At 48.7% G+C, this 60,948-nt stretch overlaps 1 protein-coding gene across 2 annotated transcripts; it reads left to right on the forward strand.

Moving 5' to 3' along the window:
• The first annotated feature begins 12,755 nt into the window (after positions 1-12,755).
• Positions 12,756-60,455, forward strand: NLGN2 (neuroligin 2). 2 transcript variants are annotated; one of them, XM_083706639.1, is made up of 6 exons: positions 12,756-13,420; positions 26,897-26,953; positions 41,542-41,691; positions 51,209-51,394; positions 55,550-56,339; positions 58,072-60,455. In XM_083706639.1, exons 1-6 carry the CDS (start codon positions 12,955-12,957, stop codon positions 58,889-58,891), a joined length of 2,469 nt encoding a protein of 822 aa, XP_083562765.1. In that variant the 5' UTR covers positions 12,756-12,954; the 3' UTR covers positions 58,892-60,455. The 2 variants fall into 2 exon arrangements, with proteins under 2 accessions (XP_083562765.1, XP_083562766.1); XM_083706640.1 differs by lacking the exon at positions 26,897-26,953.
• Positions 60,456-60,948: the final 493 nt, after the last annotated feature.

Genomic DNA, 60,948 nt, shown 5'->3' on the forward strand with positions numbered 1-60,948 from the left:
GCAATGGGAGCTCACCCCGTTGCAGGGATTTGAACTGCCGACCTTCTGATCGGCAAGTCCTAGGCTCTGTGCTTTAACCCACAGCGCCACCTGCATCCCTAGACCCTTGTATACCCCTCCCCATTTGTGACATGTTAGTGATGTAATGATGATGTATCAGTGATGCCTCTAGAAGTGTATTCTGGGGGAAAGAGGGAAGTTTTAAAAGAGGAGATCACCCCCTGCTCGGGGTTCTTACTCCTGTGGGGACCTATTGTGCAACAATGAAGATTGTGATCTACTGACCGCTCTTTTGCTCCAAATTAGTCATACCTCGGGTTACAGCCACTTCAGGTTGCGTTTTTTCGGGTTACGGACCCACAAAAACCCGGAAGTACCCATGGTCTAAACCACAGAGCCTAGGGCTTGCAGATCGGAGGGTCGGCGGTTTAAATCCCCGCGACGGGGTGAGCTCCCGTTGCTCGGTCCCTGCTCCTGCCCACCTAGCAGTTCGAAAACACCTCAAAGTGCAAGTAGATAAATAGGTACAGCTCCGGCGGGAAGGTAAACGGTGTTTCCATGTGCTGCTGTGGTTCGCCAGAAGTGGCTTAGTCATGCTGGCCACATGACCCGGAAAAACTGTCTGTGGACAAATGCCGGCTCCCTCGGCCAGTAAAGCGAGATGAGCTCCGCAACCCCAGAGTCGTCTGCGACTGGACTTAACGGTCAGGGGTCCCTTTACCTTTACCTTTACCTTTACTCAAGGGTTACGCAAGGTCAACATTAGGTCACTTTATCAGACACCTTTCCCAACACCTCTTAAGTCCCCATCACCCAAAGAACAGTCAAACTCTTGACATCTATTTGCCTTCAGGACTTGTCTGGAGATGGGCTTTTAGAACACCTGACTTGCTCAACTGCCTCTGCAGATGTCTATGGTTGCCCCCCCCCCCGGTCATTCCCTGGGTGGGGGACCGTGAATGCCCTCTCACGCTTGGGGAATTATGGCGTAATGCCCTGTTCCTGCTTCTTGGTTCATGGAGGGAGGTGGAGCCCAAATTCACCTTTCTTTCAGGGTTGAAATCATCTCGGAATGAGGAGAGTCAGTTAAAGTATGGATTTCCTACAAATTTATAAAGCTAGATTTCTTCCCTTCACTGGCAAGTCGAAAGGATACTTTCAGGCATAATATTTGCAACATGTAACAACTATAAAGATGTCATTTCTGTAACAAAAAGAATGGGGAAATTCTTAATTTATTTAGGAGACCACTATGAGCAGATGAAAAGATTAGCAGGATTTTAATATAATAATATAACAAGTACTATGGAGAATATGGATAGATTCAAAATATAGATTATGAAATAATATGTGGTTGAAAACGTCAATAGGACCCATGGAGGGGATGAAGTCTCGAGATTCAGAAAAACCCTCTGTATGTATATGTATTTGGTTTTGTGTTATATATTTCATCTTTTTTGTTATAAATTTATATTTGAAAAATCAAATAAAAACAATTTCCAAAAAAGGAAGAGGAAAATAGGGATCTCCTATTTAATAGCGGGCAGCTTCCAACATACATAAAAACATAACAAAACGTTAAACGTTAAAAATCTTCCCCATACAAAGTGGTCTTCAGACGTCTTCTAAAGGTTGTATAGAATCATAGAATCATAGAGTTGGAAGAGACCCCAAGGGCCATCGAGTCCAACCCCCTGCCAAGCAGGAAACACCATCAGAGCACACCTGACATGTGGTTGTCCAGCCTCTGCTTAAAGACCTCCAAAGAAGGAGACTCCACCACACTCCTTGGCAGCAAATTCCACTGTCAAACAGCTCTTACTGTCAGGAAGTTCTTCCTAATGTTTAGGTGGAATCTTCTTTCTTGTAGTTTGGATCCATTGCTCCGTGTCCGCTTCTCTGGAGCAGCAGAAAACAACCTTTCTCCCTCCTCTCTGTGACATCCTTTTATATATTTGAACATGGCTATCCTATCACCCCTTAACCTCCTCTTCTCCAGGCTAAACATGCCCAGCTCCCTTAGCCGTTCCTCATAAGGCATCTTTTCCAGGCCTTTGACCATTTGGGTTGCCCTCCTCTGGACACGTTCCAGTTGGTCAGTGTCCTTCTTGAACTGTGGTGCCCAGAACTGGACACAGTACTCCAGGTGAGGTCTGACCAGTATAGTTACAGTGAGGGGGGAGAAGTATTTGATCCCCTGCTAAATTTGCCCGTTTGTCCTCTTGACGAAGAAATGACCAGTCCATAATTTTAATGACAGGTTTATTGTAGCTGTGAGAGGCAGAAGAACAACAGAAAAACCCCCCAGAAACCCAGAAGACAAAAGTCAGAAATTGGTGTGCATTATATAATGAGTGAAATAAGTATTTGATCCCCTGTCAACCAGCCAGATGTCAGGCTATCTGGTATCTCCTTGGCCCCGGGGTCCCATAACCCTATACCCTCTCCGCTGAGAATAGGAACGTCGTGATCGCCGAAGAATGGATGCTTTTGAATTTTGGTGCTGGAGGAGACTCTTGAGAGTCCCATGGACTGCAAGAAGATCAAACCTCTCCTTTCGGAAGGAAATCAGCCCTGGAAGGACAGATCCTGAAGCTGAGGCTCCAAGACTTTGGCCACCTCATGAGAAGAGAAGACTCCCTGGAAAAGACCTGATGTTGGGAAAGATGGAAGGCACAAGGAGAAGGGGACGACAGAGGACGAGATGGTGGGACAGTGTTCTCGAAGGGACCAGCATGAGTCTGACCAAACTGCGGGAGGCAGTGGAAGACAGGAGAGCCTGGCGTGCTCTGGTCCAGGGGGCCACGAAGAGGCGGACACGACTAAACGACTCAACAACAACAAGGAAAAGTGGGAGGTTCTGGGATCAGTTCAGAAACTGGGACGGCTTCTGCCACCTGCTGGGCTCCGAGTCTTCTTCCCTTGGGGGTTCCCTGGCTGGTGCCTCCTACCATTCAACAGCATCCAGGCAATCCATGGCAAGACTTCAAACTGCGGAACTCCCTGCCACAGGAGGCAGTGATGGCCACGTACCTGGATGGCTTTAAAAGAGGGCAGGATAAATTCATGGAGGTTGAGAGGGCTATCGATGGCTCCACCCCCATCGTCCAGCCTGGACACTGATGTCCAGCTCCAAGGGCCTTCTGGCGGTTCCCTCCCTGCGAGAAGCCAAGTTACAGGGAACCAGGCAGAGGGCCTTCTCGGTGGTGGCACCTGCCATGTGGAACGCCCTCCTATCAGATGTCAAGGAAATAAACAACTATCCGACTTTTAGAAGACATCTGAAGGCAGCCCTGTTTAGGGAAGCTTTTAATGTTTGGTGTGCTTTTAATGTTCTGTTGAAAGCTGCCCAGAGGGCCTGGGGAAACCCAGCCAGACGGGCGGGGTATAAATAATAAATTATTATTATTATTATTATTATTATTATTATTATTATTATTATTACTCCTAGCCACAATGGCTGTTCCCTGCCTCTACGGCTGGAGGCAGCAATGCTTCTGAATTCATTCCCGGAAACCGCAGGAGGGGAGAGCGGGTCTTGTGTTCAAATCCTGTGTGTGAGTTTCCCACCACGGGCATCTGGTTGAGAACAGGATGCTAGATGGGGCTCTTCTGAGCAGCGTTCGAAATTAGCCAGGCGCCAGGCGCCTTTTGCACCTGACTATCGGCCACCTGTGACCAGGTGAAGACGCCCGGGCGTGCATCCTGAGGTCTCCACCATCTTGCAGATCCTTGGATCAGGACTGTTTCCGCTCACTCGTACCCCCATCCTGTAGAATTCCATCAGCTATATTTTATCTGCAAAATTGGAACAAATTTCGGCGCCCTCACCCTTAAGAAAAAGAGGCAGGGACGGGCCAATATATACCATATTTTTCTGTGTATAAGACGATGTTTCCCCCCGTCTAAAAATGAATGTCAAAAATTGGGGGCCGGATAGATATACACGGATAGTGTCGAGGGTGGACTGGCAATTGGTTGTCGCCCCAAAAATCGGGGGCGTCTTATAGGTGGAAAAATACGGTATGTGTGCTGTCCCTGGATCAAGAGACTTTTCTTCAAGTTCTCACAGCTCCTAACCTAGCTCAGCGTTGTCGTCTGAGGTGATAATAATAATAATAATAATAATAATAATAATAATAATAATAATTTATTATTTATACCCCGCCCATCTGGCTGGGTTTCCCTAGCCACTCTGGGAGGCTTCCAACAAAACACTAAAATACAATAACCTATTAAACATTAAAAGCTTCCCTAAAGAGGGCTGCCTTCAGATGTCTTCTAAAAGTAAGATAGTTGTTGTTCTCTTTGACATCTGGTGGGAGGGTGTTCCACAGGGCGGGCGCCACCACCGAGAAGGCCCTCTGCCTGGTTCCCTGTAACCTCACTTCTCGCAGGGAGGGAACCGCCAGAAGGCCCTCAGAGCTGGACCTCAGTGTCCGGGCTGGACGATGGGGGTGGAGACGCTCCTTCAGGTCTACTGGGCCTTTGAGGCCGTTTAGGGCTTTCAAGGTCAGCACCAACACTTGGAATTGTGCTCGGAAACATACTGGGAGACAGTGTAGATCTTTCAAGACTGGTGTTATGGGATCTCCCAGTCCCCACTCTAGCAGCCGCATTCTGGATTAGTTGTAGTTTCCAGGTCACCTTCAAAGGCAACCCCACGTAGAGTGCATTGCAGTAGTCCAACCGAGAGATAACTAGAGCATGCACCACTCTGGCGAGACAGTCCACAGGCAGGCAGGGTCTCATCCTGCGTACCAGGTGGAGCTGGTAGACAGCCGCCCTGGACACAGAACTGACCAGCACCTCCATGGACAGCGGTGAGTCCAGAATGACTCCCAGGCTGCGCACCTGGTCCTTCAGGGGCACAGTTGCCCCATTCAGGACCAGGGAGTCCCCCACACCCATCCCCCAAAAACAGTACTTCTGTCTTGTCAGGATTCAACCTCAAGGTAGCCAGAATAATAATAATAATAATAATAATAATAATAATAATAATAATAATAATTTATTACTTGTACCCCCCCAATCTGGCTGGGTTTCCCAGCCACCCCAGAAGCGAGAATCAATCACAGCCAGTCCATCATTTGGAAAAAAATAAGATTTTACAGCCACCTGGCCCCCAAAATGGCGACTGTAACCTTGGTTTTAGGAGCCATTTGGGGCCAAGATTATACATATGAGTTTCTAACACAGGTTCTGAGGTTCCTGTGTATTGTGGGGCGGGTGTAGGTGGCCCTGTCCTTCAGCGGTTCCCCTCCTCCCGAAAAAGTCATGTCCGGAGATCAGAATTGGGAAGCTGCGTTTTGACTTCACGTGCTACGGTGTCCCGCGGGGTCCATTCTCCGAAAACCCATGGCTTAATATCTCGCGGTCATTTGGGGTTAAAGACTGTTACCGGCACGCTTCTCTAGAAATTAAGATCATAAGCAGAGCCTAATGGATCAGGCCCTTCGTAGTCCAGCATTCTGTTCTCCCAGTGGCCAACCGGGTGCCCACCGTAGGAAACCCGCCGCCAGGATTCGAACACAAGACCCGCTCTCCCCTCTTGTAGTTTCTGGCAAGTGGGATTTGGGAACATTTCTGCCTCAATCCACAGAGGCAGAGAGCGTTCAGACAGCTGAACCTCCGGCGCTTAGTGAATTCCTTAAAAAAAAAAAAAAAAAAACCCCAGCAAGCTTTTTAGTTCAATTCTGATTTTACTGTTTCAGCTCGTTTTTATTTTTATTGCCCTGCGTTTTTTTTTTCCAGAGACGGCTACATTTAAGCGGGATGCGAATTTGCCTAAATAGATAAATAGGTACAGCATTGCCCTGGGCTCCTTTGGGAGGGAGGGAGGGAGGGCGAGAAGAGAAATTTAATAAAGAAATAAAATAAAACGAGCCTGTACCTCAACCGCGTCAGCACAGCCAAGTTCCCATCAGCCCGGCAATTATACTGGCTGGGTGCTGTAGTCCAAACCAGCTGGAAGGCATAAGGTGGGATTTGGCTAACGCATGTAAGAAATAATATTATTACAATTATGTATGTGTTGCATTTATATCCCACCTTTTCCCTCCACAGATCTCAAGGCGGTGTAGACAGGATTCTTCCCTCCCTCGTTACAACGGCCCTGTGAGGTTCTTGTTGTTGTTTAGTCGTTTAGTCGTGTCCGCCTCTTTGTGACCCCCTGGACCAGAGCACGCCAGGCCCTCCTGTCTTCCACTGCCTCCCGCAGTTTGGTCAAACTCATGCTGGTCCCTTCGAGAACACTGTCCCACCATCTCGTCCTCTGTCGTCCCCTTCTCCTTGTGCCCTCCATCTTTCCCAACACCAGGGTCTTTCCCAGGGAGTCTTCTCCCTGAGGTGGCCAAAGTCTTGGAGCCTCAGCTTCACGATCTGTCCTTCCAGGGAGCACTCAGGGCTGATTTCCTTCAGAATGGAGAAGTTGGATCTTCTTGCAGTCCATGGGATTCTCAAGAGTCTCCTCCAGCACCAGAATTCAAATGCATCCATTCTTTGGCGATCAGCCTTCTTTGTGGTCCAGCTCTCACTTCCACACATCACTACTGGGAAAATCAGAGCTTTTACTATATGGACCTTTGTCGGCAAGGTGATGTCTCTGCTACCCTGTGAGGTAGACTAGGCTAAGAGAGAGGAAGTGTCGGGCACAGCTTCATAGCCAAATAATAATAATAATAATAATAATAATAATAATAATAATAATATATTTATACCCTGCCCTCCCCAGCCAGAGCCGGGCTGAGGGCGGCTAACACCAGTAAAGTTACAATTAAAAAATAAATAAATAATAAATAAAATTTAAAATACAGGTTAAAATATAATTTAAAATGCAGCCTCATTTTAAAAGTAGCCCATAGATCAAAACTGCAAGGGGAGGGAAACGTGAGGGTCAGACTGAGTCCAAACCAAAGGCCAGACGGAACAGCTCCATCTTGCAGGCCCTGCAGAAAGATGTCAAGTCCCGCAGGGCCCTGGTCCCTTGGGACAGAGCGTTCCACCAAGTCGGGGCCAGTGCTGAAAAGGCCCTGGCCCTAGTTGAGACCAATCTAAACTCCTTGCGGCTTGGGACCTCCAAAGTGTTGTTATTTGTGGACCTCTCTGCGGGGCGTACCAGGAGAGGCGGTCCCGTAGTGTCAGGGAACTGACATCGGAGCCAGAAGTGGAGGCAAGGCTCCCAAGCGATGCCGGAGAAGGGCCAAGCAGGGAGAGAGGGAACTCGTCGGCTGGAGAAGGAAATCAGCGTAACACCAGGGATAAAGGGGGGCAGATGGGGGAATCGGAGAGGGGGCTCCAGGACTCTTCGCCGGAGACCAGCGGGGAGAGCACAGGTCCTCCGCTACCCACACCCACCCTGCGCAGAAGACTTCTGCGCAGGGAAAGTAGGCGTAGACTAGGCATTAAAGAACTTCTTTGCTGGAAGAAGTTCAAGAAACGCCCACTGACAGATTCTGCTAGTGACTGAACAGCCACGAAGTGAAGGGCTGTCCAGCCAGGAAAGGTTTAACCAGGCTAACTAGCCAGGAGTGGCGGTAACTTACGCACGAGCAACCCCATATAACCATTACATGTAGGTACAAGGTTCCTAGGCCACATCGAAGTAGGGGGACTTCAACCCTGGTCTGCCCCATGCCCCAGTCCAGCGCTCTAACCACTACACCACACTGCCTCTCCTAAAACACTGAAGGCTTTCTTGCGGGAAAGGAGCTGGTTGGACCAAGGTGCCTCTGGCAAAGGCAAGGTGGTCAGGTAGTCGGCGGCTCTAAAAGGGGAATCATAATAATTAGCAGTAATAATTAGCATTTATATAGTGCTTTTGAAGCACAGAAAGGTTAGTATTTGGCCGATTATTCATCATAATCATGTTGGATGTGTGGTGGGGATGAAGTGCCTCGATGTGTTTTTTCGTGGGGAGGGGGAATCATTTGAATCCACCGATGATGCCTTTGTTTCCATGCTGCTCACGAGGCAAAAACCAATATGTGAATCGTAGAATGGGGAGGGTTCCCAGGGGTCATCTAGTCCAACCCGCTGCAATGCAGGAAATGCCAGCAAAAGTATCCTTGACGGATGGCCACCCGACCTTGTTTAACAGCCTCTAGCCAAGGAGAACCCGAGGGAGACCGCTCCATTACGGTCAGAAAGTCCTTCCTCCTGTTCTGTCGGGATCTCCTTGCTTGTCATTCGAATTGACTTGGGTCTAGCCCTACAGAGAAGGAGAAAACAAGCTTTCTCCATCTTCCATGTGACAGCCATGAGATATTTGGTGAGATATTTTGGCACTGTGGGTTAAACCACAGAGCCTAGGGCTTGCCAATCAGAAGGTCAGCGGTTCGAATCCCCGTGACGGGGTGAGCTCCCATTGTTCGGTCCCTGCTCCTGCCCACCTAGCAGTTCGAAAGCACCCCAAAAAGTGCAAGTAGATAAATAGGTACTGCTCTGGCGGGAAGGTAAACGGCGTTTCTGTGCGCTGCTCTGGTTTGCCAGAAGCGGCTTAGTCCTGCTGGCCACATGACCCGGAAGCTGTACGCCGGCTCCCTCGGCTAGTAAAGTGAGATGAGCGCTGCAACCCCAGAGTCGGCCACGACTGGACCTAATGGTCAGGGGTCCCTTTACCTTTACTTATCTCCTCTCAGTCTCTTCTTTCCCAGGCTAAACATACCCAGTTATTTCAACCATTCCTCATCAGGCTCAGTTTCCAGACCCAGTGACTCCCATCAGCTTCGGCCGGTGGCCCAGCTACGCCCCTCTCTGGACAGGGATAATAATAATAATAATAATAATAATAATAATAACAACAACAACAACAACAACAACAACAACAACAATAATAATACACCCCCCCAAACTACATCACTCCTACATCATGAAAGGGGAGGTCTGGTGGCAGTAATCTGAGCATCCTGGACCCTGCCCCATGGTTCCCCTTGCCCTCCACCGAACACCCATCAAGTGTAACAAAAGAGATATTTACATTTCCCTGTTTCCCAGCCAAGTTAATCCCACCCTTTTGCCTTCATCTGGGTTTGTTCTTTATGGAATGGCTACCTGTCTGGCACTCAGGTATCAGGATGCCAGGAATAATCACTCGGGCAGAGGGGCTGCTTAGTAGCTGATCTCACCTGTCTAGATGAATTTCTGAAGTTTTCCCAGTGAGCCAGTACAGAGATCCATTGCCCAGTGAATTCTTACATTTGGTATCCTGCAGCAAAGGCCCTTTGAATAGATAGGAAGAAACTGTGATGAAGTGTTTTGTGGGGACAAATCACAAAAGTCACAAAAGCGATTGTGCTGGTTTTGGTAGTGGGCTGCATGTGCGCGATATCTGCTGGAGGGGCAAACCCCCCCCCCAACCTATACATAAATTCCTGCAACAGCACCAAGCCTGGAGAAGGCCGGCTTCCAGCTTCTGCGCCACAGCAGCTGCCTCAACTTCCCCTGCGTCGAAGTGTCTGTCCGTCTGTTGGCTGTTCTGATGGCGTCGGGTTCTGGTATGCGCTCCCAGCACCGCCCCCCCCCTTTCTCTCTGGGCCTTTTGGATTCTCCCAGACGCAATTTGGTACTAATTACACGTTCCTGCCTCTAATTGCCACATTGTGAATGATAAACAAAAAACTCCAGTTTTATTTAATTAAAGACCTGGTAGAATCCACCGGGGAGAATTGGTACGGTTGGAAACAGGGAGGTGGGAGAGAAGAGGACGCTTCTCCCAGCACAGCACAGAATCCGCGCTCCAATCTGCCTGGGGTGGAGGTTCAAGGGACGGCGTGTTTGTGGCCCCAACCCAAAATGGCTGCTTACCTGCGTGTGATCGTGCAAATGCACACCTGGTTTGGGAAGAAATCAGAATTAAAGGAGGGCATGTCCAGGAAAGTCCATGAGGATTAAAAGGTAAAGGGACCCTTGACCATTAGGTCCAGTCGTGGCCGACTCTGGGGTTGCGGCGCTCATCTCGCTTTATTGGCCGAGGGAGCCGGCGTCCAGCTTCCGGGTCATGTGGCCAGCAGGACTAAGCCGCTTCTGGAGAACAAGAGCAGCGCACGGAAACGCCGTTTACCTTCCCGCTGGAGTGGTACCTATTGATCTACTTGCACTTTGACGGGCTTTCGAACTGTTAGGTTGGCAGGAGCAGGGACCAAGCAACAGGAGCTCACCCCGTCACAGGGATTCGAACCGCCGACCTTCTGATCGGCAAGTCCCAGGCTCTGTGGTTTAACCTACAGTGCCACCCATGAGGATTACCTGTGGCCAAAGTCCTTCCTTGAAGGTTTTTAAACAGAGGTTGGATGGCCCTGTGTTCTGGATATTTCAGCTGAGATTCCTTCCTTGCAAGGGGCTGGACTAGATGACTCGTGGGGTCCCTATGATTCTACGATTCTTTGAAGGTTCCCTTGTGCAGGAATCTCAGCATCCCTGACAGATGACCTCTGCTTAAAAACCTCCAACGAAGGAGAGAGCCCATCACCTCTTGTGGGAGTCTGTTCCACTGTCGATCAGAAATAATAGGAAGTCCTTCAGCATGTAGTTAGACGGTGGAACTCCCTGCCACAGGAGGGCACCAACTGGGATGGCTTTGAAGGAGCATCTCCACCCCCATCGTTCTACCCGGACACTCAGGTCCAGCTCCGAGGGCCTTCTGGCGGTTCCCTCACTGCGAGAAGCTACAGGGAACCAGGGAGAGGGCCTTTACGGTGGTGGTTCCCGCCCTGTGGAACACCCTCCCACCAGATGTCAAGGAAATAAACAACTACTAGACTTTTAGAAGATATCTGAAGGCAGCCTTGTTTAGGGAAGCTTTTCATGTTTGATGTACTGTATTACAGTATTTTAATATTTTGTTGGAAGCCGCCCAGAGTGGCTGGGGAAGCCCAGCCAGATGGGTGGGGTAAAAATAATAAATTATTATTATTATTATTATTATTATTATTATTATTATTATTATTATTAGATTGGACCTGTTTGTGGAGGAGGGGAGGGCTGGTGTTGCCTGCTGTGTTCTGCCTCCATGGTTGGAGACAGTAAATAGTTCTGAATCCCAGTTTCAGTGAACCTCAAGAGCGGGTCTTGTGTTCGAATCCTGCTCACGGGTTTCCCAGAATGGGCATTTGGTTGGCCGCTGTGAGAATAGGATGCTGGCCTCATCCTTATGTTCTCATGTTGCATTTGGTTTCATGGCCCATCACTCCCAACGGAAGGCGGAAAACGGAAGTGTGGTTAGTAGAAGAGTTGTGCAAGGAGAGAGGAGAGATTTTGTCGAAATGGACCTGTTTTCCCTTAAGGGAACGGAGATGCCTGGGGTGAGCCAGGGTGTGCCTCTTCTCCCCCCACCCCACCCCACAAATCCCCAATCTCCCTTTCTGTCCTCAACTCCTCTTCGCAGGAAGTGTGAAGCGCATAATTCATTGCTTTGTAATCACACATAATCTACATAATGTCAATATGCAGATCAGTTCCCAAGCAAAAAAAAAAAAATAGATGTTGGAGGTGAGTGGGCAGCACTTTGGGGAAGGTAAAGGTGTTTTGGGGGTGGGAGTTGGTGTACTGTACATTTAAAGCCTATTTGCCCCCCCCCCAAGAATCCTGGGAACTGCAGTTCGCCCTTCCAGAACTATAAGAAATATTTCTTAAAGTTTTATAAAAATATGAATACAAAAATACATGAAAAAAGAAAATTAAAAATACAACATACAAAGGACAAAAAGAAAGTAAGAAAAAATTTAAAAAACAAATCCGTTTTTCATAACTTTAAACTCATTTGCTTGTTTCTTTGACCGCCTCACACCTCCCCTTCTATCCCATTTACATAATCAAATCAGCAAATCCTTACCCCCTTTCATTTATCTTAACTCTATATCATCACATTTTATAACTCTATATTTTCATCCATTATCAATTCATTTTTGCATATTCTTATTAACTTTGTTGCTAATGCCACTTATTTTCAATCCAACATCATTTTAACATTCATTAATTTTACAGTGTTTCTGCAGATAGTCTTTAAATTTCTTCCAGTCTTCTTCCACCAACTCTTCTCCCAGGTCTCGGATTCTGCGAGTCATTTCCGCCAATCCCATATAGTCCATCACCTTCATCTGCCATTCTTCCAGGGTGGGTAGATCTTGTGTCTTCCAATACTTCGCGATAAGTATTCTTGCTGCTGTTGTTGCATACATAAAGAAAGTTCTATCCTTCTTTGGCACCAATTGGCCGACCGTGCCCAGGAGAAAGGCCTCTGGTTTCTTCAGAAAGGTATATTTAAATACCTTTTTCATTTCATTACAGATCATCTCCCAGAAAGCCTTAATCCTTGGGCATGTCCACCAAAGGTGAAAGAATGTACCCACCCTTCCGGAACTATAATTCCCAGCACCTGCAAAAAACTACAGTTCCCAGAATCCTTTTTTTAAAAGGGGGGAAACTATGCTTTAAATCTATGGCGTGTCAATTTTAGGCGAAGAAAACTAATTGAGGGGTGAATGAATGGAGAATGGCTTCTTTCTTAAAACCCCTTTCTTTCTTTCTCTCTCTCTCTCTCTCTCTCTCTCTCCACCCATCCTGCCTGTTTCCTTTCCTTTTCTCCCCTTTTGGCTCTGATTCACCCCTTCCTTCAATTCTCCCCCCTCCCTCCCATCTCTTGACCTCTAGGTGCGTTTCTCAAGTCTGGCTGGACGCTTCCCGCTCTCCCGGGCCACGATGGAACGCAACAGACGCCTTTCCTCTGCCGGAAAACCCTCCTGCGATTCCCGCTAATCCTCTCCTCTCGGACCGCTCTCCTGGTGGTTATCTCCTCCTCTTCTGCTGCTCCTCCGGCGGACGCCCGACTCGCCTCCCGTGCCTCTTTCCTCTTCCCTCCTCTTCACCTGCTCCTTGCGCGAGGACGCTCCTTTCTCTCCTTTCCCCCGGCCCGACCTCCCAGAATCCGTTGCCCGCCACCCCACCGCCGCGTCCGCCATGTTCCTCCCGCCCTCGAGGCTCATCCTGCGGATGCTGAATCTCCGCACGGCATCAGCCGTCCTCTTCTGGCTCCTGGGCCTGGCGCTGCGCTCCTTGCCCCTGTCAGGGCAGAAGCCGGAGGACAAATACCCGGTGGTGGCCACCAACTACGGAAAGCTACGGGGGATAAAGAAGGACCTCAACAACGAAATCCTCGGCCCCGTGGTGCAGTACCTGGGCATCCCCTACGCCACGCCGCCCGTGGGCGAGAGACGCTTCCAGCCCCCCGAGGCGCCCGCGTCCTGGTCCGAGGTGCGGAACGCCACCGCCTTCGCTCCCGTCTGCCCCCAGAACATCCACGGCATGCTCCCGGGAATTATGCTCCCGGTGTGGTTCACCGAAAATCTGGAGATTGTGGCGGGTTACGTGCAGAACCAGAGCGAAGACTGCCTGTACCTCAACATCTACGTCCCCATGGAGGACGGTAAGGGTGCAAAAGGGGGCGGGCGGGCAAGCGGACACGGGCGAGCCCCCCCAAACCCTCCCCCCAGCTGTCTCGCATCTCTCACCACTCCCCTCTCCAGCGCCGTAGGTCAGGGAACCTCACTCCCCACTTAACACCGCAATCCCTTTTTTGAAATAATAAGAATCGCCATCAGAATCCAATCCTCTAGCTCTGTCCGCCTCCCCTGCGCTGCTAACCGGAAACCCCTCCAATCGCTAGCTTCCTGGCTGCCGGAGAAATAGTTTGAGCAGCACCTCTGGGCATGTGCAGAGTGCTTTTTGCGACCGGAAGAGCTCCGCAGGATCGGAGCAGCGAGACCAGCGTCCTTTAGTGTCATCATTTTTGAAAGAACAGTTTAGTTCAGGCGTATGGGATGGTCTAAACCACAGAGCCCAGGGCTTGCCGATCACAAGGTCGGCGGTTCGAATCCCCGTGACGGGGTGAGCTCCCGTTGCTCGGTCCCTGCTCCTGCCAACCTAGCAGTTCGAAAGCACCTCAAAGTGCAAGTAGATAAATAGGTACCGCTCCGGCGGGAAGGTAAACGGCGTTTCCGTGCGCTGCTCTGGTTCGCCAGAAGCGGCTTAGTCATGCTGGCCACATGACCCGGAAGCTGTACGCCGGCTCCCTCGGCCAGTAAAGTGAGATGAGCGCCAAAACCCCAGAGTCGTTCGCGACTGGACTTAACTGTCAGGGGTCCCTTCACCTTTTTAGTTCAGGCATAGGCAAACTCGGCCCTCCAGATGTTTTGGGACTACAATTCCCATCATCCCTGACCACTGGTCCTGTTAGCTAGGGATCATGGGAGTTGTAGTCCCAAAACATCTGGTGGGCCGAGTTTGCCTATGCCTTGGTATAGTTGAACCAGCTCGGTTGGTTAGAGCGTAGTGCTGGTGACACTAAGGTTACGGGTTCGATTCCCCCCCCTTCAGGGTCGGCGGCACATCCCTGCATTGCAGCGGGTTGTTCTAGATGACCGTCAGGGCCCCTTCTGACTCTCTGGTTCTGTGAGTCTGGTGGGAATTGATTGACTGATTCTAATGTGGGAGGGAAAACGAAAAGCAGAGGGAAATGGAGAAGGTATACTGTGCTGTTATTATAAAAGTTAACAGTGGCAATTACGGGCAACTCCCCATCTGTGTGCTGCAAAATAAATAAATGATTCGATTCCAGCCCTGAAGTGGCGGGAGAGAGCGGGGAAATCCTCGTGGCTCAGGAGGAGACCCTTCCCAGATCCCAAAGAGGATGCCAGTGAGCCAAATGTCCAGAAACAAATGTAATAATAATAATAATAATAATAATAATAATAATAATAATTTCAAAATGCAGGCCAGGTCGATACCCCCCATAGGAAGCCCACAAGCAGAATGTAAGAATCCTAGAATGGAAGCGTTGGAAGGGACCCCGAGGGTCATCTAGCTCAGTCCCCTGCAAAGCAGGATTTTTTTGCCCAACTCAGGACTCGAACCCACAACCCTGCGATCAAGAGCCTTGTGCTCTTCCGACCGAGCTGTGCCGGTAGCCCTAAGGCCAGGCCAAGGGCTCACCCAGGCCAGCATCGTCTTCTCGCAATGGCCAAAAAGACGCGTCTCGCAGGAAACCCGCAAGCGGGTCCCGAGTTCGAGAGCAACCCTCCTCTCCTGTGGTTTCAGAAGCAGAGAGCCTTTTCTGCCTGATGCATCTCGCACCCTCAGGCTCACCCTGAACGCGCAGCTGCTCTCCTTTGGGGAGCAATGAAAATCCATACCTGAATTTTGTTTTTTTTTCAAGCTAGGGTCGAATAAGTGCAGGATTTGCTCTCCCTAAAATTGACGCCTTCCAGATCTTATGGGCCGCAGCCAGAAGGCTGATGGGAGCTATAGTCTTAAAGTTATCAGGGAGGCTGTGTCAGGTTGGGGAAAGCTGGACTGGATCTTGTGAACCTGAGTTTTTCTGCTCCAGATCATAGCAGGGACGCGGGTGGCGCTGTGGGTTAAACCACAGAGCCTAGAACTTGCCGATTGGAGAATGAAGATGACGGACTATGCAGAACTCGATAGACTGACTGGAAGGATCTGAAATCGACAAGATCAGAGATTTATAGAAGATTGGGAAAAGTTTACAGAATATATGCATAAATTAAGTGATAATCAAATAACGTTTGTAAGTTTTAACGAAGCTCTGTAAGAAGAAATGTTAGAATATGAGTAAAACTAAGAAAACAATTGAAGAAAGGCTTTAGAAATGTGTAAGAAATTAAGAAGGGAAGGAGTATCAGGCAAGCTGAGGGAAGTCAAAAAGAGAATGGATATAAAAAGGATGTATGATTTGTATAAATTTTGTATTGGAAAAATTGAATAAAAATAATTTATATATAAAAAAAGAACTTGCCGCTCAGAAGGTCGGCGGTTCGAATCCCCGCGACGGAGTGAGCTCCCGTTGCTCGCTCCCTGCTCCTGCCAACCTAGCAGTTCGAAAGCACATCAAAGTGCAAGTAGATAAATAGGTACCGCTCCGGCGGGAAGGTAAACGGCGTTTCCGTGCGCTGCTCTGGTTCGCCAGAAGCGGCTTAGTCCTGCTGGCCACATGACCCGGAAGCTGTACGCCAGCTCCCTCGGCCAGTAAAGCGAGATGAGCGCCGCAACCCCAGAGTCGGCAACGACTGGACCTAATGGTCAGGGGTCCCTTTACCTTTACCTAAAGAATGCCTGGCAGGTTCCTATCCAGCCCCTATTTAAGAACCTCAGATGAATCACAGAATCCTGCCAGATGCTGCAAATAATAAATCTATTATTATTATTATTATTATTATTATTATTATTATTATTATTCTACCAACGGAGCTATCCCAGTCTCAGACCAAACTGGCCTATCTAGCAGAGCGTTCCCTGCACTGACTGGCAGCAGCGTCTTGCTAGGGCTCCCGGCAGGGCTCTTTACCTATCCAGAGCCTTCTTCTCTCCAGGCAGCTCTCCCCCTGAGCAGCTCAAAATGTACGAAGACAGGCAAACACATTATACCTAACGCCAGACCTCTGCAGTCTACCTAGCTCAGTGCAGCCTACACAGGCTGGCAGCAGCCCTGCTTTCAGGCACTGGAAGGGGGGGATTCCAGACCTTCCTGAAGACGCTCCCGCAGGGTGAAGCCTTCTGCATGCCAAACAGGTGTCCCGCCACTAAGTCTAGCGATGAGTTTCATCCCTCCAGGAACAAGGGCTCCTCTCCCCAAAAACCCAGCGTGTTCTGGCTCCCAGAATCCTTTGCGGAGTCCCCAAGGCCAAGTTTTTTTCACCGCCAGGTCCTGTCCGAGCGACGCTCGCCCTACAACCACCCCACTAACCTCAGGGTCGGGGGGCTTAGCCGGTCGGGGCGGACAATGGCAAAGAATGGCCTGGCCTTAGGGCTACTGATAGAGCACGAGGCTCTTGGTCGCATGGTTGTGGGTTTGAGTCCTGCGTTGGGCAAAAAAACCCTGCTTTGCAGGGGGTTGAGCTCGATGACCCTTGGGGTCCCTTCCAACGCTTCCATTCTAGGATTCTTACATTCTGCTTGTGGGCTTCCTATGGGGGGCATTGATCTTTGAGAACAGGGTGCCTTTTGGAATTATTATTATTATTAGCCTTTTAAACATTTGTTTCTGGACACAATTTGAGTTGAATTAATTTTAATGAAACGATTTTAGAATGTTGTATTATTTTATTGTTGTTAGCTGCCCTGAGCCTGGCTTTGGCTGGGGAGGGCGGGATATAAATAAATTTATTATTATTATTATTATTATTATTATTATTATTATTATTATTATTAAGGGAGGAAGAACTTTCCTCAAAAAGCAGGGGATGGCGAGAAGGAGGAGGAAGAGGAGAAACTGGCTGCTTCTTCTCTCCCCCCCCCCCACTAAAACGCCACCCCTTCCATCTCCCACCAAGCCGTCCCTCTCTCTTTTTGCAGCATCGCTAAGCCAGTTTCCTTGGCAACGGCCGGGAAAGGGGGGGTTGCATTTAAAGAAGTGGGGGGAAGCAAATCCCAAAGCACTAGGCGGAAAAACACACACAAGGCATCGGAGCGTCTTTCTGCCCCCCCCCCCCCGTGTGGGCCACCTGCTTCTGGCAGAGGCAGCCGCTGTTCCTAACCCCCCCAACCCCAAACTCTGCCCCTCGACCCCCCCCCCCCTGTGCCCCACATCTTCTCTCTCTCTCTCTCTCCCTCCCTCTCTTTCTCCCCTCCGTGTGACACGCTTTTCCCCAGCTGCTGCCTGGGGCGTTGTAGAGAAATGTCAGGTCCCATTTGGGAACCCTGCCTTCTGCTCCTTGCCACCCCCACCCCCCAAATCTCCCTCACCTGAACGGCGGAGGCTCTCCCGTCTCCCTGGTCCAGCCTCCGCAAGGATGCTCTCACCTGTCCTCACCTGGATAGAGGCCGAGACAGCAGGGATGCAATAGTTCTCCGGTGAAAATAGGGACGTCCTGTTCCGTCGCGATAATTTCGCTGTTTATGCCCCACTCATCTTCCTGGGTGGCAGCTTCTAACAGATATAAAAACATCATAAAGCATTTTAAAAAACAACAACCCTTCCCTAGTGCTACCTTGGGTTAAGTACTTAATTCATTCCAGAGGTCCGTTCTTAAGCTGAAACTGTTCTTAACCTGAAGCACCACTTTAGCTAATGGGGCCTCCAGCTGCCGCCACGCGATTTCTGTTCTCATCCTGAAGCAAAGTTCTTAACCTGAAGCACTATTTCTGGGTTAGCGGAGTCTGTAACCTGAAGCCTACGTAACCTGAAGCCTATGTAACCCGAGGTACCACTGTATATAAAAACACATCAAAGCACCAAACAGTAAAAAACAAAATATCCTCTACGAGCAACAAACAAACCAATAGAAACCAATAACAACAACAACAGTGATAACAAAATAGTGGTACCTCGGGTTAAGTACTTAATTCGTTCCAGAGGTCCGTTCTTAAGCTGAAACTGTTCTTAACCTGAAGCACCACTTTCGCTAACGGGGCCTCCCGCTGCCACCGCACAATTTCTGTTCTCATCCTGAAGCAAAGTTCTTAACCCAAGGTACTATTTCTGGGTTAGCGGAGTCTGTAACCTGAAGCGTCTGTAACCCGAGGTACCACTGTACAGTCATACCTCGGTTGAAGTAGCTTCGGGATAAGTATTTTGGGGATGCAGATGGTCAAAATGATGTCGCGCGCTTGCACGAAAGTGGCGAATTGTGACGCTCGGACGCGGATTGTGTTCACTTCTGGATGCGAACGGGGCTCTGGAACGTATCCTGTTCTCATCCAGAGGTACCTGGTACCTCTGGTTACATAGGCTTCAGGTTACATACGCTTCAGGTTACAGACTCCGCTAACCCAGAAATAGTACTTCGGGTTAAGAACTTTGCTTCAGGATGAGAACAGAAATCGTGCTCCGGCAGCGCGGCAGCAGCAGGAGGCCCCATTAGCTAAAGTGGAGCTTCAGGTTAAGAACAGTTTCAGCTTAAGAACGGACCTCCGGAACGAATTAAGTACGTAACCCGAGGTACCACTGTACAGGATTGCTTTTTGACAGCTCGGGGTTTGGATAACTCCACACCCTCCAACATTTCTCCAATAGAAATAGGGACGTCCTAAGGAAAAGCGGGGGATTCCGTGATCGAATCAAAAAACCGGGACGGCTTCTGTAAATCAGGGGTGTCCTGGAAAATAGAAAAACTTGGTCCGGAATAGAAACACAACCATCTTGGTCCAAAAGGTTTCTTTTCTTTTTTTTAAAAAAAAAGATTTTTATTATGGTTTCAACAGATTTTATAATAACAAACAAGACAAAACAATGCAACAACAAACAATAAACGATAAAAAACACAAAAACCAAACAAAAATATGTAAGTTCAACTCTTGATTTCATATAACTTACTTTCCTGACTTCCTCACATCTCCCTTTTCTGTATTCAGCCTGTATTCTGTATTCATTCTGTATTCTGTATTTCTGTAGTTTCAGCAAATTCTTCATCTATTTTGGCTAATTTTAATATTTTAATATTTAATATTTAATAATTTTAATATTTAATATTTCTTAATTTCTTTTAAATTAACCATTCCCACTGCTGTCCGCTTATCTTCTAATCCCCCATCATTTGATTAATTTAACTGTGTTTCTTTACTTGTTACTCATAAAACTTCTTTGCACATTCCTTTCAGCTTTGTCACTAATGCCACATTATCTCACTATCCTGCATCACTTTAACATTCAAATAATTTACAATGTTTTTGCAGATAATCTTTAAATTTCTTCCATTCTTCTTCTGTTTGTTCTTCTCCCATGTCTCGGATTCTGCCAGTCATTTCTGCCAATTCCATGTAGTCTATCAATTGCATCTGCCATTCTTCCAAGGTGGGCAAATCTTGTGTCTTCCAATACTTTGCGATAAGTATTCTTGCTGCTGTTGTTGCATACATGAAAAAGGTACTATCCTTCTTTGACACCTTCTGGTCAACAATGCCCAAGAGGAAGGCCTCTGGTTTCTTAAGGAAGGTATACTTAAATACCTTTTTCAGTTCATTATAGATCATTTCCCAGAAAGCCTTTACCTTTGGGCACGTCCAAAAGGTTTCACAGCTGGGATAACCCTGGAAAATAGGGACTCTTGGAGGGTCTGGAGTGGGGGTAAGAGAGACCCACAGGAGGAGAAAGGGGTCCCAGCTGAGGGTTGGTTGGTTTGGGTTTTTGGTGTTTTCTTTCTGGCCAATCTGAGCAGGTTACAATTGGATTTAATGTCAGGCCCGATCTGGGATAATCTTCATTTAAAGAGGAGCCAGCAACTGGAAGCCGCTGGACTGAATCTGCCCCAGTGTGCAGTTTCCCCAAACATGGGTCTCTGGGACTACAATTCCCATCATCCACAACCACTGGTCTTGCTAGCTGTGGGTGATGGGAGTTGTAGTCCAAAAACAGCTGGAGAGCTAAGTTTGGGGAACCCTGGCCTAGAAGGGCCACGTTCATGTCGTTCGCGGAGCGCTTTAAAGTCATGGCGTCCCCCACCCCAAGGAATCCTGGGAACTGTAGTTGTGTTAAGGGTGCTGGGAATTGTGAGGAGACGCCCCTCTCTTCCCCCTCCCAGAGCAAAAACCCCCAGAGTTCCCTGGGAAGCAGCGTCAAACTGGCATGTCTTCTCCCAAGGGATTCTGGGAGATGTAGTTTGCTGAGCGAGGTGAGGAGACCCTGCCATTCCCCGCTCATTCCCACAGTGGGTTAACAGCCAATTCTTCTTCCCAGGGAATTCTGGGAATTGCAGTTCTTTGAAGGGAATAGCGGGGGTGTCTTCTCACCACTCTCAGCAGCCTTAGCAAACTACAGCTCCCAGAATCCTTTGGGGGAAGCCATGACTGTTTAAAGCGGTATCACAGCACTTTTAACATGTTGGCCTAATCCTGCAGCCTGGATCTTTTGATGTTCCTGTTTGATAGGGAAGTCCCCCGTCCCCCCGTTTAGGGAAGTTTTTAATGCCTGATGTTTTATTGTATTTTTAATATTTTGTTGGAAGCTGCCCAGAGTGTCTGGGGAAAACCAGCCAGATGGGTGGGGTATAAATTATTATTATTATTATTATTATTATTATTATTATAGCAGGCAGCTGTAGGAAATGGAAGCCTGGATCTCCTCAGACTAACCCCTCTGGACAAATTTTCTTTAAACTATATATTTTAAAATTTATATCCCACCTTTTCCCCAAGGCAGATAAAAATACAGGAATGCAGATAAAGTTTGTCTGTATGGATGTTTAAATTCAATTTTGGTTTTTTTTAAAAAAAATAATATTTATTAACAGTTTAAAGACTATAAAGGGAAAAAAATTCAACAAAACAATACAACACAATACAAAAACAAAAACACTACGTAACACTAACACAAAACATTGAATTAACAGAAGAAAACAAACACAATTTAGAACACATCCATTAATTTCAATATCTTATCTTTCATTCGCTTGTTTCCACGACCTCCTCACACCTCCCTTTTTGTATTCCACTTCAATTAACTATTTCAGCAATTCCTTTCCATCTTCCTCTGTTTTCCGTCCTGTAATTTATCTTAACTTATTCTCACCTTATTTTTTCCCTTTAATACATTAAAAATCTATTTGTACTTAATTCCTTATAACATTTCTGCTAAAGCCATATAACTTCATTCCAACATTTTTCTAACATTCATTAATTTTACAGTATTTCTGTAGATAATCTTTTAATTTTTTCCAATCTTCTTCCACCGACTCTTGTTTAAATTCAATTTTGAGGGTCAATTCCGCCCCTCCCCAATAATGGAAAATAATCTTCACCCACGCACCAGACGTTTATGGCAAAATTTAACCTCAGGGACACGTCCGTGGCAGTCTCCCCCAATCTTTCGTTCCCTCCAGGCATCAGACTACAACTCCCATTATCCCTGACCGCTGGCATGTTGGGTGGACCCGATGGCAGATAAAATTTTCCCCAGCATCTGGAGGGCACCACGGTGGCAAAGGCTGCTATAGGCCTAGGGCGATTTAATATCTGTGTCTGTCCCAGTGCACCCTGGGAATTGTTGGCCCACGGGAACAACATAATAGGTCATGTCCGGCGCTCACCCCAAACTATAACTCCCAGGGAACACGATAGTTAAAAGCAACGGGAGCGTGGCAGAGGTGGCCCACCTTGGGTCTGAAGCCGCATGCATTCATATAAAATCACAGAAGCTGGAAGGGACCCCAGGGGTCATCTAGTCCAACCCCGTGCAACCACAGCTAAACTCCATTGGATCGGGTCCTTTAATAAGTAGCGCAGGGCAGCTGGGTTCACCCACCTTTAGGTAAAGGTAAAGGGACCCCCGACCATTAGGTCCAGTCGTGGCCGACTCTGGGGTTGCGGCGCTCATCTCGCTTTACTGGCCAAGGGAGCCGGCGTACAGCTTCCGGGTCATGTGGCCAGCAGGACTAAGCCGCTTCTGGCAAACCAGAGCAGCGCACGGAAACGCCGTTTACCTTCCCGCCGGAGCGGTACCTCTTTATCTACTTGCACTTTGAGGTGCTTTTGAACTGCTAGGTTGGCAGGAGCAGGGACCGAGCAACGGGAGCTCACCCCGTCGCTGTGGGGATTCGAACCGCCAACCTTCCGATCGGCAAGCCCTAGGCTCTGTGGTTATCCCACAGCGCCACCCGCTTCCCCTTCACCCACCTTTGGGTCTGCCCAAGCACCAGCAGCCTCCTCTTTCCCTTTCCGTTGTGTTCTCTGTACGAATAGCCGTTAATCTCCGGAACTGCCTGCCACAGGAATTCCCAAGACAGTCAAGAGAGAAGGCCGTGCTTTGAATTGTGGGCGGGCGGAAGAAGACGGGGGCGACATCAGGGCAGAGAGGCAGGATCCGCGGGCTTGTCCCGAGAGAGTAGCGCAGGTCGGGAGGGTGAAGGGGCACTTGTGGTTAGCCCGCTCCCTCCCTCCTTCTCTCCCTCTTTTTCGCTCTCCCGCTTTGCCCTCCCTCTCGCTGCTCTCTTTATATAGCGGCGGATGCTGCCGCCCCGGAGCGAGTCGCCAGCCCGTGAAAAATCCTTCTGTCTTAATCTGCAAATGCCCAGTTCTGCCATCATGCCAGGGAGCAGGCAGGAAAGGGAGACGCACGGAAGTTGCCCCAGCCGTCGCGCTGCCCCAGATTTCAGCTGGCCCAGCTGAGCCGGGCACGGTGCCAAGCCTTTCACCTTTCCCCCAAATCTCCCCCTCTTTTCTCTTGGCATAGGATCTCCCTTCGGTTGCAAGTCCCCCTCCTCAGAAACTCAGCCGCCTTCCCAGCAAACTCATCTCGGGAATTCCTGTAGTGGGGAGTTCCAGAGATAATAATAATAATAATAATTTATTATTTGTACCCCGCCCATCTGGCCCACTCTGGGCGGCTTCCACAGAGACCAAAAATACACTAAGATGTCACACCTTAAAAATACACCTTAAGATGTCTTCTGAATGTCAGGTAGTTGTTTATCGCTTTGACATCTGATGGGAGGGTGTTCCACAGGGCGGGCGCCATCACTGAGAAGGCCCTCTGCCTGGTTCCTTGTAGCTTTGCTTCTCGCAATGAGGGAACCGCCAGAAGGCCCTTGGAGCTGGACCTCAGTGTCCGGGCAGAACGATGGGGTTGGAGACGCTCCTTCAGGTCTACTGGGCCTTTGAGGCTGTTTAGGGCTTTCAATGTCAGCACCAGCACTTTGAATTGTGCTCGGAAACGTCCTGGGAGCCAATGAAGGTTTTTCAGGACCAGTGTTATATGGTCTCGGCGGCCGCTCCCAGTCCCCAGTCTAGCTGGTGCATTCTGGATTAGTTGCAGTTTCCGGGTGACCTTCAAAGGTAGCCCCACGTAGAGCGCATGGCAGTAGTCCAAGCGGGAGATAACCAGAGCGTGCACCACTCTGGCCAGACAGACAGCGGGCAGGGAGGGCCTCATCCTGCGTACCAGATGGAGCTGGTAGACAGCTGCCCTGGACACAGAACTGACCTGCGCCTTCATGGACAGCGGTGAGTCCAAAATGACTCCCAGGCTGCGCACCTGGTCCTTCAGGGGCACAGTTACCCCATTCAGGACCAGGGAGTCCTCCACACCCGCCCGCTCCCTGTCCCCCCAAAACAGTCCTTCTGTCTTGTCAGGATTCAACCTCAATCTGTTAGCCGCCATCCATCCTCCATCCTCCTCCAGTCACTCACACAGGACCTTCACCGCCTTCACTGGTTCTGATTTAAAAGAGAGGTAGGGGCCTGCTTGCTTTGCTCAGGAGCTGGAAAACCCTGGCCTTCTGCGTCTATTCCTTGGGGACGCCTCTCCCCTCCCTTCCGCAGGCTTAAGAGTCCGACCCCCTTCTCCCGGAAGGGACAGGATCTGTGGGGCCCTGTGGGGCATCGGCATTTCCTTTGCCCCCTTCTCCTCCAGCTCAGCGCTCTTCAGGCGGCACCGTCTGCCCGTCTGTCGACACCTCCTCCTCCAGCCGCGGGGGTTGAGATGGATGACCGTACGGGTCCCTTCCAGCGTCCTGCGGCTTTGCGGCAGCCACACACTCCCCCTCTCCCATCTGCCTGCCAGAAGCCGCGGATCCCGTCTCGACGCCTCCTTCCTGCGTCCCGCTGGGCTGTTGGCTTCGCCTCGGAGAGACAAACCTTTTCTCTAGGACAGTGTTTTTCAAACTTTTTTGGGCAAAGGCACACTTGTTTCATGAAAAAAATCACGAGGCACACCACCATTAGAAAATGTTAAAAAATTTAACTCTGTGCCTATATTGACTACATATAAAGTAATTCTCTTGAATACGAATCAAATAAACACAAAGAAAGTATTTTATAATTACTTTATTATGAAATAGTAAGTAAACAGAAATATGAAAAATTATAAAATACTTTATTTTTAAATCTTTCGAATTTTTCAATTTTCCCCACGGCATACCAGGCAACATCTCGCGGCACACTAGTGTGCCACGGAACAGTGGTTGAAAAACACTGCTCTAGGACACCAAATTAAAAAGAGCTCCCGGTTCGCTCTGATTTCTCTCGCTTCCTTCTCTCCAGTCATCATCCTCGTCCTCTTTGCCTCCCGGTTCCTTCCTCCCGCGTCTTCCGGAAGGATGCTTGGGACGCAGGCAGGAGTCCAACGGGTGCAGCTTTCTCGTAGAATTGTCCAGATGGGAAGGGGACCCCGAGGTACCGTCTAGACTAGCCCCCTGAAATGCAGGATTCCGGCCAAAGCCACCCGTGACTGGACTCAAACCGCCAACCTTCCGGTTAGCAGCCCGGCAAACTGACCCTCTGCGTCACTGGGAAATGAGGTCACACACTGGTTAAAGGCCGTAAGAACCAAAAACAACAACAAGGACCCAGGAAGCGGGTTAGTGACTCAATCCTGACTTTGGAATCAGCACCCTTGGGAGAAAATGCCTTATAAAAGCATATTTATTTCATTTCATTTAAAAGCCCTTAGCATTTCTTAGCATTTCTAAGCGGTTACACGAGGAGATGTATTCGTTTCTTAAATTTCTACACAGTCATACCTCGGAAGCTCAACGGAAGCTGTTCCGGGAGTCCGTTCGGGTTCCGAAACGTCTGGGAACCAAAGCGTGGCTTCTGATTAGCTGCAGCAAGCAGCTCCTGCAGCCAATCAAAAGCCCCATCAGACATTCGGCTTCCGAAGGACGTTCAGAAACCAGAACGCTCACTTCCGGGTTTCGATCGTTCGGGAGCCGATTTATTTGGGAGCCAAGGCGTCTGAGATCCAAAGTACGACAGCATCTGAGCATCACAAAGGCGGGTTGCAGTATAAAAATATACTAACCAGTGCTTTTTTTCTGGAGGTACGCAAAGTCCACATTTTGTGAATCTTTGTACAGTCATGCTTCGGGTTACAGACACTTCAGGTTACGTTTTTTTTTTGGGTTACGGACCGCCGAAACCTGGAAGTACCGGAATGGGTTACTTCTGGGTTTTGGCGGTCGAGCATGCGCAGAAACACTAAATTGCACTTTGAACATGCGCAGAAGCACCGAATCGCAACCTGCACGAATCACTTTCGCAACCCAAGCGTCCCCTGTACGTTTCTCCATTTGCTGTATTTCTTTCCCTCGATTTGAACTACAAAACGGTGATTTTTCTCGAGTCAAAACCAGAGTACCCCCCAAACATTTTCTTTAGGGAAAAAAGTACCGGCGATAGCAAAACAGGACAGTTTTTGCAGGCACACAGATTTCTTAAGAGGCACCTTTCCGATTTAAAGATCCGGCGAGTTGCGAATAGAGGAATTTGGTGTGGCCCTTAAGTGAGTTTGTCGGCCCTCTCCCCGGCCACTGTCCCAGGGGGGTTGAATGGTAATGAAATTTGGAAAGGGAGCCCCAAATGCCATCTAGTCCAACCCTCCTGCGATGCAGGAAAATCGCATCTTGCAGGGTCCCTCGCAGATGGTTGTAGACTTGGAAGGGACCAGCAGGGGTCATCTAGTCCAACCCGCTCTGATGCAGAAACCGCAAGCAAAGAATCCCTCCCTCCCAGGTAGTCCATATGGTTCTGTTATCCATTTCAGGATCTAACCCACCACCCACCCAACCACCCCTCCCAACCTGGTTCGTCTCTAACCAACCTTTAATTTCACAGCATCCGGTTTCTCTATAATTCTGTGTCATATATATAAATCTATTATATATATATATATATATATATGCTTTTTTCGGTGGGGGGGGGGTAAGGAAAAATAAAAATATCCCAGCAACATCAGCAACACACACACACAAACCCAGGAAAAAAACAAAACCTTTAAAAAACGAAAATTGTTTGTATTTTGCTAAAAGAAAGAAAAAAAAATATTGCTTTTTCCCCTTTTTGCTGAAGCAGGCGAAAAACGAAACGCAAAAACCGATCTCTTTTTTTTCTTGATCTTTCTCTCTCTTTTTACCCCCTTGTCCCATTTTTCTTTTTTCTTCTTTTTTCTTGCTCTTAGGTCCGCTCACGAAAAAGCGTGAGGAGGTGTCAACTAACAATCCCTCTCCAGACGAAGGTATTTTTCCTGCATGTTTCACAAATCTTGCTTTTTTAAAAAACAAAACAAAAACAGAAACAGAAACAAAATATTTTCCTTTTTTTATTTTTGGTTTTGGTTTTTTGGTTTTTTACTTCTTCTTCTTTTTAAATATATATATATATTGATTAAAAAGAAAAGAAAAGAAAAGAAAGCAGAACAAATAATATATAAACTTTTGGGGGAAAAAGCAACCCTTCCCCTCCCCTCTTTTTTCCTTTTTTTTGGGAAAGCGCACCCCCCCCCTTTTCTTGTTTTCCAAAATCATCACAATTTTCGCTTCCTTCTTTCTTTACCTTTTCCTCTCTTTTTTTTCTCCTCCTTTTTTTTTTGGAAGGGAAACAAACAATAACAATATCATCCCCTGCTAAACAATCCAGCTAGGGCCAGATGATGAACTGAGATTTAGAAGAATTTTTATTGCAAAGGGAAGCATTTCATTTGGGGTTTGGGTGTGTGCTTGTATTTGTGGGTGGGTGTGGGGAGGTGGATGGTAGCCACTCTGTTGTAAAGAAAATGTGCCCTTCTTCCCTTACGGGGTATCCAAGAGCCCGTATAGAGTCCTTAAGTGGGTTGCCTATTGGTAGGAGAAGATAACAGAGGCCAACCAGAGAATATTGAGAAGCAAAGCGGCTAGGAAGACTGTTCTTTATTAATCTGCTGCAACAGGGTGCTCCCCTTACACGCAGGAAAGGAGGAGGACCCCGAACAAAGGTGTGCCCGCCCTTATATAGACATTTTAAATTGCCCGCCCTGGAGTCCAAGACCACCCCTCCGCACATCATACCTACATCACAGAAAAGGAGGTCTACAACAGAAATCCGAGTGCCTTGTTTTTACCCTGTCTGCCAGGTTATCTGATAATGCCTTATCTGATTGTTTGTCCTGGTAGTCTGCCCATTCCTTTGAGATAGTGATTACTAAATCCCTGTAACAAGGAAGGTTTTTTTTTCACCTCCTCCCTCCTTGCAGAGAAACATTTGGTCAGTTTGGGAGTCAAAATGGTTCCAGGTCGGTCTTTCTGTGCTGATCTATGTACGTGCTTGGTTGGTACATTTATGAACATTTATTATATATTAAGACCTGAAATTTTATTATTACACCACCAAACCAAACCAAGCTTTGGCCTGTTTCCCATAATCCTCCTCGCTCACAAATTCCACGATAAAGTGGCTTGATTTTTGGTGAAGAAAAGCCCACGGGGGGTTATTTCCCAAGTTTCTGAACTTGGCAACTTTTAATTCATTGTGAGAGAGGAACGGGCTTCGTGGGACGGGACTTTGGTGTTGTTCTCTGGTTCCCATTGTTTTCCTGCCTTTTCGAACTTAAAAATATATATTTGGGTTATTTTTTCCTCAACCAGGGTGTCCCTTAACCAAGCCATCAACACCCCTTTAAAGTCCCCAGTTGTGAAAGGGGGAACATTTCTTGTCTCTCCCAAACTGACGGAATTAAAGCCGATGGTGACCCAATTTCCCTTGTGCCCATTTTACAGAAAAGTTGCTTCGCTCCCTTGTTTTCTTGATCAGCAGCCGAGAACGGCTTTACTCAACCAGAAGTCGACGTACTACAACTCCCATCAGCCCCAGCCAGCGTGGCTCAATGGCCAGGGGGGTGATGGGAGTTGGAGTCCAACGAGACCTGGCTCCCCTTCCGCCGCTTTGCACCAGGGCGACTTGGGAATTCTAGTTCAGGGATGGCAAGAAAGGAACTAGAGAGTGAAAGAATTGTAGGTGCTTTGACTGTTTGGTTAACAGGATACGGCCGCAGCTTCTCGTAAGAAATGTTGCGTATTTGGGAGAAACGCAGGGGGAAAAAACCATGCCTTGTGCCATTTTCCCCATCTAAGCCAGTGTTACCCGTTCTGGCTGGCAGCATCTCTCTGGGTCCCTGGCTGTTTCCTTTTAAAACGGAGACTCTGTCGGGGTTTGAACCCACAACCGTCTGCATGCAAAGTGCTCTGGCCCCCTTGAGCAAAGGGGTCCGACCCCCAAAGCTAACCGATAAATACTTTTATGCGATAATTTCACCGATTTAGGGTGCAATGATGCGCCCATTTAAAGACCAAACAAGTTAAGAATTACCGAATTTTTCGCTCTATAAGACGCACCAGACCACAAGACGCACCTAGTTTTTGGAGGAGGAAAACAAGAAAAAAAATATTCTGAATCTCAGAAGCCAGAACAGCAAGAGGGATCGCTGAGCAGTGAAAGCAGCAATCCCTCTTGCTGTTCTGGCTTCTGGGATAGCTGCGCAGCCTGCATTCGCTCCATAAGACGCACACACATTTCCCCTTACTTTTTAGGAGCGGAAAAGTGAGTCTTATAGAGGAAAAAATACGGTATTTTTCTTTTTTGCCCCGCTCAGCAGTGGCCTTACTGTTTTCCATCGCCTTTTGCCCCAAAACTATCAGACGGTTGTGTTTTGGATGACGCTGCGGAATTATATCTCTCACCGTTCTGGCCAAGCAGGGAATTTTCGTGAAATTTCCGGAGGAAAAAGGGGGACATCTCGCTGAAAAGCAGGCTGTGTATATCGTCCCTCTCTCCCCCTTTCCTTTTTTTGCAACCACAACCCTTTATTTCGCCAGGACTGGAACGGTGCTGCTGAGAGTTCTAATTTGATGAAAGAAAACGCAGGAATGGGTTTGGGGTTTTGCGTTGTTTTTTAAAGGGTCCTGCAGCAAATTATTGTGCAGATGGAGCAGGAACTTGGTGGACCGGAATATTTTGGGTTTATTAGATGGAGCGGAGAAATTGGACTCGTGGGCCCTGGTGTACACAGAGGGTTATTTCGTACCAACAAGAGTCCAAACTGCAACTCTCCCCTGGGTATTTTAATCCTGTGTAGGAAAAGAAAAACGAGCCGAAACGGTGGGAATTCCTCTGCTGTTAGCAAAATTTGCACACCGGTTGTGGTTCCAGCTTCTTTTCAAGGCTGTGCAGACCATTTTTGCCCGTAAATGTGCTACTGGGTACCCTTAGTCCTCCAATAATTTGCCCAGTCCTCTTTTAAAGCCATCTAAGATGGTGGCCACCTTGTGGCAGGGAGTTCCACAGGTTAACAGCACTGCAGGAAGAAAGGCTACCTTTTAACTGTCCTGAAACTTCCAATGTTCAACTTCATTTAATGTATTTTGAATCCCTTGTTGGAAGCCGTCCCAGAGTAATAAATTATTATTATTATTATTATTATTAGCCCTACTGCCACGAGAGAGGAAATAATTTTCCTTGGGCCATGCATACTTGACTTCTATCATATCGCCTCTTAATCGTCTTTTCTCTCCATGAAAAAACATCCCAAACCTTTCTGCAACTTTTAAACTGACCACAGTTTCCCATTTCGTCCAGATCTCTGGAATTGTGGTTTCTGTAAACTGTGGTTTCAGAACAAGCCAGTATGTCAAACCCACAATTTGATTGTGGTTCGTTTTAACAAACCATGGTGTTTCCAGGAAACCGCAGTTTGGATGTAATGGGGTTGGGGGACTGTGGTTAGTTTAAAAGCGGAAATTGACACTTCCGATCTCCCAGAACCTGAGGCTCGTGAATGCAGAACCATTTGTGGTTTTTACTGTCATAAAAACTATACAAATGGAAGAAGAGGAAAGAAGACAAAGCACAAAGAGAAACGTCTTGTTTCGCACCCAGTGCCACATTCACTGACGGTGGCAGAATGAGGCGGTGGAACAGTTTCCTTTTACTTATTTAAAATTTATACACTGCTTGATTGTAAAAAAAATAAATAAATCCTAAAAACAAGTTTACAAGGCAAAGAACACAATAAATTTGCCAGGAAGAACAGTAAAAAAAAAGACTCTTTAAAACAAACAAAAATCAGCAATAAAGTAAAAACAGAGTAAAATGTATGTCCATGTTCTACATGCCTGTGCAGGCTTGTCTGAACAAAAATATTTTTTATTACCTGGCCTCGAAAAGAGCCCAGTGATGGTGCCGGCCTGGTGTCAATTAGCAGGGAGTTCCAGAGGCAAGGTGCTGCCACATGAATAGATCAATGAGGGTTTATCCGGGGTGTAGAATGGGCAGCACTGCCTTAGGCTGAAAGAGAAGGATCACATTTTTACAATCTTCTACTAGATGGGGGAGGGACGCGGGTGGCGCTGTGGGTGGCGCTACTCTCTCGGGACAAGCCCACGGATCCTGCTTCTCTGCCCTGACGTCGTCCCTCTTCTTCTGCCTGCCCGCAATTCAAAGCGCGGCCTTCTCTCTTGACTTTCTCGGGAATTCCTGTGGCAGGCAGTTCCGGAGGTTAACGGCCGTTCGTGCAGAAAACAATAACGGAAAAGGAAAGAGGAGGCTCCTGGTGTTTGGGCCAACCCAAAGGTGGGTGAAGGGGACGCAGGTGGCACTGTGGGTTAAACCACAGAGCCTAGGACTTGCCGATCAGAAGGTTGGAGGTTCGAATCCCCACGACGGGGTGAGCTCCCTTTGCTCGATCCCTGCTCCTGACAACCTAGCAGATCGAAAGCACGTCAAAGTGCAAGTAGATCAATAGGCGGGAAGGTAAACGGCGTTTCTGTGCGCTGCTCAGGTTCGTCAGAAGTGGCTTAGTCATGCCGGCCACATGACCCGGAAGCTGTGCGCCGGCTCCCTCGGCCAATAAAGCGAGATGAGTGCCACAACCCCAGAGTCGGTCACGACTGGACCTAATGGTCAGGGGTCCCTTTACCTTTACCTTTACTAGATGGGGGGAGGGGCGTATTAAAAAAAAAACTCCCTGCAAGTAGAAATCGAGCAGAGCAAGGCAGATGCTGGTTACCTAAAAAGACTCCCTGCAAGTGGAAATCTAGCAGAGCAAGGCAGACACTGGTTATCTAAAAAAGACTCCCCGCAAGTAGAAATCTAGCAGAGCAAGGCAGACACTGGTTATCTAAAAAAGACTCCCCGCAAGTAGAAATCTAGCAGAGCAAGGAAGACACAGGTTATCTTAAAAAAAAAGACTCCCTGCACGTAGAAATCTAGCAGAGCAGGGAAGACACTGGTTATCTAAAAAGACACTTTGCATGGGGAAACCATGAAACAGTGTCTGCTCAGGATTTTACCGATTCCATTCTACTATATAGGTAGAGTTTGGTGGAGTTAAGGCAGGGAAAGAATTTGGGGTTCAACCATACACTTAAGAACTCCTTTCTTGTCCCATCCTGTGGCCCCCTCTCCAACACAGAGAAAAGGAGAATTTCCTTCTCTGGAAAGCAGAGGAGGAGAGAATTCCATCTCTTGCGGGGGTGCAATTAGTGCCAGCGCCGTCCGTTAAGAGTTTGGGTGTAATCTTTGACACCTCCCTTTCCATGGAGGCGCAGACTGCAACTATAACAAAGGCGGCATTTTTCCATCTCCACCAAGCTAAGCAGTTGGCCCCTTATCTCTCTCGCCCTGATCTGGCCACTGTGATCCATGCGACGGTCACCTCCAGACTGGATTATTGTAACTCGCTCTACGTGGGGCTGCCCTTGAGACTGACCCAGAAACTCCAGCGGGTGCAGAATGCTGCAGCGAGACACCTTACGGGGTCCTCACCATGGGATCACATTCATCCAGTGCTTTATTTACCAGTTGCACTGGCTCCCGGTGGAGTACAGGATCAGGTTTAAGGTGCTGGTTTTAACCTTTAAAGCCCTATATGGCCTAGGACCCTCGTACCTACGGGACCGCCTCTCCTGGTATGTCCCACGGAGGACCTTAAGGTCCACAAATGACAACATTTTGGAGGTCCCAAGTTGCAAGGAGGTTAGATTGGTCTCAACTAGGGACAGGGCCTTTTCAGTACTGGCCCCGACTTGGTGGAACGCTCTGTCCCAAGAGACCAGGGCCCTGCGGGGCTTGACAGAGCTGTTCAGCCTGGCCTTTGGTTTGGACTCAGTCTGACCCTTATGTTGCCCTCCCCTTATGGTTTTGATGAGGTTGCATTTTACCGGCTGCACTGGCTCCCGGTGGAGTACAGGATCAGGTTTAAGGTGCTGGTTTTGACCTTAAAGCCCTATACGGCCTAGGACCCTCGTACCTACGGGACCGCCTCTCCTGGTATGTCCCACAGAGGACCTTACAGCCTTCAAAGAAAAACATCTTGGAGGTCCCGGGCCACAGGGAGGTTAGGCTGGCCTCAGCTAGAGCCAGGTTTTGACATCTTTCCGCAGGGCCTGCAAGACGGAGCTGTTCCACCAGGCCTTTGGCCAGGGCACAGCCTGACCCCATTCTTTGGCAATCCTCACAGAACTCTAGCCCAATGGTTGCCATTAATTTGATTTTGAATTTATTTTATAATGAACTGATTTTAGAATGTGTATCATTTTATTGTTGTTAGCCGCCCTGAGCCCGGCTTCAGCTGGGGAGGGCGGGATATAAATAAAATTTATTATTATTATTATTATTATTATTATTATTATTATTATTATTATTGAATTAGTCATAGAATTAAAGAGTGGGGACACCAGGGGTCATCCAGTTGGACCCCCATGCAATGCAGGAACTGCAGCTGTTTTGTGAGCTAGTCCAGTTAACGAGCTAAGATTGTGAGCTGCATTGTTCAGCCGAAGACAAGGCGCACCCTTCTGAACACTTCTTGTGTGTGTTCCTGAGCACGTGCAGAGTTTTTCTTTCTTTCTCCCGTACCAATGCAGCCATATTCTGGCAGTACAGGACAGGTGTTTATTTCAAGTATCCCTTTCTGCATATGTTTCCTTTAAAAGGAAACGGCTCCAAATTGCTTATTCTTTAAAACAAAAGCAGCAACAACGTTTCAGAGGTTAAAACCAATAACTGAAACGAAAAATGCAACTTAAAACCAGTAAAACAGCGGCGTAAAAGCAAATGAAATTGGGAAATCAGAAAAAATGAAAGCTGGGGCATGGTCCCGTGGGTCGAGGAAAACCTGGGCACAAACAATAAAAATAATAATACATCTTTCTCTCTTTATCCTTTTTATTTCTTGAATTTATAGCCGGCCGTTCAACCCTGAGGGTCCCGGGGCTACAAACGGAGATGCAATTGAAAAGCAAAATGCAAAAGCCTTGTAAAACAGGTGGAAACCTTCTAAAAACAATTGCATCTAAAAGCAATTACAAGCTAGAATCTGCCCCGAAAGCAATTCCAACTAAAGAGAACGCTTCTTGTCCAAAGATTTTGGGGGTGTCTGGGACCATATTTGGCAACCAGCGCATGTCTGAACATGGGTTTGGGACATGTATGGGACGCGGGTGGCGCTGTGGGTTAAACCACAGAGCCTAGGACTTGCCGATCAGAAGTTCGGCGGTTCGAATCCCCGCAATGGCGGGGTGAGCTCCCGTTGCTCGGTCCCTGCTCCTGCCCACCTAGCAGTTCGAAAGCATGTCAAAGTGCAAGTAGATCAATAGGTACCGCTCTGGCGGGAAGGCAAACGGCATTTCCGTGCGCTGCTCTGGTTCGCCAGAAGTGGCTTAGGCCTGCTGGCCACGTGACCCGGAAGCTGTATGCCGGCTCCCTTAGCCAGTAAAGCGAAATGAGCACCACAACCCCAGAGTCAGCCACGACTGGACCTAATGGTCAGGGGTCCCTTTACCTTTACATGTCTGAAGTGAATGGCGTTTACTGCTTCAGTATGGGACAGAGCGAAGGACGGCCCAGAGATCTGGGGCCATATCCCACCTGAGGAAAAAGGTCTTCAAAATCAAAAATCCCTGGGCTATTTATTTTTTTCCTTTTAGGGCAGCTGACATTCATTTAAAACAACGCCACAAAGTGCAATAGGATAAAGCAGAGGATTCAGCATGAAACGGGTCCAAATTCAGAGCAGAGGGCTGTTTAAATGCCTTCAAGGGAGATGATAGAATTGTAGAGTTGGAAGGGGGCGCCGGGGTCATCCAGCCTGACCCCCCCCCCACTTATTTACCTCTTGTTCGTTTTGTCTGGCGAAATGCACCTGCCGCTCAATGGTGAGGAGAAGGAAAAGGTCTCAGAGCGGTTTACGGAAAGGATGAAGCGATAAGAGGATGGGTGAAAGCAGCTTTAAAAAAAAAGGTTTAGGCATAATGGACGAAAGCTAATTCAGCATCAACAATAAGCTAAAAAAACACAGATTAAAACATGTGTCAACGGCCTGCGTGTCTTAAACAGGCTTGCCTAAACTAAAATGTTTAAAGCAGGCACCGCAAAAAGTTTGGAGCCTGACATCAAGTGGCAGGGAGTTCCAAAGTTATTAAATTTGCATCCCGATATATATATATTGATGACGAGTGAGACCTCGTCGAAACGTCGCCTAGACACCCCAACTTTTACACGGGAAGACACCCGAGGACACCAAAACCTGCATTCCTGTACCCGTGAAAATCTACGAAAGCATATATATATATATATATATATATATATATATATATATATATGCAGGTTTTGGTGTCCTCGGGTGTCTTCCCGTGTAAAAGTTGGGGTGTCTAGGCGACGTTTCGACGAGGTCTCACTCGTCATCTTCAGGCTGGTGCTTTCGGCTTCTTGTTACTGGAACAGAGCCTGGCTCTGGTTCAGTACTGGCTCTGTTCCAGTAACAAGAAGCCGAAAGCACCAGCCTGAAGATGACGAGTGAGACCTCGTCGAAACGTCGCCTAGACACCCCAACTTTTACACGGGAAGACACCCGAGGACACCAAAACCTGCATTCCTGTACCCGTGAAAATCTACGAAAGCACATATATATATATATATATATATATATAAAACAGCATATCTGTTGGGGAAGACTTCTCACAGCAGCCAGCCAGATAGCCCAAGGGGAAGCCTACAAGCAGGACTCGAACACAGGATCTGAGCCTCATTCCACCTGCTGTTTCCTACTGGAGGTAGAATATAGCTATTGCTATTATTATTATTATTATTATTATTATTATTATTATTATATACTGCCCTTCATCTGAAGATGTCAGGGCGGTTCAAAAGTTTAAAATACAGCATAAAAGCACAGATAAATAGTTAAAACAATAGCCCCCCTCTCCCACATTTAAAAGTCCGTGGAATATTAAAAAGACACAAGCCGCCTTGGAGAGGAACATTTCTGCCTGGCCACTAAAGATGTCAAATGAAGGTGCCCGGCTGTCCAAAGCCGTCTCCTCTTCCGTGAATTGGTCCAGTCCTCTTTTAAAGCCGTCTCGGTTGGCTTCCTGTGGCAGGGAGTTCCATAGTTGAACGACGTTAAACGAAGCATGAAAAAGGTCTTTTTTTTATCTTCCAACGTTCACGAGTTCCAGTGTTGGGAGAGAGGGAGGGAAACCCTTTTTCGGTCTCTGTGCGAGGCCTAATTTCACAGATTTTGGCTTTTCTCTGAAACCAGAAATTCCCAAACGCCGCAACCGCTCCCCATCCCCTCGATAATTTCTGGACCCTTTTGCAGCTCTGGTTTGTGGGTTGCCACCGGCAATCCGTACACCGAGCAAAAAGAAGGTCAGCAACATATTCATCTCCGCGCTTTGGAGCCCCCTCCCCTCCTGCGAAACATCTGGAAAACAGCTGGATCACCCAGAATTTCTCCTCAAAACACCCACAGCAGGGCGAGGGCACACCGCAGCAATCCTCAACCAGGTGCCCTCCAGATCCTTCAACCAAAATATCTGGAAGGGTCTGGTTTATAGTATTGAAACGACTCAAGGGCCACCCAGTGGTTTTCACGGACCTGCCAAACCTCACACAAGAAATAACCATCGAGTTGCATGGGCAATGCAGGGATGTTTGGCCCAACGTTGGGCTTGAACCCATGACCTTCAGATTAAGCGTCCCGTGCTGTAATTAACCAACGGAACTCCCTGCCACCAGATGAATTGTCCCACAAATGGAACACACCTTCAAATAAGGATCAAACAAATTCGTGGAGGAGTAAGAGAGGAATATCTGTGGCTCCAAGCCAGGATGGCTGTGCGTTGACCTCCACGGTCAGCAGCAGCGACGCTCCTGGATTCCAGCTGCCGGAAACTGCAGGAGGGGGAAGCGGGTTCGAATTCTGCTTGCTGGCTTTCCCACAGGTTCGCCGCTGTGAGAACAGGATATGCCGTCGGCCTGATCCTGGCATTTCTAAAAGTTGACTGGAGTGGGTGGGAGCTGGAGTCCCAACAGCAGTGTGGTGTAGTGGTTAGAGTGCTGGATTAATAATAATTTTATAATAATAATTTATTATTTATACCCCGCCCATCTGGCTGGGTTTCCCCAGCCACTCTGGGCGGCTTCCAACAAAATATTAAAATACCATAATGCATCAAACATTAAAAGCTTCCCTAAACGGGGCTGCCGTCAGATGTCTTCTAAAAGTCTGGTAGTTGCTGTTCTCTTTGACATCTTATGGGAGGGCGTTCCACAGGGCGGGTGCCACCACCGAGAAGGCCCTCTGCCTGGTTCCCTGTAACTTGGCTTCTCACAGGGAGGGAACCGCCAGAAGGCCCTCAGAGCTGGACCTCAGTGTCCGGGCAGAACGATGGGGGTGGAGATGCTCCTTCAGGTCTACTGGGCCTTTGAGGCCGTTTAGGGCTTTCAAGGTCAGCACCAACACTTTGAACTGTGCTTGGAAACGTACTGGGAGCCAATGTAGGTCTTTCAGGACTGGTGTTATGTGGTCTCCCAGTCCCCAGTCTGGCTGCCGCATTCTGGATTAATTGCAGTTTCCGGGTCACCTTCAAAGGTCGCCCCATGTAGAGCGCATTGCAGTAGTCCAAGCGGGAGATAACCAGAGGATGCACCACTCTGGCCAGACAGACAGCGGGCAGGGAGGGCCTCATCCTGCGCACCAGATGGAGCTGGCAGACACCTGCCCTGGACACAGAACTGACCTGCGCCTCCATGGACAGCGGTGAGTCCAGAATGACTCCCAGGCTGCGCACCTGGTCCTTCAGGGGCCCAGTTGCCCCATTCAGGACCAGGGAGTCCTCCACACCTGCCCGCCTCCTGTACTTCTGTCTTGTCAGGATTCAGCCTCAATCCATTAGCCGCTATCCATCCTCCAACCGCCTCCAGACACTCACACAGGACCTTCACCGCTTTCACTGCTTCTGATTTGAAAAAGAGGTAGATTAAGAAGTGGGGAGGGGGTAGACCAGGGTTCAAATCTCTCCCCCCATGTGGCCATGAAGCTCACTGGGTGGTGTTCTTACCAAACACATAGAAAACGGAGGCCAAGCCTTGCGTTGCCTGACACATTCCCTGAAGGAGAGCGGCTGCAGTATGCTCACAATGAAATAGGAACATACGCAGAGCTCAGCAGGATCAGGCCAGTGATCCTCTCAACTATGGCAGCAGCGCCATCTTGCCCTAGTCGCCGCCGACAGTCCTCTCCTTCTCTGCGACTTTGCCCACCAAAGATGGCCGCCCCCGCCCCCTGTGGCAGGGAGTTCTGCAGGACCTTTCTGCTGCCTGTCCCGAATGAACCAATTTTATTATTTCTGTCACAGACCAGTTCCAGCCCACATACAATATCAAGGAAGTTATAAAACACAATAGGGATACCTTTGAATTTGCAATTGGGTATAACAGGGACAATACAGATATAGCAACAGTTAAAGATATATATAAATTAAAACTTAAGTCACTAACATATCACCTAAAATTATCGTTTAAGGCCTTAATCATTATGAGAAGAAACCAGTAGGTTCGTGTTAGTCCACCGTCAGAAGTCAATTATGGACCAGAAACCAGGACAGGGCCCTGTTTCGATGTATTCACCTTCATCAGCTGGAAGTAACAAATATTACATGAAAATACATTTAAATTCTCTACTTGAGTATGTAATCCATACTTTTGAATGGATTAGTTTTTGTTACAATTGACTATTGATTAGCGAATAGGGACCACTCCCACTATTGAAACATATATTGGCCAGAGTTCTTGGTGTGCTTTTTTCTTGGTATATTTAATAACAAGAACTCCAACTTGTTTAACCTTAATCAGGACGACAGCACAGCTTGTTCCCGAAGCTTTATGCCAATGGCACAGGATTTGGCTACCTTTAATCATGAGGTTTTGCATCAGTCCCTGCTTTAACTTAGAGGCTTCCAAAGTAACCTGTTTCTGGCCCAGCAAAGACCATATCCTGTGCACCTCGTGCAAAAAGCAACAACACTGGAACCCAAACCGGTGGAATTTATACATGATCTGTTCAGATAGACTCCGAAAATGGTCCTGAATCTTCCAACATTCGGTTTCGTTGGAAGTCCACAAGTTACGGCATCTTGAGATATATATGTGTAAGAGAAAGAGGGGTTTGGACAAAATAGGAGGTGTGTCTCAGGTTAATAATAATAATTTATTATTTATACCCGCCCATCTGGCTGAGCTTCCCCAGCCACTCTGGGCGGCTTCCAAAAAAATATTGTAATACATCAAACATTAAAAGCTTCCCTAAACAGGGCTGCCTTCAGGTGTCTTCTAAAAGTCAGATAGTTGCTTCTTTCCTTGACATCTGGTGGGAGGGAGTTCCACAGGGCGGGTGCCACCACTGAGAAGGCCCTCTGCCTGGTTCCTGTAACTTGGCTTCTTGCAGTGAGGGAACCGCCAGAAGGCCCTCGGAGCTGGACCTCAGTGTCCAGGCAGAACGATGGGGGTGGAGACGCTCCTTCAGGTCTACTGGGCCTTTGAGGCCGTTTAGGGCTTTCAATGTCAGCACCAACACTTTGAATTGTGCTTGGAAACGTCCTGGGAGCCAATGGAGGTCTTTCAAGACCAGTGTTACGTGGTCTCAGCGGCCGCTCCCAGTCCCCAGTCTGGCTGCCGCATTCTGGATTAGTTGTAGTTTCCGGGTCACTTTCAAAGATAGCCCCAAGTAGAGCGCATTACAGTAGTCCAAGTGGGAGATAACCAGAGCATGCACCACTCTGGCCAGACAGTCCACGAGCAGGGAAGGTCTCATCCTGCGTACCAGATGGAGCTGGCAGACAGCTGCCCTGGACACAGATTTGACCTGCGCCTCCATGGACAGCGGTGAGCCCAAAGTGACTCCCAGGCTGCGCACCTGGTCCTTCAGGGGCACAGTTACCCCATTCAGGACCAGGGAGTCCCCCACACCCGCCCGCCTCCTGTCCCCCAAAAACAGTCCTTCTGTCTTGTCAGGATTCAACCTCAATCTGTTAGCTACCATCCATCTTCCAACCACCTCCAGACACTCACACAGGACCTTCACCGCCTTCACTGGTTCTGATTTGAAAGAGAGGTAGAGCTGGGTATCATCTGCATATTGATGGACACCCAGCCCAATGCGAGGGGGACCAGGTTGCCCAAGTGTGTGGGGTGGTTGTTGGGGGTTTTTTGGGGGGGGGGATGAGCTATGAGTCACGACCCCCTTTCCTTTGGCCCCACCCTCTTCCCCATCTGTTCCCCTCAGGAAAGGCGGGCGGTGGGGGGAGGGGCCGAGTGGAAACCGCTAATTAAGACCTTGGTGCGTCTAATTAACGCTCTCCCCTTGCAGCGAATTAATTAGGCTCCAGGTTGCCATGGAAATGGGATGTGACCTAGAAACACACGTCGGGGCTTGAGGAGAGGGGCTGCCCTTTTTCCGCGTCCCCCCACCCACAGGGAGGCATGGTTCGGGGGCACAGCGGGTCACAGCCCCCAAAGCCCTTTCACCTGATCCCAGGGGCCAAAGATGGGCTGAGGTGTTGCGGGGGGTGGAAACGGGGACATAAAACACCACAAAAATCCAAAAATGAGCCCCCCTCCATTGGCTAAGCTTCAACCATCGTCCTTTCATTCGTCTCTGGCCTGGGACCCAGCTCACCTGCGGACCCCAAACACACCTGCCCCACCAGTTACCTGGTCATCGGTTGGTGGGATTTGGGCCTGGGGTCCCGCCAGGATTCTGGATCTCATTGCAATAGGGCCTCGTAACCCTACTGATCCGCTGGGGTTCCCAGCCAAAGCCGCATGCGCACCCTGTCTTTAAAGCGCCACGGCTTCCCAGAGAATTCTGGGAGTTGTAGTTTGCCAAGAGTCGACAGGAAAACCCCTCTGTTCTTCCCCTTGCAGGCCTGCAGTTCCCAGATTTCCCTGGGAAGAGACATGGAGTGTCAAAATTGGCTTCCCCCAAGGAATCCTGGGAGTTGCGGTTCGGTTAAGGGTGCTGGGGGTCGTGAGGAGACCCCCCCTCTGAGCTACAGTTCCCAAAGTTCCTTAACAAATCCAGTCCTATTTTCAAGGGATGGAGGACTGTAGCTGTGTGAGCGGAACAGGGGTCTCAGCTCAGCACCCTTAACCCGTCACGCAACTTGACTCCCAAAGGCCCAACAATTCCAGAGGCCCCGTGAGCGCCTGGTTTCGATAACTCACGCTGCCCGTTCTCCCCTGTTCCCATCCGACTCACCTCCCAGCCCTCCTCAGCTACCGAATCCTGCTCCGTATTCATGGATTCTCAGAACCGCAGAGTCGGAAGTGGGTACCCAAAGGTCATCCATCCCAACCCCGCACCATTTGTGGAACAGCAGCGTGCAGAGAGGAGCTGGCATGTCTAGGGGAGAACCTCTCCGGCCTTCCTCCCAAAAGAGGAACGGCGAGGGGCCGTCGCGGAAGGAACGGTCCCAGCCTCACGGCACCCATCTCTCCCTTCTCACCCCGCAGATATCCGGGACAGCGGCAAGAAACCGGTGATGCTGTTTATCCACGGCGGATCCTATATGGAGGGGACCGGGAACATGTTCGACGGCAGCGTCCTGGCCGCTTACGGGAACGTCATAGTCGTCACCATGAATTACCGGCTCGGCGTTCTGGGTAGGGGGGCTTCACTGGGGTGGGCTGGGGGAACGGAGCCCTAAATCTTGACTTCTCTCTCTCTCTCTCTCTCTCTCTCTCTCTCTCTCTCTCCCTCTCTCGTTTCCCCTAACATAGTTGCTCTCCACAATCGCAGGTTTCGTTTCCCTTTGCCGTTCTCGCGTTGTGTGCGTGCCACCGGCTCAAAGCGTTCGTTTTGCCTCAATTCGGACCGAGACTGGTTTGGCAGGGAGGGCTGGAACAGAGGCCTAAAACTGCTGCGCTTTCTAAGAAACGGCCGGATAGTTAAAAACAAATTGCGGCCGACAACTCGTGTACAGTGCGATGCAGATTTCAGTCTATCGTCATGTTATAACTTTTCTAAAGTTTTAAAGTGTTGTTGTTGTGGGCAATTTCCGTGCTGGTAATTTTGTCGTCTTCTCTCTTCTTTTTTTGTAAACTGGTTTGAGCCTGTTGCTTTTAACAAGCAAGCAGTGTATAATCTTTAACTGAAATCAAATGAAATAAATACACCAGGCACAGCAGGCCGGGCACAGAGGCGGTGGGAAGATGTGTGGGAAAGCCTGTGGGCGTCTTGGTTTCTGCCTCTCCTGCGACGGATGTATTTTGAACAATCGGAGAAGTGGAAATCGGTGTTGCATTCTGGAAGTCGTGCGCGGCAAGAGAAAAATCTGGCCTCCTCTTCTGATCTCGGAACAGTTCTGTACACGGTTCTGTGTGCTGCCAATCTGTTCCCTGCCCATATGCCCAAAAAGTAAAGCAACGTATTTTGTTAAAACATATTTCTTTCTGCTCCGAATTGACCCTCGTGGATATCCAAGCCGTGATGCACCTTTGCCCTGGACTTAAAATAGCTGTGACAGCTCAGCTGGTAGAATCTTGATCCCAGGGTTGTGGGTTCAAATCCCATGTTGGGCTAAAGATTCCTGCATTGCAGGCAGTTGGAATGGATGACCTTCGGGGTCCCTTCCGACTTGGCAATTCCGCGATTCTACTTGTACGTTCGGATGAGCGTTATGTGCACAGGAGAGCCGTTAGGGACATAGGAAGCTGCCGAATTGGGGTCCGTCAATATTGTTCACACTGGCTGGCAGCAGCGACCCTCCAGAGTTTCAGGCAAGTGATATTCTGAGGGACTGGATCTGGAACCGTCTGCAGGCAAGCCAGCGCTCCTCCCTGAGCTATGCCCAAATGCCCTTAAAACAACGCAAGATTCTAGTCCTCTTTGCTCTGAAGGAATGGCTACAATAAATAGGAACGTAGCATACTGTGCTCCTTCTGGGGTAGTTTGTCCACCTTTTGGTCCCACGCCTGCACTCAGCTCTCACTCAGCTCTCCTAGAAGCTGTCAGCGTGAGACAGGGGCCGCATCCTGGGAACGGCTTCGACTGGCCGGCTGAACCAGGCGAGGGCAGCCAAGGGGTCTCAAACTACCGTATTTTTCGCACCATAGGACGCAGTTTTTCCGTCTTAAAAACTAAGGGGGAAAGTCTGTGTGTCCTATGGAGCGAATGCAGGGGGGAGGCAGGCAGGAAAAGCCCCCAAGAGACGCCCACAAGCTCCGCGTGGCTCTGGCGGGCTTTTCCCCAGGAGGGAGAAGGGACTGACGCGGCCAGCCAGTCCCTTCTCCCTCCTCTAGAAAAACCTTGCACAATCTCTCCAGCCGCGGGAGGCTGCGCAAGACTAAAGAAGCCAACTTTTTAAAAACCTCTCTATCTCTACCTCTTTTTTCTTTTTTCGTCCTTTCTCCACCCCCTCTGGATCAGTGTTTTTATCTAGATTAACGTTTTAGTTTGGAGGGGGGGGATATTATAAAAAAGGAAACTTTGCAGCTTTTATTTTAGTATACAATAAAACAGATTAAACAAAACACAAGAGAAGGAACTAGCATAGAAGAAGAAGAGAAAAGGGAAAGATGGAGGATACAAAGCCATTTACCAGAGGTAGATCTTAACCCTTGCCTCACCTGGGAGCTTCTCTGGGCAGGAATTCCCTCGGCTTAAGTGGGGTGAGGGAAGAGTGGCAGGTAGGGGGGTACCTACCTAGACAGTGAAGCCACATGTCTCTCCAATGAAAATTGGGAGTGGGCATGGTGTGAAGTGGCAGTGGATCTCCTGCCGCAGACGTGTAGGACTGTATAGTGTTGGGAGGGCCACCCGAGGGTCATCTAGCCCAGCCCCCTCACAATGTAGGAATCACAGCTAAAGAACGCCAGGCAGATGGTCCCCCAACCGCTGCTTAAAAGCCTCCAGTGGTGGAGACCCCCAACAACTTCCGAGGTCACAGAATTGCAGGGTTGGAAGGGAACCCCAGGAGTCGTCTAGTCCAGCCCCGGTGGACAGTGGGCACGATCCATCCCGCTGCGCAAGGCTAAAGATGTGCTCAAGGCTAAAGAGGAAGCGCGCAGCCTGTCCGTTGCTCTTTGGGGCTGGGGGGGGATAATATTTTTTTCCTTGATTTCCCCCTCTAAAAACTAGGTGCGTCCAATAGAGCGAAAAATACGGTAACTCCGTGAGTTAGGGACTCTCTCTGCATGCGAAGATAGACTCTGGCAGATGTAGCAGACAAAACCAGGAGTGGCTCCAATGGTCCTGAAAGAGCCACATTGGCTCCCAGGACGTTTCTGAGCACAATTCAAAGTGTTGGTGCTGACCTTGAAAGCCCTAAACGGCCTCAAAGGCCCAGTAGACCTGAAGGAGCGTCTCCACCCCCATCATCCAGCCCGGACACTGAGGTCCAGCTCCGAGGGCCTTCTGGCGGTTCCCTCCTTGCGAGAAGTGAGGTTGCAGGGAACCGGGCAGAGGGCCTTCTCGGTGGTGGCGCCCGCCCTGTGGAACTCCCTCCCACCAGATGTCAAAGAGAACAACTATCCGACTTTTAGAAGACATCTGAAGGCAGCTCTGTTTAGGGACGGTTTTAATGTTTGATCTTTCATTGTGTTTTTAATATTTTGTTGGAAGCCGCCCAGAGTGGCTGGGGAAAACCCAGCCAGATGGGCGGGGTATACAGTGGTACCTCAGGTTACAGACACTTCAGGTTACATATGCTTCAGGTTACAGGCACCAGAAATAGTGCTTCAGGTTAAGAACTTTGCTTCAGGATGAGAACAGTTAAAGTGGTGCTTCAGGTTAAGAACAGTCTCAGGTTCAGAACAGACCTCCGGAACGCAGAATGGCTGTAGAGCAGCCATTCTCAAGCCGTGGATCCCCAGATGTTGTTGAACTTAAACTCCCATCACCCTAGCTAGCAAGGCCAGAGCTCAGGGGTGATGGGAGTTGTAGTCCAACAACATCTGGGGACCCACAGGTTGAGAAACGCTGCTGTAGAGGGAAGTGAGGGGCAGACAGGCCTCGCCCATCTAGGAGGAGGAAAACTCTCATCCTCAAACTCCGCTGCCTTGCGGGACATCTTCAGGAGAAGAAAAAGTTAAGGAGGAAACGCTATTTGTTGTTATTTAGTCATTTAGTCGTGTCCGCCGCTTCGTGACCCCCTGGACCAGAGCACGCCAGGCCCTCCTGTCTTCCACTGCCTCCCGCAGTTTGGTCAAACTCATGCTGGTAGCTTCGAGAACACTGTCCCACCATCTTGTCCTCCGTCGTCCCCTTCTCCTTGGGCCCTCCATCTTTCCCAACATCAGGGTCTTTTCCAGGGAGTCTTCTCTTCTCATGAGGTGGCCAAAGTCTTGGAGCCTCAGCTTCAGGATCTGTCCTTCCAGTGAGCACTCAGGGCTGATTTCCCGAAGAATGGAGAGGTCTGATCTTCTTGCAGTCCATGGGACTCTCCAGAGTCTCCTCCAGCACCAGAATTCAAAAGCATGAGTTTGACCAAACTGCGGGAGGCAGTGGAAGACAGGAGGGCCTGTCGTCCTCTGGTCCAGCAGGTCATGAAGAGTCGGACATGACTAAATGACTAAACAACAACAAAACAATGACAAATAACTCCTTCTTGACATGTGACATCTGTGTATGGATCCTTCGCCCCCACCATGAGTTAAAAGGGACTCCACACGGTCATCTAGCCCAACCCCGTGGGACTCTCCAGAGTCTCCTCCAGCACCAGAATTCAGAAGCATCCATTCTTCGGCGATCAGCCTCTTTTATGGTCCAGCTCTCACTTCCATACATCACTACTGGGAAAATCAGAGCTTTTACTATACGGACCTACAAATCTGGAATGGAGTCCCTAAGGCGGTTGGATAAGGCCTTCCCTCCTTCCAACAACTCCTGCAGCCAAACTGGTGCCAAGCACCCTACTCTGGTTTTCTTCGGGCCACACCTGCGATGCTGAGAGGGGGGTTTTGTCGTCTGGGCAGCCCAGGACCTCCACACGCACTGCCTAGTTTTGCACCCCAAGGAGGTCACTTTGGGGCTGATGACGCAGTGGTTTGGCTTCACCCTGGAAGCGCACTCCATTGTCTCTAGAGACAGACAGTTGCCGATAGGAAGCGGATACAGACTCTGGCTCCATCTAGCTCAGACCTGCCTGGAGAAGCCATGAGGGATTTGAACCCAGGACCAGCTGCCCTATCCACTCAGCTTCTGCAAAGGGGAAGATGCACGCAGGCATTGTGTAATGTGGGAAGGGGGGCCTCCCGCCGGCCTCTGGGTTGGGGGTGAGATTCTGACCTGGAGCGTGGACCCCTCTTCTGAGGCTCGGCCTCGCCTGCCCGATCTGCGTCGGGCCGCCGGTTCAAGCCCCGTCTCCTCTCGCCTCTGCTCCCCCTGCGGGTGTGAAATTTACCCAGGCGCAGTCGAAATTAATATTTCATTAAAAAGCTTTTAATAATTAACGGCAAGGCCTCGTTATCTCCAGCAAAAAAAGGGGGGAAAGCGGGCGCCCCCGGGATGGAGCAATGATTAATTTTAAAGGAGACGTGGCTGTGCAGACGGGAGCGTTGAGCAGAGGCAGAAAGAAAGAAAGGCCTTTTCTGATCGGTCGCTTTGCTGAGCCTCCCTTTGTGTTGTGTGTTGAATCGGGAATGGGAGGAAATTAAGACCTAGGACCCTCGTACCTATGGGACCGCCTCTCCTGGTATGCCCCACGGAGAGGTCCACACATGACAACATTTTGGGGGTCCCGAGCCTCAAGGAGGTTAGATTGGTCTCAACTAGGGCCAGGGCCTTTTCAGCACTGGCCCCGACTTGGTGGAACGCTCTGTCCCAAAAGACTAAGGCCCTGCAGAACTTGACATCCTTCCGCAGGGCCTGCAAGACGGAGCTGTTCCGCCTGGCCTTTGGTTTGGACTCGGGCTGACCCTTACGTTTCCCTCCCCTTACGGTTTTGATTTATCAGCTATTTTAAAATGAGGCTGCATTTTAAATTGCATTTTAACCTGTATTTTAAATTGGTTTCCCCCATTATGTTTTTACTGTGATTTTATTGGTGTTAGCCGCCCTGAGCCTGGCTCTGGCTGGGGAGGGCGGGGTATAAATTAAATTTGTTGTTGTTGTTGTTGTTGTTGTTGTTGTTGTTGTCAGGAGCAGCCTCTGCTGCAACTGGTGCCTGCCAGATGTTGGGTGTGTTTTTTTGGTGGAGAGGGAATCCAGTTGGACTTGAAGCATGGAATCATAAAATCATAGAATTGGAAGGGACCCAGGGGTCATCTAGTCCAACCCCGATGCGGTGCAGGAATCTCAGCTAAAGCATCCATGACAGATGGCCACCCAACCTCTGCTTTAAAACGTCCATGGAAAGGGAGTCCATTATGTCCTGAGGGAATTCATTCCACAGCCAGAAGAGGAACCAGGATGGGTTGGAGGATGCTTATCAACTTGGGACCGGTTTACCTGCAAAGTCACCTTGCCAAACACAGCTGCTTCGATTGGCAGAACTGGCGCTGCTATGGGACCTTGTGATTCCTGTTTTCTGCATTTTTAAGAACCCGATCGCTTAGTGTGGCAGCGAGCAAGAGATCAAGCCCGCTTGTTGTTGTTTAGTCGTTTAGTCGTGTCCGCCTCTTCGTGACCCCCTGGACCAGAGCACGCCAGGCACTTTTGTCTTCCACTGCCTCCCGCAGTTTGGTCAAACTCATGCTGGTAGCTTCGAGGACACTGTCCCACCATCTCGTCCTCCGTCGTCCCCTTCTCCTTGTGCCCTCCATCTTTCCCAACATCAGGGTCTTTTCCATGGAGTCTTCTCTTCTCATGTAATGGCCAAAGTCTTGGAGCCTCAGCTTCAGGATCTGTCCTTCCAGTGAGCCCTCAGGGCTGATTTCCTTCAGAATGGAGAGGTTTGATCTTCTTGCAGTCCATGGGACTCTCAAGAGTCTCCTCCAGCACCACAATTCAAAAGCATAAATTCTCTGGCGATCAGCCTTCTTTATGGTCCAGCTCTCACTTCCATACATCACTACTGGGAAAACCAGAGCTTTTAAGCCCACTAAAAACATGCTCAAAACATGAAGGAACTTTTCACCACATGTGGTGGACCTGCCCCAAGGTGAAAGACTTCTGGGAAAAGATTTAGAATGAATTGAAAAAAATGTTTGAAATATACATTTATAAAGAAACCAGAGGCCTTTCTTCTGGAATTGCCCAAGAAAGATGTTAAATTATTTTTGTATGCCACAACTGCTGCTCAAATTTTACTAGCTAAGAAGTGGAAAATGCAAGAACTACCAACTGTAGAAGAATGGTAGATGAAGATGATGGAGTTTTGCGGAGCTAGCCGACCTGACCGGAAGAGTCTGCCACCAGAAGGAGGAGGAGTATCAGGAAGAATGGACGAAATTTAATGACTATTTAGTTAAATACGTTAAGTTAAACTAATTGGAAATAGCTTGCAAGTACTAGATCGGCTTAGGATTTCATATAAGTTAAGTGTTGAATTGATCACTGCAGATGGTGACAGCAGCCACGAAATTAAAAGACGCCTGCTTCTTGGGAGAAGGGCAATGACAGGCCTAGACAGCATCTTGAGAAGTAGAGACATCACCTTGCCAACAAAGGTTCGTATAGTTAAAGCTATGGTTTTCCCAGTAGTGATGTATGGAAGTGAGAGCTGGACCATAAAGAAGGCTGATCGCCAAAGAATTGATGCTTTTGAATTATGGTGCTGGAGGAGACTCTTGAGAGTCCCATGGACTGCAAGAAGATCAAACCTCTCCATTCTGAAGGAAATCAGCCCTGAGTGCTCACTGGAAGGACAGATCCTGAAGCTGAGGCTCCAAGACTTTGGCCCCCTCATGAGAAGAGAAGACTCCCTGGAGAAGACCCTGATGTTGGGAAAGATGGAGGGCACAAGGAGAAGGGGAAGACAGAGGACGAGATGGTTGGATAGTGTTTTCGAGGTTACCAGCATGAGTTTGACCAAACTGCGGGAGGCAGTGGAAGACAGGAGGGCCTGGCGTTCTCTGGTCCATGGGGTCACGAAGAGTCGGACACGACTAAACGACTAAACAACAACAACAAAGTGTTGAATTAATATGTTTAATCCTGAATTGAAAAGTTAGAACGATGATAAGTGATTAAGTTAAGTTTATAAGAACTTTGATTAGGAAAACCATTAAAAGGATGTGCAATGAAATCCAACCAAGGGGGAGCGAGGAAGTCACTTAACAATGTTAATAAGTGTAATTTTAATAAGGTTATGATTGATTGATTGATTGATTGATTGATGTTTGTTTGTTTGTTTGTTTGTTTGTTTGTCTGTTTATAATTTTGTGAAAACCATTAATTAAAAAAAATACAATAAAAACATGTTATATTCTGTTGGAAGTTGCCCAGAGTGGGTGGGCAATGCAGCCAGATGGGTGAGGTAAAAGTAATAAATAATTATTATTATTAGTGTTATGTACTGCAATTCTCACCCTGGGCCAGCAGGGGGATACTGTAGATAGTTTTCACTCAGGTCCACATATGCAAATGAGGAATTGAAAGTGACATTCAGTGATTAGATAGTTAGAGAAAGTTGTTACTGTTGCGTTGTAGTGGAGCTCTATATAAGCAGGCTGGCTGAAGCCTCCAGTTCAGTTCTGTTGTGGCCTGTGAATAAACAAGAGCAGTCTGAAGAATTGCTGTGTCGTCTGATATGTTCACCCACAACTTAACAATTATTATTATTATCATTATTATTATTAAAGACAAGCCTACCCAGATGCTTAGAAAGCTGAGGCAATTCGAATCCATTTTTTGTTTTTTTAAGTAGGGATCTACTTAAAAAGAAGGACACTGACAAACTGGAACGTGTCCAGAGGAGGGCAACCAAAATGGTCAAAGGCCTGGAAACGATGCCTTATGAGGAACGGCTAAGGGAGCTGGGCATGTTTAGCCTGGAGAAGAGGAGGTTAAGGGGTGATATGATAGCCATGTTCAAATATATAAAAGGATGTCACATAGAGGAGGGAGAAAGGTTGTTTTCTGCTGCTCCAGAGAAGCGGACATGGAGCAATGGATCCAAACTACAAGAAAGAAGATTCCACCTAAACATGAGGAAGAACTTCCTGACAGTAAGAGCTGTTCGACAGTGGAATTTGCTGCCCAGGAGTGTGGTGGAGTCTCCTTCTTTGGAGATCTTTAAGCAGAGGCTGGACAACCAGATGTCAGGAGTGCTCTGATGGTGTTTCCTGCTTGGCAGGGGGTTGGACTTGATGGCCCTTGTGGTCTCTTCCAACCCTATGATTCTATGATTCTATGATCTGAGGTATCAAAAGGTGTGTGTGTGTGTGTGTGTGTGGTTTCCCCCGGAAATCAGAGTTATCAGAGTGGCCGAGGCATCCCAGCTGGATGGGCGGGATATAAATAATACAAATATTATAAGATGATGATTATTATTATCAAAAGGAATTTGTGTGTGTCTGCGCACACACCTCGTTTCTCCCAAACCAGCCTCGATCCGGATTGAGAAAAAGCAACGCCCCGGCTGTGTTTTAAGATGTATGCAGCCTAAATGTACCGTATTTTTCGCTCTATAGGACGCACCTGACCATAGGACGCACCTTGTTTTAGAGGGGGAGAACAAGAAAAAAAATTTCTCCCCCTCTCTGCTCAGCGCCCCTTCAGCGAAGCGGGAGGAGAAACGGAGCCCCTTCCATTTATCCTCCCGCTTCGCTGAAGGAGCGCTGCGCAGCTCTCCCTCTCTGCTGAGGCCGGGAGAGTCAGGAAAAGGAACCCGAAGCCTCCGGAGCGAAGCAGGAATTCGCGCTGAATCCGGAGGCTTCGCATTGCTTTCGCTGAAGCCTGGAGAGCGAGAGGGGTCAGTGCGCACCGACCCCTCTCGCTCTCCAGGCTTCAGCGAAAGCAACGCGAAGCCTCCGGAGCACAGAGGGAGCGCTCCCTCTGCGCTTTGGAGGCTTCGCGTTGCTATCGCTGAAGCCAAGGAGCCTGCACTCGCTTCATAAGACGCACACACATTTCCCCTTAACTTTTGGAGGGGGAAAAGTGCGTCCTATAGAGTGAAAGATACGGTACGTTGGCTGCAGGCCTGCACTAAATCGCGCCTTTCCCCCCTGGACGCTCGTCTTCTTCTTCCTCCTCCTGACACGGCTTTTTTCCTTTCTTTCCTCCCCTTCCCCTTGGCAGGATTCATGAGCACCGGTGACCAGTCCGCGAAGGGAAACTACGGGATCCTCGACCAGATCCAGGCCCTGCGGTGGCTGAACGAGAACATAGGCCATTTCGGGGGCGACCCGGAACGGATCACCATCTTCGGTTCGGGAGCCGGGGCTTCGTGTGTCAACCTCCTCATCTTATCCCACCACTCGGAAGGTAGCGCTCGGCTCGTTTGGCATTATCGTGGCGGGTTCGCAGGGTTTTTTGGGTGGTGTGGGATGATCCTGCGCACCAGAAGCTGGCGTAAAGCGAAGCAAAGTGAGTTAAGGCTAGAGGTTAAGATCTACATTGTGTCCTATATCTATTGCCAAGTGTCTCATTGAAACTTTAACTAGCTCGTCTTTTGTTTCCCATTCTAATAAAAAAATTACATTTTAGGCAGAAGTTTATCCTTGTTTTGTAAGAATTCTTTTTCAAATTGTGAGCTTTGATCCAGAAATCCATTCTTTCTATCTAATTTAAACATGTCATATATCTGGTGATATTAACTCTCTTAATTGTAAATGCTTCAGTGGGACATAACCATAAATGTGTTTTTCTTTCCAGCAGTTTTTTATATTTCTCCCAGACTCTCTTTATATATACTTCCTAAGATTGTGGTTCAAAAAACACTCATAGATTTTAGCCTTCCCATACCAAAGACATGCATGACAGCTGAATTTTAAATCGTGACCTTCTAAATCTAAAATATCTGCATTATCCAATGCAATCCATTCTTTTAACCAACACAAACAAGCTGCCTCATAATACAATTGCACATCTGACACTTATCTGAAAGAATATTATTTATTAATATATTTGCAGACTGATCAGTATCAATTGCTTTAATTCCTGCTACGAATGAATTACCTATTTCTCTAAAACCTTGATCATAAGTGACCATGAAATATTATCAAAAGCTTTCTCTGCATCTAGAAAGATTAGTGTGGCCTATTTTTTCATTTATTACTTCCAGATACTCTATTAAATTCATTACATTTCTTATATTGTCTTTCTTTTGTCGGCCTGGTAAAAACCCGGCCTGTTCTCTATGGATTGCCTCAGTTAATGTCCTTTTCAATCTATTAGCCAAGATTGTAGCAAATAGTTTGCAGTCAATCATGAAATAGGTCTGTTATTTTTGGTCTTTGTTAAGTCGCTGTCTTATTTGAGGATCAAAGTAATGAATGCATCGTTCCATGAGGCTGGGACTACTCCCATCACCAAATTTCTGCTCATGCTGTCCTTAAGTGGTTTTATAAGTGGATCCTGAAACTTTTTATAATAAATTGCAATAAGTCCACCTGGCCCTGGTGCTTTCCCCATCTTCATTCAATTTATTGCTATTTGCAGTTCCGATAAAGATACGGGTGCATTCAGAATTTGGCGGCTTTCTTTAGATACTCCGGGGTATGCAACAGTCACTTAAATAAGAATCCATTTTCTTAAAGTTCTCCTTCTCACAACGGTATAATAAAGAATTTTTTTCCCCAAATGCTTTCCTTAACTCTTTTGGGCTAGTCAAATGCTTATCCTCATCAACAATTGATTGTCTTTCGAGTTGCCATGCTAATAACTTACCAGGTTTATTAGCAAATTCAAAAATTTTCTGTTTCATTCATTTAATTTTCATCTCAATCTCTTGATTAACTAACGCCGAAAATTGTGCTTGCAGGAGTTTAATTGCTTGACATGCATCTTTCTCTTTTGGTTTTGCGATTAACTCCTTCTCCTCATTCAGTCGAGCATCTAATATCTCTGGTTTCTTTTCCCCTCCTTTCTCCTTTTTGAAAAGCATTTTGTTGAATTAGGAAGCCTCTCATCACTGCCTTACTGGCATCTCACACTACACTTAAATCAGGTCAAGCCAGGTCAAAAAATGATTGTAGAGAGTGTTGCCCCTTACTCACAGTTTGTTCATTTTCCACCACCACATCGTTTAACCTCCACCTAAACAAAGATCATTTCTCACCTGTTATTGTCATCAAGATGGCATTGTGATCAGATAGTGTCTTAGGTTGAATGTCTACCTTTTTTACCCTGGTTGTTAATTCTTTTGAAGCCCATAAATAGACTATTCCGCTTGAAGAATTGTTTGTGTTTGAGAAAAAAGCAGATTGACATTCTAATGGATGCTTAAGTCGCCATAGGTCAATTACCGTATTTTTCCATGTATAAGACACCCCCATGTATAAAACACCCCCTATTTGGGGGGACTCAAAATTAAGAAAATGGGGGGATATTGTCAAGAGTTGTTGAGCTTTTGGGGAGGAATGCTCACCCGACGCTGACAATTGCACACGTCGCAGAAGACACCAATCAACTGCCCAATCACCGCCGGCAGCTGCCAATCAACCACCCAGTTGACGCAACGGCAGCCAATCGCCAACAGCTCTTCACACAGCCACCAATCACCCGCCCTATCGCTGCTGAGAATCTCGTGCTCGCGGCTGCAACCAATCGCCCGTCACCCCTCAGCACTACTCATGTATAACACAAGCCCAAATTTTAAGCATAGTTTTAAAATTAAAAAACCCTCGTGTTATACACAGAAATATACGGTAAGTCAAAATTGGATACCATGTTGAAAAAAAGACATTTGGTAGTTTCCCTTCTTTTGAATTTATTTTCAGTACAATTCTGTCTAAGTCAAGGGAAAAAACAGCGTTAAAAGCACCTATCATCATCATTTTAGTATCACACAGATCAAACAATTTTTCTTCCAGATTTTTAAAAATCAGTTTTCCGTTCATTGGGTGCATAAATTCCCACTACAGTAATTGGTTCTCCACCTAGTCTCACTTCAATAGCCATCGTTCTGCCTTCTTCATCTTTAAAGGTGAATTTAGGATCTCGTTTGGGGTTAACATACATCATCACTCCTCTCTTTTTAGTTTTATCAGAATAGATAAACTCTTGTCCCAGACCTTTATTTATTAGTAATTTTCTATGTTGTCTTTTTCTATGTGTCTCCTGTAAGTGAATGTCTAATTTCTGCTTTGTCAAGATACGTGCTATTATATTCCTTTTTGTTTTGTTATTTAGTCCATTTCCATTCCATGAATAGATTCCAAGATCCATCTTAAATCAGGAGTGTCCAAACTTTTGTCAGATGGCCAGATTTGATGAAATTAACATGCGTGAGGGCCGACCAGAGGGCCAACCATAGTTGCTGAGCTTTTTTTAGGATTTTACCCCGGGAAGTAAACAGGGGCCAGATAAAACCGACCGGTGGACTGGATTCGGCCCCCGAAACGGACTTTGGACATGCCTGGTCTTAAATTATATTGTGTGTGTGTGTGTTTCTAATATATATACAGACAGACAGACAGACACACACACACACACATACACACAGCCAAACCTTGGTTTTTTGTTGTCTCTGATGCGGAACATTTCGGCTCCTGAACGTCGAAAAGCCGGAAGTAAGTGTTCCGGTTTTCTAATGTTTTTCGGAAGCCAAACATCCAACGCAGCAGACAAGCGGCTTCCGATTGGCTCTTCCGATTCCAAGAGCCAATCAGAAGCCGTGCCTCAGAAATCAAATGTTTTGGAAGTCAAACGTCCTTCTGGAACGGATTACATTTGACTTTCGAGGTACCACCGTGTGTGTGCATATCTCACAATTCCAGTTTTCCTTCTACTCCCTTCTCTCTTTACTTTTTGTCCTCTTCCTGCTTCTCTTCCTCTTCAGTCAGCAGGAAGGAAGGAGAAAGCAAAATAATCCCAATTAGATTATGCAGGAATTCACCAGTTTTTTAAAAATATATAGAAATTCACAATCCATAAAGCGTATCCCACTCAGTCAGCCAAAATCCAAGCAGAAAATTATATTTATATATTTGAGTGTGCCCTCCACTCCATAAAAGAAAAAAAAAACAATCTCAGAAGCCAAGAGAGAAAAGCACAAAACTCTTCAGGAATCGCTGATAAATCCTTGCAGTAATCTAGGGGTTATACACCCAACTGCTGTAAGTTTAATAGCAGGGGGGGGGGGATAAAACATGCCAAGGGGGAAGAAAATCAATCAACCAATAAACTGATTTAAGTGTAGTGTGGGATGCCAGTAAGGCAGTGATGAGAGGCTTCCTAATTCAACAAAATGCTTTTCAAAAAAGAGAAAGAGGCACATTTGTCCATTTTCTCCACTGACTTTGCAGCGTCCACTTTGCGCCTCGGTTGTCAAACGTCTCAGAAGTTGAACAGTCTTCCGGAACGAATTACATTCGACAACCGAGGTTCCACTGTAATAATAATAATAATACTACATCCCAATGGCTTCTCCAGCCATTCCCTTCTGCTCTTCATGGCTGACTGTCCTTTTCCTTCCAGGTCTGTTCCAGAAAGCCATCGCGCAGAGCGGCACAGCCATCTCCAGCTGGTCGGTCAACTACCAGCCCCTCAAGTACACCCGCATGCTGGCCTCCAAAGTGGGCTGCGACCACATGGACACGAGCGACACAGTGGAGTGCCTGAGGCGCAAGGCCTACCGGGAGCTGGTAGACCAGGACATCCAGCCAGCCCGCTACCACATCGCTTTTGGCCCCGTGGTGGATGGGGACGTGGTCCCGGACGACCCGGAGATCCTGATGCAGCAGGGCGAGTTCCTCAACTACGACATCCTCATCGGGGTCAACCAGGGCGAGGGCCTCAAATTCGTGGAGGACTCCATGGAGAGCGAGGATGGCATCTCGGCCAGCTACTTCGACTTCACCATCTCCAACTTCGTGGACAACCTCTACGGCTACCCGGAGGGCAAGGATATCCTTCGCGAAACCATCAAGTTTATGTACACGGACTGGGCGGACCGGGACAACGGCGAGATGCGCCGCAAGACCCTCCTGGCCCTCTTCACCGACCACCAGTGGGTGGCGCCGGCCGTGGCCACCGCCAAGCTTCATGCCGAATACCAGTCGCCCGTCTACTTCTACACCTTCTACCACCACTGCCAGACGGACACGCGCCCCGAGTGGGCGGACGCGGCCCACGGGGACGAGATCCCCTACGTCTTCGGGGTGCCCATGATTGGCGCCACCGACCTCTTCCCCTGCAACTTCTCCAAGAACGACGTCATGCTCAGCGCCGTCGTCATGACCTACTGGACCAACTTCGCCAAGACAGGGTGAGACGATTGTGCGAATGGTTTGATGCACTAATAATAATAATAATAATAATAATAATAACTTTTATTTATACCCCACCCTCCCCAGCCAAGGCCGGGCTCAGGGCTAACAAGCAATAATAAAAACAAGTTGAATGAATACAACTTAAAAACAACATTAAAATACAACATTAAAATATTGGAGCATTAAAATATTAAAATGTAGCCTCATTGCAGGAGGAGAAAGGAAAAGAAAAAAGAAAGAGGGGGAGGGAATCAAATTGGCTGCAAGCCAAAGGCCAGGCGGAACAACTCTGTCTTACAGGCCCTGCGGAATGAAATCAGATGCTGCAGGGTGCTGGTCTCATGAGACAGAGCATTCTACCAGGCTGGGGCCAGTGTTGAAAAGGCCCTGGCCCTGGTTGAAGCTAATCTAACTTCCTTAGGGCCCGGGACCACTTACGTGTTGCTATTTATGGACCTTGAGGCTCTCCGTGGGACATACCGGGAGAGGCAGTCCCATAGGTACAAGGTTCCTAGGCCCTGAAGGGCTTTAAAGGTCAAAAGCAGCACCTTAAATCTGACCCGATACTCCACCAGGAGCCAGTGCAGCTGGAAAAGCACTGGGTGAATATGCTCCCATGGCAGAGACCCCGTGAGGAGCCTCGCTGCAGCATTCTGCACCTGCTGGAGTTTCTGGGTCAGCTTTAAGGGCAGCCCCACATAGAGCGAATTACAGTAGTCAAGCCTGGAGGTGACCGTCACATGTATCACTGTGCCCAGGACAGGGCGGGAAAGAGTACCGCCCTTTGCAGCTTTAAAACTTGGAAGCTGATTTAACCTCCAAGAAACAATAATCCAGGATGCTTTAAGGCAGACTGGATCCCCCCCCCCCCCCGTATTATTCCTTTTCTCCCACTTAAAAATAACCATCTCTCACACACATCATTTTGTGAAGATGTAAAAGTAGCATTTACTTACATAATCCAGATCTCTGAGCGGCTAGGCAAAATGTTGTCTGAAGTGCATATTGTGACATCGGTTTCATAATTTTTAACCTGGCAATATATTGCGAATCAGGACATGTGTGTTATGCAAAAATCACAATGTGGGGGAAACCGCAAACCCTAACCCAATGCTTCTCTCAATTCCTGCAGCCCCTCTTGACTCTGGCAGCTTAGCTGTCCCCTGACTCCTGCAGAGGGGCAGCGAATCACAAGAGCAGGCACCAGCAAAAATCACAGTGAACTTTTTGTTTTTATTGTGAGATAAAGTGAAGGCATAGAGCAGGGGGTCAGCAAACATTTCCAGCAGGGGGCTGGTCCACTGTCCCTCAGACCTTGTGGGGGGCCGCACTATATGGGGGGGGGGAATGAATGAATTCCTGTGCCCCACAAATAACCCAGAGATGCATTTTAAATAAGAAGACACATTCCACTCATGTAAAAACATGCTGATTTCTGGACTGTCCATGGGCTGGATTTAGAAGGCGATTGGGCCAGATCCAGGCCCCGGGTCTTACTTTGCCTACCCACAGTATAGAGTAATGATGATAAACAACATAAATTGAAATTTTGAGGGAACCAAGGAGGGAGTGAAAGTTGTAGGTGGAATGATCAATTGTTAAAGTTGAAATGTTGTTGCCTTGTTTGTTTGTTAAAATTTATAAATGAAATAATTTCGAAAAGCTGGAGTCCAAAACGCAAATGATGACGGTGATGATGATCTCCATCTCCTCTCCCCCTTTCCGCAGGGACCCCAACCAGCCGGTGCCGCAGGACACCAAGTTCATCCACACGAAGCCCAACCGCTTTGAGGAGGTGGTGTGGACCAAGTTCAACACGAAGGACAAGCAGTACCTCCACATTGGCCTGAAGCCCCGAGTGCGAGACAACTACCGCGCCAACAAGGTGGCCTTCTGGCTGGAGCTGGTCCCGCACCTCCACAACCTCCACGAGCCGCCCTACACCTCCACCACCACCCGCATCCCGCCTTACGTCACCCGCTGGCCCACCACCCGCGTGGGGCCCAGCACCACCCGCCGGCCCATCCCCACTCTGCCGCCGGACGAGGACGACGTGGTCCGCCCCCAGCGCTACGTCCCCTTCCCGGGCGACTCGCGGGACTACTCCACCGAGCTGAGCGTCACGGTGGCCGTGGGGGCCTCGCTCCTCTTCCTCAACATCCTGGCCTTCGCTGCCCTGTACTACAAGCGAGACAAGCGCCACGAACTGCGCAGCGGGCGCCGGCTCAGCCCCCAGCGCAATGCGGCCAACGACCTGGTGCACAGCGGCCAGGAGGAGGAGATTATGTCGCTGCAGATCAAGCACTCGGAGCACGACGCCCACGACTTGGAGCCGCTGCGGCCCCACGAGATCCTGCGGCCCGCCTGCCCCCCCGACTACACCCTGGCGCTGCGGCGCGCCCCCGACGACGTGCCCCTGATGACCCCCAACACCATCACCATGATCCCCAGCACTATCACGGGCATGCAGGCCCTTCACCCCTTCAACACCTTCCCCACCGGACACAACAACACCTTGCCCCACCCTCACTCTACCACCCGCGTATAGTTGCCCTCCCCTCCGTGCCCCTTGGCCGCCCCGGCCCGCCCCGCTCGGGGCAAAGAGCGGGCCACCTTTCCTGCCACGTGGACGGGTCTTTTGTACAACGTTGCGGGGGGAGGGGGGTCTAGCTGACGGAGGGGTTGGGCGATTTAGAGGTCCGCCCGTCTGTCCCCACGGCACATGGCACCGACGGGCTGGCAACGGTTCTCCACCCTGCTTGGGTCCCGACACCCTTTGGCGACACCCATGGCATGGCATGGCAGCAGAGGAGGGCGGCACCGGCGATCTCGCTTCCTTTTGGGGTGCTGGGGGTTCTTTCCGGCACGAGGCAAAGATGCGGGTCGCCTTCCCACCCTTGTTTTCCGGACGGGCGGCGGAACAGCGGCCGTGGTTTTCACCGGCGATCCCAGGAGGAAGATTGGCCTGCCGTTCCTCGTCTGGGTCCGGGCGGCAAAGGCATCCTTTGTCCTTCCTGGCGGAGATAAGGGAAGTCTGACTCGCAGGGAAAGAGAGTCCCCGCCGTGGCTGTGATTGACAAAAGAAGGCAGACCCTCTGCCCCCAGGGGGGTCGGCGACGCCACTCTAAAGCTGTCGGCTCGGCTGGGATGGATGGACGGACAGTGGAGAGATGGTGGAGAGGAGGGGTGGGAGGGTCAAAGGTCAGAGAGAGGGGAGAAAGAGAGACGGTAGCCAGTTCGCCTTGGCGAAACATCTCTCTGGGTGGTGAAGGTGCCCTGTGGTCCGCTCAGCGTCAAATTCCCAGTGCTGGATTGCTGAGGAGGGAGCAGCCAGTCAGCCCAGACAAATTCCCTTCTGGGCTGAGAGAGTTTGCTAGAGATCCTGCCCCCTTTCTTTCACCACCACCCCTTATGTTTCCTTTCTCGAATCTGTTTGGCAGGGGCGGGGAGAGAGAAGGGAGGGAGACCTGGAGGTGTGTGTGTCCAGAGTGCAGAAGCAGGGGCGCGTTCCTCCCCAAGGCAATCGTCCCAGCGATGGCTGGTTCGCAGCTGCCGAAAAAGGGTCGCCCTGCTGGAACGAGGAGCGAGCCCTGCCTCTCTTCGCCATTGGGGGGGGGGTACTTGTCAAAATCCCAGTGCCTTCCTTGCACAATTTGTCGAGGGTTAGTTGACCCTTTCTCGTCCGCCGGGGGCCAATTTGCTGCCCCCACCTCCCTCCAATTTGGTGCAAGAGCTAAAGCTTTGCCCAGAATCACTAGGTGTTCTTGTTTTTTTGGGTGGGTGGGGGAACTTAACATTGTGGGGATGTGGAGCATCTAGAAGGGAACCCAGAGAGAGGGGGTTCAAAGCGGGGTGGGGGTGGGCAGGCAGCATGCGCCAACTAGCTTGTTCCCAAGGCGAAATTTTTGAATGCAACAACTGGAAATCCACTCTCCCCCCTGAAGGGTGTGACTACAAGATTTGGGGAGGAGGGGGAAGCTGTTAAGAAAAGCTGCTAAGGTACACTGCATGTTCCAGGCTTTATTTTATTTTATTTTTTAAAAGATCTGAGCAAGGAAACGAAGGAGTGGCAATCGTGGGACTTGGGGCATCAGAGTTTCAGTCTGTTTGGGACAGGGAGAACCCAGACCTCCCCCCAGATCATTTCTCCCCCCACAACCCCTCTTCTATGGCGGTGGGGGGAGGCTCCCCCCCTCTTCTTGAACACCCTCATTGCGAACCTCTGAACTTTCGCTGCTTTTCGGGTGGGATTCAGCCACGCATGGGTGCAAAATTCACTTTGTGCAGATCTCATTGGCTGGGAGGTCTTGTGCCAACATACCCATTTCTGCCCCCCACGAATGTCATAAAAACAAATGGGCATCTGCTGAAACTGGGTGTCGTAGGATTTAGGGCAGGCGAAAGCCCGTCGTCGTGTGGCACAGAGTTAAACTCTGGAACTGCCTGCCACAGTGGCTATTCCTCAGGGCTTTAAAAGAGAACGAGGCAAATTTGTGTGCTCTGCCTTCACGGAGACTGTGATATTTCTGGATTTTACTTGCTGGAAACCACAGGAGGGGAGAAGTCTCGCTCGTGCGCAAAATGCGCCCGAAAGTGAGGGAGGCC

Source organism: Podarcis gaigeae, assembly GCF_964106915.1.
Source record: "Podarcis gaigeae genome assembly, chromosome: 13".
Classification (NCBI taxonomy): domain Eukaryota; kingdom Metazoa; phylum Chordata; class Lepidosauria; order Squamata; family Lacertidae; genus Podarcis; species Podarcis gaigeae.

Coding starts and splice junctions, on each gene's coding strand:
- NLGN2 (XM_083706639.1), top strand. CDS start 12,955: ATGTTCCTCCCGCCCTCGAGGCTCATCCTGCGGATGCTGAATCTCCGC. Junction 13,421..26,896: donor CTACGTCCCCATGGAGGACG/GTAAGGGTGCAA, acceptor TCTTGCTCTTAG/GTCCGCTCACGAAAAAGCGT. Junction 26,954..41,541: donor CAATCCCTCTCCAGACGAAG/GTATTTTTCCTG, acceptor CTCACCCCGCAG/ATATCCGGGACAGCGGCAAG.